Source organism: Gobio gobio (assembly GCF_949357685.1).
Source record: "Gobio gobio genome assembly, chromosome: 15".
In the NCBI taxonomy this organism is placed as follows: domain Eukaryota; kingdom Metazoa; phylum Chordata; class Actinopteri; order Cypriniformes; family Gobionidae; genus Gobio; species Gobio gobio.
The window spans coordinates 25,950,159-26,022,247 of record NC_137108.1 but is presented as its reverse complement, the minus strand read 5'-3'; the positions used below and the strand labels follow the sequence as shown (position 1 = coordinate 26,022,247).

General features: G+C 37.5%; 3 protein-coding genes and 1 long non-coding RNA gene across 6 annotated transcripts; 3 read left to right on the top strand and 1 right to left on the bottom strand.

Moving 5' to 3' along the window:
• The first annotated feature begins 10,019 nt into the window (after positions 1 to 10,019).
• On the top strand, positions 10,020 to 13,555 carry LOC307138499. The gene is made up of 3 exons (XR_013818029.1): positions 10,020 to 10,299; positions 10,393 to 10,514; positions 12,076 to 13,555. It is a non-coding gene; the product is annotated as an uncharacterized lncRNA (long non-coding RNA).
• Positions 13,556 to 22,438: 8,883 nt separating this feature from the next.
• LOC307139185 (uncharacterized protein) lies at positions 22,439 to 27,336 on the top strand. Its single transcript, XM_079838078.1, has 8 exons — positions 22,439 to 22,553; positions 23,280 to 23,609; positions 23,703 to 24,023; positions 24,576 to 24,641; positions 24,771 to 24,941; positions 25,442 to 25,489; positions 25,582 to 25,638; positions 26,754 to 27,336. The coding sequence occupies exons 1-8, from the start codon at positions 22,487 to 22,489 to the stop codon at positions 26,807 to 26,809; spliced, it is 1,116 nt and encodes a 371-aa protein (XP_079694204.1). The 5' UTR covers positions 22,439 to 22,486; the 3' UTR covers positions 26,810 to 27,336.
• Positions 27,337 to 30,792: 3,456 nt separating this feature from the next.
• Positions 30,793 to 45,269, top strand: tuft1a (tuftelin 1a). 3 transcript variants are annotated; one of them, XM_079836387.1, is made up of 12 exons: positions 30,793 to 31,333; positions 36,954 to 37,025; positions 38,321 to 38,422; positions 38,603 to 38,689; positions 38,782 to 38,847; positions 38,942 to 39,025; positions 40,323 to 40,433; positions 41,925 to 42,148; positions 42,255 to 42,360; positions 42,453 to 42,536; positions 43,550 to 43,644; positions 43,768 to 45,269. In XM_079836387.1, exons 1-12 carry the CDS (start codon positions 31,280 to 31,282, stop codon positions 43,838 to 43,840), a joined length of 1,158 nt encoding a protein of 385 aa, XP_079692513.1. In that variant the 5' UTR covers positions 30,793 to 31,279; the 3' UTR covers positions 43,841 to 45,269. The 3 variants fall into 3 exon arrangements, with proteins under 3 accessions (XP_079692513.1, XP_079692514.1, XP_079692512.1); XM_079836388.1 differs by lacking the exon at positions 38,942 to 39,025 and having other exon boundaries at positions 31,165 to 31,333; XM_079836386.1 differs by lacking the exon at positions 30,793 to 31,333 and having other exon boundaries at positions 36,686 to 37,025.
• A 636-nt stretch (positions 45,270 to 45,905) lies between these two features.
• On the bottom strand, positions 45,906 to 71,491 carry ltap1 (lipid transport auxiliary protein 1). Its single transcript, XM_079836581.1, has 7 exons — positions 71,258 to 71,491; positions 70,800 to 70,901; positions 70,310 to 70,418; positions 70,176 to 70,229; positions 47,546 to 47,712; positions 47,393 to 47,451; positions 45,906 to 47,309 (listed from the first exon to the last, which is right to left on the bottom strand). Exons 1-7 carry the CDS (start codon positions 71,318 to 71,320, stop codon positions 47,102 to 47,104), a joined length of 762 nt encoding a protein of 253 aa, XP_079692707.1. The 5' UTR covers positions 71,321 to 71,491; the 3' UTR covers positions 45,906 to 47,101.
• Between the last annotated feature and the right edge of the window lie 598 nt (positions 71,492 to 72,089).

The window sequence follows — 72,089 nt, the reverse complement described above, 5'->3', positions numbered from 1 at the left end:
AAAGCGTTGATATGGTCAAAACAAACCCCACTGTCCTCCAGATCCAGTTCACTGGTGGCATGTCTAGGTGTTGACCCGATAACTTTGGCGATGCGGAACAGTTCGTCAGCAGGCAAGGAAATTAATTCTCTCTTGATGTCCCACACCAGCTGCTTCCTTGCACGATCCGCCATTATGTCACCTTCTGTCGTTCCCTCTGTGGTAGCCTCAACCTCAGGATAAAGACAGCGCCCACAGATTGCCTGGCACACGCCCTCTTGTCTCGTTGTCCCGTGGATGTAGCAGCCGCCGGCCTCTAGCCCCAACGCCGCCTGGTCCCAACGGTTCTGGAATCTTTGGATCCGCCTCCTAGCGTCACATGGAGTGGATCCCGGACGAGCCCCCAAGAATCTGTTGCAGGCCCCGCCTCCGGAGGCCCGTCAGACAGATTACTGTAAAACACAGGAAGAAATGAAAAGGACGGGAGAGTCGCGTCTGCTCTTTTTCACAGCTCCTCTGTTAATGTGTTTATTTGTGCACAATCAATTTCCAGTACATACAATTACTTTTAAAGCTTTGCTTCACATTCTATTCTCTCTTTCCATCACGTTAGTGTCACAATAGATTTCTTTTTACCATTTTCCTTGTCTCATGTCTTCAATTTATCTTTCGTTGACACCTGAATACTCAATAGACATTTTATATACATCAATATTCATTTTTAGAGACAATATAACTTAGAATTGGTCTTACTCAATATATATATATATATTATAAAAGTGTATATTTTAAACCACTTCCTTCTCACAAATACTGTAAAATACAAGTTACTATTTTTTTTCTCACATAGGAGAGCATTTACAGTGGAAGAACACAGATAGAGTGGCTTTTCACTCTTCCCTCAGCGACTGGTCACGTGACCACCAAGCGCGCCAAACGCGATCACAGAATGAGCTTCCCAGAGACATTTAACGCTCTATTTTAACACATTAACTCAAACAATTAAACATTTTACAACCCAAAAACGATTAATAAAACTCTATAGTTAGATATAATGATCACTGGAGCATATTTAGATAATTTTCCTCAAGTTAGAGAGAGAACATACATTACAAAACAAAACGTCATCAGCTAAATCACATTCAACACCTTACATTCCTCATACATCAAAATAGTGCAATCACTGTTATATATTTAACGGTTTCTCCTATAATGTCCGTGTTTTTTACCTGTAAAACACAGGAAGAAATGAAAAGGACGGGAGAGTCGCGTCTGCTCTTTTTCACAGCTCCTCTGTTAATGTGAGGGAGCATGCGCAGTTCACCAGTCCGTTCGCGACTCCCGGGTCAGAATGTCAAAATAAGAGTCCCCTTTTTTTTCCTCTTTGATTCAATAAACATCAGGTTAATTTGCACATGGCATAGGAGAACAATGCAAACAATAAACTTATAACACTATAGAGTTGAGGGAAAATAAAAAAAATACACAATTGTATACATACTTTGTGTGTATCAGATGCATTACGCTTATGCCTAGTTCAGACTGCCCGATTTTAGCCCCAATTTTGACTCGCCGACAGGTTTTGCGAAATCACCGACAAATGCCTGAAATCATAGGCAAATCGGTGCTTGTGCACGTGAGTGACAATCACACAGTGTGAATTATCAAAGACGCGATCAGAGAGACTCGCCGATGAGTCACAGACGACTGCGAGATACTTGGCATGCTAAATATCTGGACCTGTCAGCGATTCAAACTCCTGCTGTATGAACTGTTTTCTGACTGAAAAATACATTGGCGATGACCGACAGCCAATGAGAGAGTGAGATACAGGGCAGCGGGAGGTTCAGGGAGGAGTTATAGACCAGAATATCAGTATTTTAATAGATATATTTACAATAATATCAAACAGAAACAAAGCACAAACATTTGCTTGACCAGCCACAACAGTAGTACATTGGAAAACTATTTATGTACCTGAAACTCTCTTTGCAGAACACAATCATTCCTCCCTGTGTCTCTCCAACCATTTCCTACGCCATAATCTTTTTTCTTTTTCTCCCTTTTGCTGCAAATCAGCGCACAGGCAATTTAGACCGCACGTTTCTGCACTGCAGTCTATATTTTTAATAACAATTCCAGTCTCGCGCGCGAGAACTCCGGTCTGACGCACGTGTGATCTTGCGTTGTTTCCTTCTCACTTCTCGTGTGTGTTTTGTTGTGAAACGTAATTTGCGGAGGGGACATAGCTGTCTGTGATTCTTTCTCTTGTACAGTCATGCAGTGTGAACTCCCCTGACGCTGATCCATCGTGCAGTGTGAACACAGCAGTGACTGAATGCTACCCCAGATAGTCATGCAGTGTGAAAAGAGCAGTGATCCGACGAAATTGAAAATCGTGCAGTCTGAACTAGACATTAGGGCATCAAGACAGCGATCATTAAACGATCTAGAAAGAAAGTCTGAGTGAACTTGAATGATTACCTACACATCAGACATCACTGATCACAGATCAGGCATTAATGAACACTGGTACTCACTGTTTGTTGCGGTGCTGTTTGTAAAGCCTGTGCTGACATAAACTGAATCCATTTTCTCCGAATGCTCTGGGCCGGCAAAGCAGAGGAAGGGGAGGTTACCTTTCCTGGTATGACGCCATAACAGGAAAATTCCAGATCAGCTCGTCTGGGCTGTCATTTTCTCAAAGGCAGAGAAAGACAGCCAGAACTCGGTTTACATCCACCAAAATTTCTAGCCACTTGGGGACCATATACAGGCTAGGGGAACTCATATTAATGTTAAAGCAGCACTAGGTAGGTTTTGCTCTCGGGGTCCCCCTACAGTTGGGAAACAGTATTGTCCTCTACTACTGTCGTAAACTCTTATCATCTTACATCAGTGGATGCATCGCACGTGCATTTGTTGACATGACAACTATGATAGCCCTGAACACTGCCGGAGTTCACATGCAGGTGTTCTGCTTGCGTCGCATGTGAAATGTCTTCATCCCAGGTAACGTTACAGTGGCATATGTTTCAGCATGTCATATGAATATAATTTCATGGGTTTTATTTTTTTCAAACGCCAAATGATCGCGATGCTCACGTTTACAAGCCAGCGTCATTATAGTAGCCTAGTCTATTGGTTACCGTTTTACGGAATCTATATGATACTTCAATTCAATGTTTGAGTGGTTGGTAATAACCATATATCGTCAATATTATAATATCAAGCTACCATAGATGAATCTGCAAATTTGAAAAATCGATTTGCATTATAGCTTGAGGCAAGACAAATAAACAAATATCACAGACATGTTAGGTATCCTAAAATATGATTTTGTGCGTCTTATGTATTTACCTGCAAGAATGTAGCCCCTCCTCCTTCAGCTCACGCCAACGAGCAAACGCTGGCCCAATGTTGATCCTCGTCCTGCCTTTAATCCGATCACTTTCTCGTTTCCTCTTTTTGCTTTCCTCCGACAAAACCTTTGCTTTCATTTTTTTCTGTCCTGCTTCGGCCATGACTATAACATCCGGCAAACAAACGATAGTTGGGCTTGGGCTCGCATGTTCGAATTTAAGGTGGTAGTGGAAGTGACGTATATGCCGTAAAGCAGTCAAATTTTGTAGTTCTTTTTGTTCTCGGGTTACTACCCGAAACCTGAAGTTTAAAAGTACGATTAAAAACGATACAGACCCCGTCAGGCTATGGCAGACGTGTCATTCAACCTATTGTAAGTCGATGTATCATCATAAGAGTCTTGAAAATATATTATGAAGGTTGAAAAGTTACCTAGTGCCGCTTTAAAAAACCTCATAAAATGAAATTTTCATGCCATGGAACCTTTAAGAAATTGACTTATGCAACCCAGTTTGTGAATAAGTCACGAGTCACAAATAATCCAGTGGAACGAGACACTGCGTCTTGGTGTTGACGCTATGGGGAAACACCCTCTGCGTGACCGGTGTCTGAGCATGTGTAAACACGCCAATTCATTGCCAGACTTTTGAAGTGGAACTTCGACACTGCGTCTTGTTGTTAAAGCTATGGGGAACACAATAGCCACTATGCCATGCTGAGAGAGGGAGAGGAGACAAACGAGAGAAATGGGACATATCAAAATATGGCCATAAACTCTCATTCACCAGGCTCTAAACCCCAATGGAATCCCAGGGGGAGCGCACCACCAGCTTGACCAGCCGCTGCATACGCTTTACCTACGAGCCGTGAGGTGGTCGCCAGAGCCCTCAATGAGGATACCTCACTCTGTGAGAGATAGCTAGCCAGCATCTAGGGGGCATCTTCACATACCCCTGCTCACATTCAACCTGCTCACAAATGTTGAAAAGGAAAAATGCTCACATTTTGGTCTCTTCCAGGTCCTCTTCACCTCAGTGTGAAGGTCCTGAAGGAATGGAAGTCTCACAGGGGAGAGGCGATCATGACCTGCCAGGAAGTGCTCGTCCAGTCAGCTGTGAGAGACTTCCCACTTATCACATGTCCAAGTCAAATTCAACCTGTCCGTCGTGCGAGCCATTACGTCAAGCAATTCCCCGTATGTGGGGCTTATGGAGGGAGAGGCTCAGTAATCTCAATCATGTTCTGCTCCCACCACAAGCATGAATTTAACTTTTTCACTGTAAACTTTTCGCAGTGAGCACATTCAGCTCCCTTGAGAACTGAACTTGTGTACTCTGCACCTAGGAGCTCATGCGTGTCCTCTGGTGTCATGAAGCAAGGACACGTAGGAACACATTTCCTGAGACTCCTGCTCACCAATGCCACACGTTAAAAAACAAACGGCTCCTGAAGACAAAAAGCTGATGACATGTGACTTCCCTGTCGAAAAAAAACAGCATATGCTGGTTAGGTATATTTTGAAGCATGGCAGCTGGTTTGAGCTGGTTTAAGCTGGGCCTTTTGCTGGGAATGAGGTGGTTTAAGCTGGTCAAGTGCTGGTCCTAAGATGGTCCTAAAAAAACTAGCTCCAGCTCAGGACCAGCTTAAACCCGCTCATGAACAACTTAGGACCAGAATAAACCAGCTGCCATGCTTCAAAACATATACCTAACCAGTATGCTGTTTTTTTTCAGCAGGGTTAGTTGCCCTTTTATGAGCACTTCAAAAGGAAACTGGAAACAGCTGGTGAACAAGGTGGATAAAAACACTTTCTGGAAATTTGCATACAATGCAAGACATTACTAATTTATTTATCATTTTTAATTAATTTCAAATCATTTATGCTTTTTTATGCCAATTTGTGCATCTATAGTTACATTAACAACTTTACAAGGCATAACAACAAGTAAGAGGGAGTGAAGCAGCACTGACCCTGAGCCAATCCTTATTGCTGAGCCTTGCATCATTTCATAGCAATGACGCAACACATTATAGCATAAGGAAACTCCCAATACACTTCAAGTTCAGGACATCATGAGGTACAATTATATAGTGTGTAGTGTTGTTGCAGAGAGAAGAACTCTGTACTAGAGCCCTGACGTCTAGGCAAAAAAATTGGCAAAATTTGGGCTGTCAGTGAAAATGTAATAGACCTCTAATAGTCCAAGAATAGACTATCACATGACTAGAACATGAATTTCACATATAATGTCCTTAGGTGGACCCATGACTCTATACACAGTGTAGAAGCTGCCAAGTTATTAGTGACCAGAACTCCCCCTCAATAAGACAAGTGTGGTAATAGCCATTCCCACTTTGACAATCGGGCAATCACCTTATCCAGCATACCCTCCCAATTCTTCATCTGATATTGTGCATTGCCTATAAACACACCTAATACTTTTAAACCTTCCCTTCCCCATCTCAAATCACCTGGAAGTTTTGGATATCCTACCTCATCCAAACGACCCATAATATAACTCTCCCAATGTACTTTGGTAAATCCTGTAACACAAAAATGTTATCTATAATTGACCTGGGACACAAAACATTTGATCTTTCTCAATCAAAAACTGTAAACAATACTTGATTCTATTCGCCAGACATTTTGCCAGTATCTTAATCCAGACACAATAACAACACTGGTCTCCACTTTTTCAATACACATAAATCCCCCTTTTTTGGTAACAATGACTGCATATCGACAGCTTAAAGGAAGAGACTTTTCTTTAAAGGTCCCATGGCATGGCATTTTTCTATTATTTTATAATGTTTCCTGAGGTGTACTTATATTGTTAGTATGATTTTTACATCATAAATGTCATAATTTAGAAATAAAAGGCATTTTTTCTATACTGCTGTTTGCCCTGTGGCTGAAGGCCCTGTTACAAGAGGCGTGTCTGCTGTGAGACTTCAGTAAAAACGCCCACTGTTGTGATTGGCTGACATCTTTGCATTTGATATGAGCGGAGGGGGCGTGGTTTAACGAGGTCTACGAGGCACGAGCAGGCACGAGCAGCTGCCAGAGAGATGGATGGACCGGAGTTCACTTCACATCGGTTCTGTCAGTCTCAGTTCAGTGAACTGTTTTAGTTACAGCATATACTTCAGGTTATTAGTCTATTTCTAGTCAGAGGGACTGTCACTCATGTCAGAAAGTTAGTAACTTTAGTAAATTATGGATCAGCGCTGACTGGAGACGCGAACCGTTTAGAACGTTTCAGTCCAATGTGGTGAACTGATTCGGTTCACTAAAAAGAACCGGTTCAAAAGAAAGATCGTTCGCGAACCGGACATCACTAATGTACCAGAGACTGAGCTCAGCGATTGCTAACAAAGTTATTTATAGTAACTACTGAGTTATGAGAGCGCTGTCAGTCAGCGCGAGTTTATTGTGTTTGTATTTGAGAGTTCTGAATAAACACGAGTCCCAGTCACGCCGAGTCCGTCTTCATCATTATTACCAACTTTGTAACACATGCAAAGTACCATTACAGCTGTCGAGATGAACGAGTTATGAGTAAGTGTTGATAATACCATTATTTTTAGATATGTTCCTATCATATGGAAAGCGTCAGTGACGCGCATTGAGTACACAGCGCAAACAAAGACAACAGCAGTAATCGAATGTAATCCAGTTTATTGTGGGAATAGCTGGCTAGCCTAGCCCAGATACCCTCACGCTTACCCCTCTTCTGCTTAATCTCGCGCCGCGTTTGGTGCCTCCGCTGTGGGCCAGATGCAGTACTGGGGGTCGGGGATGTTGGAGGCCGACTGGCCAGTGCAGCCCGAGCCTCGGCGTGTGTAAGGTTTATCTCTAAAGATGTTACTCTGCTGATGTTGAGCAGAAACGACTGTATGCACATTGTAGAACAGATAGACGCGACGAGGACGTACAAAAACTGACTCTCAAGATAGAAAACACGAAAACACCGTTCTGTCGGGAGAGAGAGAAGCCGCAGCGTGTGCACGAATAATAAATAATTAGCTACCAGTGTTGGGCACGTTACTTTAAAAAAGTAATTAGTTATAGTTACTAGTTACTTCTTACAAATAGTAACTGAGTTAGTAACTGAGTTACATCATTATAAAAGTAACTAATTACCAGGGAAAGTAATTACTGCGTTACTTTTTTTTTCTTTCAAATGTTCAAATATGTCAAATAATTTGGATGCCCCCAATATTAGATATGTTAAATGAATGAATTGGACACTAAATAGAATAAATTATTATTATAAAACATTGTACATTAATGTGCACTATTGTAATGTTGCTGTGGGACAATGTGAGAGACACCTATCAAATTCAATGCATTATTGTAAATTATCAGTAGGCCTACTATAGTGTAAATATTGTGTAAATATTATCAGTACTATACTTTCCTGTGGTAGTGGAGCTCACGTTATCACCTGGGTTTTTAGCCACTAATTTTGTGGCATATGATGATGTGAGGCGCTTCAGAATCACTTGCCACCGGCGTGGAGAGACTCTTTCTTCCTGGGCATAAGTTGCACGTTACTTAAATATTCTTACCTTTCACCTCAACGAGGGAAAAGTAGCGCTTATACTTCCAATTTGCGAAAGCTACCTTTGAAGTCGTTGGACTATCGCTGAATGTGCATATGCGTGTGCGTCATAGGTGTGTGTGTGTGTGTGTGTGTGTGTGTGTGTGTGTGTGTGTGTGTGTGTGTGTGTGTGTGTGTGTGTGTGTGTGTGTGTGTGTGTGTGTGTGTGTGTGTGTGTGTGTGAACCATAGACCGTGAAAAAAAATAGGTGTGAACTCAACCTATCAACTTCAACCTTGTCTCCCACCCACCAATCATCATCAGTTATGTGTACCACCCATAGACCGTAAAAAAACCGCACCCCCGTACCACCGCACCCACCCCCAACACGCATGGCTGGTGCGCGCGCACACGCACACACACGCACACACACACACACATTGCAGGTCCGACTGACAGAGAGCCTGTTCGGATGAAAAGCGCTTCAGTGAGCTCAATTATAGTAACGCGACTAACGCCGCATTTTTTTCCCTCAGTAACGCTAACGGCGTTGTAACGAGAGAAACAGTAATTCGTTTGATTACTCGTTACTGAAAAAAATAATTCCGTAAGTAACGCCGTTTATCTGTAACGCCGTTATTCCCAACACTGTTAGCTACACATAAGAAATCACTGATCACAGATCAGAAGGAACTGAAAAAAGACTTCTGTTTTCATTTGTACATCCAAACACTGAGAAACTGCCAGCGTTCACTCGTTTACAAGCAATGATCTCTCGAGCGCTTGCATGGGCGTGCCAGATTCTCTGGGTGGAGGAAAGGGAGGTAACCGTTCCTGCTTGGACGTCAAACCAGGAGACTTCAGGATTGGCTAGTCTGGCCTGTCATTTTCTCAAAGGCAGAGAAAGACACCCAGAACTCGGGTTTACACCGATCAACATTTCTATCCACTTGGGGACAATATTCAGGCTAGGGGAACTCATATTAATGTTGAAAAACCTCATAAAATGAAGATTTCATGCCATGGGACCTTTAAAATATCTTAAATCCACTCCAATTACAGTCCAAAATTGTTTATAAAATTCAACTGGCAATCCATCTATTCATGGAGACCGCCCTGAGGACTGCTGCATTGCCTCTGTGAGTTCCCTGAAAGTAATTTCATTGTCCAGCAATTTCTCTGTTCATCTGCTAACTTTGGTCAATCCTGGAGTGATTCCTCAGTACTTTTAGAGTCACATGATTCTTTACTATATAATGTTGCATAAAAATCCACTGCCATTTTTCTTATTTCCACCGGATCAGAAGTTATAGTTCCATTTAGTTTCTGTTGAACATTTTTCTTTTCCAAGTAAAAAAAAAATAGAGTATCCGTATATTTAATGGAGCAAAACCTTCCTCTTATCAGTGCTCCCTTTGTCCGCTCGTGTAGGAAAGTTCCAAGTTCCATTCTCTTCTTTTTCAAAAAGTCTTTCAGCACAATTCCAGGATTATCCATTAGTTATTTTTCTAACTGCACAATGTCTCTTTCCAGTCTTTGTACTGTTACTTTAATTTGTGATGAAGCATGCAAGGTATAATTCTGGCAGAGGACTACCCATCTCCCACCATTGGCTAAGATTCTCAAAATAACTCTTTCTCATTTTCCATTCATTCCAAAACAAAGTAAATCTTTCACAAAACAAAACATCTTCTAGTTCTAACAGTTTAACATTGATATGCCAAAATATGTGCGTCTCGACAATTCTTTAATGTTTAAATCTTAACCAATATGATGATCTGAAAAAGCATTAGGTGAATGAAAAACATTCATAACTCTATTGTTCCATATTTTTCCAAAATAAAACCGATCCAATCTAGCTCCACAGACCATATTGTCACTGTCAGTCACTTTGACCCATGTGTACTGTCTTTCCTGTTTATTCCTTACTCTCCATATACATCTATCAAACAATTTTATTCATTATTTTGGAGTACTAAACTAGAGCCCCGTTTCCAACGAAATTACCCGGAACAATTTGTACCAGGAACTTTTTTCCCCAGGAACTTTTTCTCCCCCAGACCTGTCAAAAGTACCGTGAAGATTAGGCAAATTAGTCCGGTGACGTAGGACTGCGCGCGACTGCTCCTCCCAGTCAGCGACGGAGAGTAATCATTATTGCGCGACACTGTCTGCAACAATAACAAGTATGGAGGAGATGCAAGCAGCGCTGCTTTTGTTGGTTATGTATTGGTTTTCTAACGAGGTAATTAACAAAACGGCGGAAAAGAGACGAGCACTGATACAAAAGCGTATTCTGAAAGCTCGTAAAGCTAGATTAAAAATAAGACAACGTATTTTATCAGCTATTACGGACATTGACCGTGAGATGGCTGAGACGAACGCGCGCCATCGGATAGAAAGAGCAAGACTGGTAAGAACCTAATTCATCAAAATAAACCAGAGTTGTGAATAATGTTATTATAGATTGCGTCAACTTATTTTTTGCCACCTTTGTGTGTTTTAGATATGCGACTACTATCGAATGCGTCGTGTTTCGCCATCGGTTTAGGCTACACAAAGAACAACGGAATGGTGGGACAGCGTGGTTCCAGCGTGGACAGACATGACACAAACTACAAACATTGTGTACCCATTAGGGATGGGCGATATCTTATCGTTTGCGATATACCGGTAAAAATTCTCCCCACGATAAGAATTTGACTTCCCGCGATAATAACGATAAAGCCTAGTTGATAGCGCGACCCATCCGCACCTTGCCACCGCTGGCCGTCTCTTGATGCTTAAAGCGTTATCACTTTATGATGGCCGCGGTGGCTGCGTTCGTCAATTTGTATAGCTGAACGGGGGTTGGAGAGAGAATTGTCTTGTGGTGCCCCCCCGCAGCACTCGGTGCCCTAAGCGCCGCGCAATGGGAGCGGCGGCACTGAATCCGCATCTCACGTGCAGAGCGAAAACAACTATGGCGGAAGCGTTCATAGCTAAACGAGGGGCTACCTGAGGGCAATCTGAACCTGTACATACAGATGTACTTTCACTCGCTGAGCACTTGGACTGAGCGCTTAAGAGATTCGCTCTGTGTCAATCGATCGGTAAAGCACACTATTTGTGTTCATCCCAATGAATGCGCAGTGCATTTGACGCACAGTAAACACTAGTGTGAGGCGCGCGACTGAGAGCGCTCAGTGTTTCACACACACTCAAAGAGAGAGCGAGAGAGTCTTATACCACAAAGAATTGACGTGCTACATGTAAACAATATCCTTTGTTGTATTTTCCTGTAAAATAATGGCGTTTATTTGGAATTATTCAGCCTTTCGTGAACAGGAAGAAACTAATGCACAAACGGGAATCTCATTGGCTGGCGTGCACCTATTACTGTGCCTGTTTTGATTTCAGCAAATCAGTTAGAATGAGCGCTGACAACGTGATTAATATTCATGAACCCAGAAGCTCATTAATCCTTAGTGCAGTTTATTTTTATTAGTAGAAGAATTCGTGGTATTATTATCTTATCAACTCAAATTACTGAAGTCCTATCATTAAATCATTATTTTCAACTTTTTTGTAATCTGAAGACATTTTTGGGATAATTACTTTTGCTGTTTCTGCTATTTACCACTGTTTGCACCATGAGTGTATGAATAAATACAGAATCGGTTTACATGTAAAACTTGTCATTGATTTCAAAATTATTATTGTTTGTATTGTGTGATGTTTTTTAGCACAATTGCACTATTTAAACATTACCTGCACCTTTGCACTATTTAAACATTACCTGCACCTTTACAGAAGACAATTATATCTGCAACTTTTCCATTTCTGAAAAGGCTGGTGTGGAATTTTACATTAAAAAAAATTAATTAATTAAAAAAAAAAAAAAAAAAATTTATTTATATATATATATATATATATATATATATATATATATATATATATATATATATATATATATATATATATATATAATTTTAATTTTTTAATGTATTATAGGAGCCTATTTGATGACATGTACGTTTTACTTTAGATCATTGTTTGTTTTTCTGAAACTCGCAAGAATGCATGCAGCTTTCACTTGTATCCAAAAACAAGGGGAATGATACTACATTTATCGTCATTGATATCGTTATCGCAATAAATACTAGAAAATATCGGGATAAATTTTTAAGTCCATATCGCCCATCCCTAGTACCCATTCAAAAAACAATTGCCATTGCACTGTGGAAACTTGCAACCAACTCAGAGTACAGAAGCATCTCTCATTTATGTGGGTGTGAATTGCTACTGTGTGTCACCGTGTACACGATTTCTGTTGTTCATCTGTTGAGAAGGTACTCATGCAAGAACTTCAGTTATTCTGCGTTTTTCAGGGGGACCTAGTGGACATGGGTTTATTACTACCAGATGTAACAGAACATTTGTGGACATGATGTGGGGTACTATGTCCTTGGTGATGCAGCTAAAACGAAATGACTGCAGTACACTCAAGGTCAAGTCCCTGGTGATAGCATGTTGTGTTCTGCCTAACCTCTGCGAAATGAATGGTGACGAGTTCAGAGAAGAATGGGTTACGAGTACTTTAAACCAGCCTGACGGAGCTCTGTCATCCACTGTAGAAGCTGAGGGTCTCGATTCATGTACAGGTCTATTGAAGTTTTTGACTACAATGTAGTAAACTTCAGTGGCACACGTTATAGAGATGAGAGGAGAAAAATAACCTTAGAGGCTGCAATGGAATTTTTTATGCTGTATACACCTGTTGTACATTGTTTAAAGTGTACCACTTTATTTTAATAATAAAAAAATTACTGCTGCATCACGCTTTGGTTTTACATTATTCTGTTAACAGTCACCCCCCATTCAGGCAGAGAGATTTTATATGCTTTTAAAATGATTGCCGCTCATGTGTCCTTGTGACAACACACAACCAAGGTATCAGACTCAGAATTGTAGACTGTTTATATGATAGAAATGTTCAAATACATAAATATTACACATTTTTGTATATAATGAAGCTAAAGCCAAGTTGTATTTTTTTGAGCATTTTTCTTTTTAAAATGACTTTGTCATAAATATAAAACGTCATAAGTGACTTATCAGGTTGTTAAACACATTACCAACACTGCTTATTTGAACGTGCACTTTCACCTGGTTTAACCTTTTTAATGCAAAATGGGATGAATGGGTTGATGGGCAATCCAGATTCTCAATGGGTTATAATAGCTCAGTTCCAAAACAAAAGATTTTCTATAAAAGGATAATGAGGTTTAAGTCATTCATAACAGACGTGTGAAAAGTTCATTGAATGAAAACAAAGACTGAATTAAGCAGTTGAAAGATTAGTTTACTATACTGCAAGTATGTGTTTTATAGATAAGATGCTTATCACAATAACATAATGATAACATTTCTTAGCGTTCACTAAAAAAAAATAACGAGTTATTGCTTCATACAATATGCTTCATTAAATGCATAATTTTAGAGATTTCATACGTTTTCATACATTTTTATATGTTTAAAAATATTTTTGTTTTAATGTTTGAGCCTATATATCTTCATATTAATAACAGTCTGAGTAATTATCAGTCTTGAATTGTAAACTATTAACTATTATATAAAATACAAGTGTGCAAAGACAAATAAATTACTAGAACAATAAAATACAAATGTGAAAAGAACAATATAAAATAGTGAATTTTTCAGTGACTGGACAACCTGTCCAAGAGCTGTGCCAACACGTACAATATATAAAATACAAATTTGTTGGTGCAAACAGAGACGTTCATTCAATCGACTGGTCTTTGTGGCTACTTCTTGAACGATTGGGCAAACTGTCCTAGAACAGACAGAAAACCGTCCTGAAAGTCCCTCTGCTGCCATCTGCTTTCTTCCACTTCTGACTGCAGGAATGCCAACCCTTGCCTCCTCATATCTCTCTCCTCGGCCTGGCTCTCAAGTAACAGCTGCATATATTGGTCACGCTGTTCTTGTCCACGCTGCAGGACGGCCTGGTTAGCATCCTCCATGTCCCTCAGTGCATCAAGAAAGTCACAGTCCCTTTTCCCTAAGTAGAACAATTGTACAGAAACACATGGAAATAAAAACACATGGCAACCATGAAACAATAGAAACCATCAATTCATAATTTAAAGTGTTTTCACCACAAAATCTTCATTTGAACAATGCCCAGCTTGCAATTTTTATCATGGGCAATTTAAGTTTACAATTAAAAACAACACAACAACTCAAAACCATTAAGGAATACAAATCATTTACAGGTCAGTTTTTAAATATATACTTTTTTTTTCAGCTTTATACCTCAGCGTGTGTGCGTTTCGGCAGGAGACACGGGGCGAGGGCTACTGGTGATAGCAGGGGAAAACACGCTGATCTCCGTTGCCTGCAATTCATTGGGGCCACTCGTTATGTCTGGAAAAACACGTCAGCCATCATCCTTCCCTCAGTATTCCTGTTTTGGTTCACATTAACAGTAGGCCCATCACTAGGCCTCGTATTATCACCCACAACAACGCCACTATCTTGTACTTCACTCGTAGTCTGAGGTTGTACTTCCCAGACATCTGAACCATTATCACGATCTCCATCATCAGCATCCTGCTGCGGATTCACACTATTCCGAGTCTTATGTGGACATGCAACCCTCTTATGACCAATGTCTCGGCATTCAAAGCATTTCATACTTCCGGTACTCGCAAATACTAAATACGATTTTCCTTCATGCAAAAGTCTGAATGACACATCAACTCTGGTTCATTCAGAAATGGATTCCATTGGGGACACGCAGCCATTCTGCTGCCACATTATAGCATAAGGAAACTCCCGATACACTTCAAGTTCAGGACATTCTGAGGAGTATATACAGTTGTGTTGTTGCAGGGAGAAGAACTCTGTACAATCCTTTCAGCGAAGGTAAAGTAAAGGAGCTGAACATCACCCCGGATGAGGAAAGATCGCAGCAGGTGAAACACACACGTTACATGTACACATTTAGAGCAGTGTGTTTTATAACGTGTAATGTTCTGTGTATTTGGTTGAGAAACAGATGTTGTGAGAGAGAGAGAGATGTTGAGTGTTTATGTGTTTAATGCATGTGTGTTCCTCTGAAGAGGCAGGTGGATGGTGGAAAGGCCAAGCCGAAGCGACTGGAGGGATTGAGGAGGAAGGCCATCAGAGATATGGAGGAGTAGCAGGAACAGAAAGAAGTCGGGGTGTTAGAGTCAACTCAAGTAGCCCAAAGAGTGTTTGACTGAGAGAAAAGATAATGTCGAGTATTTAATGCAATTTTTTCATATACATAAGATTTAATGTTTGGAATTTTTAAAACTTCTCCTTAATTTATTTGGTGCAGTATTCAGAATAATGCTCACTGTGGCCTGCAGAGGGCAGTGTGTTTCTCTTAAAATACTGGCTTGTCCAGACTGCTCTCATCTCTAATCTCTTAAAGTCTTTAGCTTTCCAAACCTCACTCCACAAATGATCACACTGCTCATCCCTGCTATAGGGTGAAAAATCAATGTCACACCCTGTTTGTCACATCATATACACATCCTGGAAATCACAGAACCTCTTAAGCTAAGATCAGATAGTGTTACATAAAAAGACACTTCAGTCCGACTTTCTCCTTAAATTAATATCTGTACAGTTCTAACTGCTAATAGTGCTGCTGATATGTAAATATCTTTTTTATGTTAATATATATAGGTGAATATTAAATGTGGTCTTTTTTATGGGTTTTCAGTATTTTAATCACCCTGTTTTGTGTTTTGGCCTGAGTTTTCTAAAATATTCTAAATTAGCGGCCCCCCACTGTCCAATACAATATTCAACATCCCATATTATAATATTAACAGAACTATAACTATAAAATAAATATACAGTGATGGCCAAAATTATTAGAACACTTGGCATCTGGCAGTCGTCTTATTGGGCCTGTATTTATTTTCCAAGAAGACAATGACCCGAAACATTCTTTTAACTATTGCCGGAAATACCTGCGACGGAAGGAATCTGCTGGAACATTGAAAATTATGTACTGGTCCCCTCAAAGTCTGGACCTCAACCCCATCAAGCACATTTGGGGTGAGTTGGAAAATAAACTATTGGGCTTATCTATTGTACATTCAAATGAATGCCTTTGGCTTCAGTTGCAGAAGACATGGGATAACATTACTGTTGAAGTTCTCAGAGGAACTATATTGACACTATGCCAGAGAGTAGTGCTGCTGTAATTGCTGCAAAAGGTGGACATACCAAATATTGAAGTTAAAAGTGGATAAAAACCATCTGCATGTTTCATGAACATTATGAAATTAAATCATGCTTTGGAGGCAAAAAAGGTCAATATTTTCAGATCTGTCAGGTGTTCTAATAATTTTGGCCACCACTGTAAAATAACCAGCAATTGTGAGATAAAACCACTTCTACGAGAAAGACTCAGGAGGCAAGATGAAGTAACAATGCATTAATTTATTAACAGACCAGCAAGTATAATATTAAGATACAAGTACACAAGTTTGCATCACATGCTGAGTTTGAATGGATGGATTTATATAGTAATTTACTCCATAGGATACTACTGTCAAATTGATTAATTCCCAGAAGGAAGATCCAGCAGGCCCAAAAGTCAGATTTGGAGTCTTCAGTGCTCAGCTCTGAGGATGATGTTGATGTTGTTGATGATGATGATGATGATGATGATGATGATGATGATGATGATGATGATGATATTGATGATGATGGATTGTATGACCATTCCAGCATAACTTCCATGCTCACCAAGAGCAGTTTGCAGACCAGTTCCTGCTGAAGCCGAGAGAGAAATCTTATCTGTGGAATGGGTGTGAATGAGAGCTGCCTGTTGATTAAGTGCATACAAGAAAAACAATTGGCGCTTCATTCCTGGACACAAAGTAACTTCAGTCTTGCTCTTAAAATAAATAATAGATACTGAAACTCCAGTTTTCTAGTTTCCTCCTTTGAGCTTTAACTGCTACGCCACATTAACTTCAATCATTACTCAGTACTGTCTGAGGTGAAACTCTTTTCTGTATAAATCAATAAAATGGGGAAACAGCTTGTCACTTTGAGGCACTTGACATTTTCAATGTTTCAGGTGTGGCTTTGTTATTCATCTAAATTATTTTCACTATCAGATAATATTCATTGTAACAATATCATAACTGATTGATTTAGTCAATTGAAATGTGTGCAAAATTGCACGTCGTGTTTGTACAGATCACATTTCCTACTTTCACTTGAAACCAACTGTGTGAAGGTAAATCTAAATTCAGCAGTTTAAGTTTAATTAAAAAAGAACTATAACCACAAATAGAACAACCAGGTATAACATGATGAGAACTGACCAAGAACTGAAAGAAACTTAAATAGTGCTCAAATAGACCAAACAAACGAATCAACGAAAACAATCCACAGGTGTATAACATAATCAATGAAAGAAAAACCAAGGTAACTGGTTCATTTACACAACAACAGCATTTGGGGGGCCTGAAAACGCAAGCTTTGAAAATGGGTTTCAAAGTGCAAGGTTTTGAAAATTATACCTTTCCCATCTCCATGTAAACAACAAAAACACAAATCTGTGAAAATGGTGACGTCATACACATGCGTATTACATGTTCACACATGCGTATTACGGGTTTGCGGGATGTTTCTTGACAAAGCGACATCTCCAACTACTGGCCTGGCATGCATGATATAGCCTTAGTCATTTAGATTTGTGTGAACAGAGATCGTTTTGACAATGTTGTCATCTGTTTTTGTTTTTAGTACATCGTGTAAGCATACCCTGAAACACAGGAAACTGAACTAAACATGTGAAAAACCCACCCAAACAGACATGAAACAGATCATCCGTGACATCTCCCCACATCAAAAGGCACATCCTCACGCCTTATTAATAATACAAATAATCAAAATCCAACAGAGGTGGGCGGGAGGGGGCTTAGATGGGGGACGCAGGGCAGGTAAAGGAGATGAGTATTGGCACTTCGACTGAGTGGATCCCACTTTACAGTGGGTGAGGTGGAGGAGTATTTGTACACTGAGACTGAATCCCCAGTCCTATTCAAAACCATGTCAGCTGCCCTGTCTGTGTTCGGGTTGCCTCCCATCCTTGTACCTATCATCAAACTCCTTCCTGCTCCTCTGCTTTCACCCAGCCTCCATGTTCCTGTCGTCTCCACTGGCTCCACCCAGCCTCCTAGCTCCGTCTCCACTAATTCTGCCTAGCCCCATGCTCTGCCTCATACTCCTGATCCGTCAGCTCTCTTCAATCCTCCAGCTCCACTGCTGTCATTAGCCTGGCCTCCTGGTCACCCAGATCCGCTGTGGTCTTCATGGTGGTGACCCATCTGCTCCACCTCGACCCTCCGAGCCCAGGACTACACCTTGGCCCTTTGACCTTTCGGCTTCACAGTGACTCCTCATTCCCTCAGCTCTAAAGTGGCTTGTCATCCCTCCACCAGGGTCCGTGTATTTGCTCTTAAAGTGACAGGAGCCTATAAATACCTGCTGCTGTCTGTCATTAACGTTAATCAAACAACAAAACGCTTTAACAAAGATTCATCTATATATAATTTGTACAGTGAACAGTAAAGGGTTATTTTACATTTAGGCTTAATTATTAAATTGCTGTACCTGAATACTACAGTTAGACCTTACTTTATTTGTACCTTCGTTATATTGTATTTATATGCTTGTAATTAGTGTATTTGTTTATTTACTGACCCCCCTCTCCTATATTCGTTTTTTTTTTTCTGATCCGAAAGAATCTGTGTCTAATCTGTGTCTAATCTGTTCTAATCCGTTGAACCCATTACCTGTCAACACTCCCATTTTTCCTGGGAGTCTCCCGTATTTCACACCCATCTCCAGTCCCCCTCCTGTTTTGTTATTTCTCCTGGGAAACTCCCGTAATGTATGGCCCAAACCTCGTTATATGAATAACCACATCAGTATATTATTCCAAGGTTGTCCAGTTGCCAGATCTTGTGTGAAACGCATCCTACTCACACACACAATCAACACATGATAAAAATGTCAACCATAGACTGGAAAAAAAATGGACGTAGTGTCCGTGATGGCACCCATAGGATTCTGAAGAGCAGTTTTGAAGCGTAAAGGGTAAAGCTGGTCGTTGCCATCTTGGCAGCGCTTTATTCCCGGATAACAGAAAATGGGCAAAGAGGCGGGACGTGGGCGGAGCTGAGGTGACGCGATGACTAACAGACAGCAGACAAACGGCAATCCACTTGTCACTCAAAGTGGCCTGCCCTTAATTATGCAGAACTTTAAGGCTTTATATAATGTAAACGACTGAGAAAAATTTCACCCCCTCACAGTTGTCATGACGGGAAAAATATAATATATAGACCAAAATCACAATTTGAACCAGGCTGTAAACATGTTTTTTTTTTCTGCTGTAAAGTTGGCCATTTTAACATGGGACTCAATGACATTCTGCTCCCTTTTGGAGCTTGTCTCTAGCGGCCAGTCGAATTGCGGTTTAAGTCACTTCCGCATTGGCTTCAAGATAAACTGGGTGAGGTTGCTGCTTGATGTTAACCCATTTGTGACCTCAATCTGGCAGATACGCCGTTGATATTTGCGCAGGTACACAGGAAGTTGAATCGAGAGTCACTTGTAGAAATCGGAGAAGACTCAGGTGGTGAATATTTAACGCAGCATCCAATTTTGATTTTCTGTCATCCTTTGGCTAGCGTTACATTATATGATCCCGCTTGTATTCATGCAAATGCTTTTAAACCATTCAAGAGCAACAAGACAAAGAGAATGCGCATCAGTATCACATTCTCTTTCCTGTTTGAACAAACAATAACATGCAGAATTATGCCAACATTTTCGTTTTGTCGAGTATCCTCATACAGTTTTTTTTAGTCGCTTTGGTACTATTTTCAAAAGCAAGGTGTACATTTTCAAAACTCATAGTGCTAATATCACAACAGATCATCAAAAGGGCACTTTTTTCAAACATTTCAGCATATTTTCAATTGTGTGAATACAATACACAAAACCACAAAGTATCCTTTTCACTACACAACAGAAGTGTTTCATCTTTATAAATGTTTCATTCACAGTAACTGCCTTTCATAAAGCTCTTACTATCAAACTTTTGATTTGCATCTTTTCTTGTTCAGTTTAATACATTTGTCTATTATATAATCCAACTGACCTTAATGGTTAATCAATCAATCATTTGGTACACAAATAGATTAGATATTGAGTATATAGACATAGTTTCTAATTTGTTTGCAATTTCCGAAATGGATAACCATATAACATTAATTATTTTTACATTATACGTGATTTATCTTAGATTTTAAGGTGTGTGTGGTAAATTCTACATTATGGGGACAAAATGTCCCCATAAAGATGGCAATATCCTACAGTAATATCCCTTGCAGGGACATTTTTTGGTCAAGCTTATAAATCATACAGAATGAGTTTAAATTTTTTTTTTTTAAATGCAGAAATGTTTCTGTGACAGGTAGGTTTAGTGTAAGGGGAGAGAATATAGAGTTTGTACAGTATAAAAATCATAATGTCTATGGAGAGTCTATGGAGTGTGTGTGTATGTGGGGGGGATAGGTGGGACAGAAATATTTGCAATTTGTGAATAGAGCAGAATAGAGTATAAGGGAGTGGAAATAGTCAATGACGGTGTAACATCAGACTGATCAGAAATCAGAAGAAGGGAGACAGATGGCATCAAATATAGCATTTTACATTACAGTATGTATATGCCATGTGATACTGTAAACCGATTACCATGGTAGAGACTGTCACATTACTGTAACTGTAACCCTTATAAAGCTCAACTACAGTAGATTCAGTCATATACAGAGAGAACATGTATTGGCAGCAAACTCTGATATAGCACAGAACCTCATGACAGTGTCATAACTTTATCACACCAGACAACACACTGAATACTATTACAAACATCATGGGTTCAATGACATAAGTTAGGTAATGTAAGTGTATTTTCTAATGAGGCATATGTAGCCTGTTACTGTAGATAATTCAGCAACGAGGGAGATTTGAAACATGGATCTTGCATTGTTTGCTGTTGGATAAACTGATTGTTTAAAGTACTAAACTGAAAGAAGATAATATTGTTGTGTTTTGGTGATTAAACCAAATGTTCTCATCACATATTATAATAATCGTGTGTTTGAAACAATGATTATGTGGACTGAAAATATGTGCAACTGAATGAAAGCATGAGATCAGGTTTTGAAAGAATGACTAGCTGTGTTACAAGTGTGAGCAGTTTGGATTTTTGTACCAAGAGTTTTGAAAATGTACACCTTACTTGTGAAAATAGTACCAAAGCGAATAAAAAAAACTGTAATAGCGGTCTTAAAAATGAATGTAAAGAGTTGTGAGGAAATGACACGCGGGTGAGATCCGCATCGTGTGCAGCAGCACCAGATTTTAAAGTGACAGTAACCCCTTATGATGTCGTTCATGTAAAGAACAAAAAATGCTAAATTACTCACTGCTCTTGACTAAAGAACTTTTGTAGCTTTAATAAGGATTAATCTCTCTCTCTCTCTCTCTCTCTCTCTCTCTCTCTCATATATATATATATATATATATATATATATATATATATATATATATATATATATATATATATATATATATATATATATATATATATATATATATATATATATATATATATATACACACACACACACTGTATAAACTGTATAGATCATACAGGCCTTCATTCATAAAAAGATGCCATTAAACAAGCATTTATACTGTATTGTTTTGTTTTTTACATTAATTTGGAGATAAACTGAAATTATTACATTATAAAATATATTTAAAAATTAAGTAAATATTTACTTTACCCCCCCCCCCCCCCTCTAAATCTTTTATACATAATCACAATAAAGACATTTACATTTCAACTATTTAAATTATAAATTACTACATTTCCATACAAACAATGAACTTGAATGAGCTTCAAGTTCAATGCCAACTTACCTGTAGCAAATGCAATTTAGCATTATAAAATAGCAGAGCCTTTCTAAATAGCTGTGTCTTTCTAATCAGTGGAATTATTTTCTGTTCTTTTATTTTCTGTTGAAGATTTATGTAAAGTAACTGATATTTCCTACCATTCATACGATATTCTTATAATCCTGTAGTGGACACACCAGTACTGATGCAAACAGCACAATGGAACACCTATACAATGCTTATATCATTTCTTTTTTGTTTCTTTTTTTTAAATTATTGTTCATGTTCCAAAGTAATTGAGAATTATTTATTTAGCCTACATGTATTTTGTATTTATTTGTAATAGAACTTGCTTCAAGCACTGATCAAATCAAATGTCAAATACAATTTTCTGTGAGCAAAGCTCCCACAGTTCAGACAGAATCTCACTGAAGGCGAGCACAGGATTCGATCTTATTCACTTCCGCATTAAATTTACAACAACTGAAAATAACTTTGTGAAAGTGAAGTGATGTGGCTTTTGCTCATATAGAGTTTAGCTGTCCTGCAGTGAGCATCTGTATATGATGGGGAGTTTTCAGCCTTCATATCTCCAACTTCTGTATCTTCTAATATCATTAGAATGCAAAGGTAAGTGATTATCATTATATGAAGTCAAATTCCTTTAACCAACATAGAAACAAGAGATATGCATAATATCAATGTTTGGGTGTGTAAAGGCAGCAGGTGTGACATGCATATTATCAATGTCATTCATGTGCTAACAAACAGCATCTTTTCTAGCTAGTATGTAAAATAAAAAACAAGAAAGTATTGTACTGATGTTTTTTATATAAACATTGTTTGATGTGCAAAGACTTAACCACACAATAAATGTATACATTTTTTTATATAAAAGTCAATGGTAACACTTTACAATGAGGTTCCATAAGTTAACATTAGTTAATGCATTATCTAACATTAACAATGAGCTATACATTTGTTACGGTATATTCATCTTTGTTAAAGAGAGTTGTAAAAATACATCTGTTCACTGTTAGCTCGCATCCATTAAGTAATATCAACAGATACTTTTTTTAACTTTTGATTTTAATTGGTAAGGTTTTAAAATGATAATTTACTGATATTAATAAATGCTTTAGAAGTATTTTTCACTGTTGGTTCATGTTAACTGTTAATGTTAACAAATGGAACCATCTTGTAAAGTGTTACCATGTCGATTTATGGATTTTTATACACTGGCAATCAAAAGGATAATTTCAGGAAAAGACATTTTTTACTATAAACTCTGTGCTGGTTTCCTATATGTATCAGTTCTCTCAGGACGTCTCATTTCTCTTTTTAATTTCCCTTTAGCTCATACAGAGAGACCCTGTAAGCAGGTCCATCAGTTAAACATAAACTATGTACAGGGTGACAATGTGTCTATTTCTTGCCTAACCACAACCCACCCGCTGGAGTCTCTGACAGTCAAACTACACAGAAATGACACGGATACAGACATCCTTGTGTATTCAAAAACCTCTCCAGCATCAGAGAATCCTAGATGGTCTGTGAGAAATGTTGCTGGAAGTGTGACACTTTACCTGAAAGACATCCGCTCATCTGATGATGGTCTTTATGACTGTCAGGTCTACAATGGTTCGGACTGCCTTAAAGATACTCAATTTAACCTGAGGGTCATAAGTAAGAATGCATTTTTTCAAACAAGCTAATAATCCTCATTGGAGAGCCATATGCATATATAATATGAATACTACTGTGTTTTTCTGGTTTCAGAGTGTACAACTTTGGACTCTGTTCATGCAAAGCCAAAGACGTCAGTGTTGCTGCCATGCCCTGAACATCCACTGCAAAACAGAACTGATCAAGTTACTTGGAAAATCGTCATCGGTCACCAATCAATAGAGATAGTCAAATATCACACTCCAAACAAGCCCTCAAATAGCACAGAGAGAGACCCGAGGCCTCTGTATGAGAGAGCAAGAAAACATGCAAACGGATCTCTGCTTATAAGGGATGCAGAAAACAGTGATGGATCATGGTATCAGTGCAGAATAAATCAAACAACCTGCTATGAAGTGAAGCTGATCATGAAAGGTGTGTTTTCAATCCAATATTTTATCATTTAATCTCAATATTACATGGGAGAGAGTGCTGTTGTTCCGAATTTCACAGCCATGCTAACATTTATATAAATGGCACTACCAGTAAATTTAGATTTTACTAACTTAAATTTTAGCCACAAAATTGTCAGGTGGTAAAATGTTGCTCCACCAATGAAAATAGTGCCAAACAAGCTCAAAGCAGATGAACCATTGTGTCTATGAGCAACACAGCAGTGGTGTTTGGTTAGAATTAATCAATGAATTGATTGGGTGAATAATTCAAAGACGCTACCTACTGGCATAATAATATAATCTGCAGAAAGAGCCACTGAAAAATCCTCACCACAAACTGACAGTTTTATTTGTAGGCTATAATACCTGGAAATGGAGTATTAAACACATTTTTGCATGCAGCACATGCATTAGATTCTGAAAAGTCAAAAATAATTAATATTAGGCTGCTGTGTTTATAAAAGGAATGCTATATCTAACCCTCAATTTAAGATTCATTTCTTATCGTAAAATGTTTAAATTTTAATTATAGATGGGACATCTCATTCGACAACAAAGTTGGAAACACTTCCCACAACTTGTCCTACCTGTCACACAAGTAAGACAAGCACCTATATTATGTGTCTGTGTCTGTGTCTGTGTCTGTGTGTGCATGTCCATGTGTCTGATCAAAATAACCTTATAAATGGACTGATATTTAATATGCTTTTTTTTGTACCAACCTCAGCTGACAGTCCTGTTGTCCAGACTGAAGGCAACATTGACATGAGTGCAGCAGTGACCACTAATCTGACCGCAGTAGTGATGGCCACAATAGTGTCTCTGTGTGTCCTCATATCGCTGATCATCTGTGCGATTCTTTATTTCAAAAAACGAAGGAGAAAAATCAACAGCCAAAGTAAGTCCACAACTGGGGTCCTGAAATGTTTAACACTGTTGAATTGTCAATGTCATATCAATGGCTTATTGGAAAGAAGAAAGGAAGTGATGACTGTTATTGTCATCAGAGCATAGTTCATATGTGTATATTATACTTCCTGTTATATATTTACCCTTGACTAACTGAACAGTTATTCAAACAGAAACCAGAGTCCCCAAACATTTGTTTTGCAGATGTTTTCCTTCGAATTAGTGATTTTAAAAGTACATGTTTCTTTTGCAATTGTAAGATATTAGTGTAGGCCTATGCCAGTAAGGGAAAGTTAAATGGTAAATAAGGATTTAGGTGATTTTAAGTCTTCTGAGTGTGTTTTGACAATTGATGAGTTTGTGTTGCAATAAGATGTATGTTGTCTGCATGATGGAAAGAAACACATTTTAAAATATTGTAACTTTTATGTTGTAGTATGGTGGTAGAAGTTGATCAGATGGTAAAGTACCTCTTTTTGTCTCTTGTAGCTAAATTAAACTGCCGGTTATCTGTATATTATTCCCACATTGCAGAAGGTAGGTGACATTCTTTGTAAAATGTTTAGAAGACATACAGTTTAGCAAAAAGTTGAATTGATTACTTTTTTTCTTTGCTTTTTTTCTGGCAGGGTATGATGTCCCATTGTATTCTTTAGTGGAACAAAACACAGCAACCATGACCACCTGTAAGTTACCGCAAAGCATTATTTATATAATTAATTTTAAATGAAAAAGTATACAATTCAAATTAGTTAAAGGTTTAGTTCACCCAAAAATGAAAATTAGCCCATGATTTACTCACCCTCAAGTCATCCTAGGTGTATATGACATTCTTCTTTCAGGCGAATACAATCAGAGTTATATTAAAAAAGTCCTGGCTCTTCCAAGCTTTATAATGGTAGTGACTTGTTTTTGAAGTCCTTAAAAGTGCATCTATCCATCATAAAAGTGCTCCACACGGCTCCGGGGGTTTTAATAACGGCCTTATGAAGCGAAGCAATGCACTTGTGTAAGAAAAATATCCATATTTAAAACTTTATAGACTAAAATAACTAGCTTCTGGTGGACTGCTGTAAGCATCTATTTACGGCGTGGAAGTGCAGAGGATAGAGCAAAACAAAACATGAATTAGCAGTCTAAAACGAGAATTTTTAAAGAGAAATGTGAAGGAGGATTTCTATATAAGAAAAGAGGGGCTTGAGTTTGTTGCCCAGCACTATCCGCGAGAGGGGTCAAAGTTTGCGATGCTCCTACATCCTGCGTCATACATTGCGTCAGGGGTTATTATTTTGCCGTAATTCAACTTGCGTAGGGTGGTCTGCCGGAGGTGAGTTATTTTAGTCTACAAAGTTTTCAAATATGGATATTTTTCTTACACAAAAGCATCACTTCGCTTCAGAAGGCCTTTAAAACGACCCAACAAGTCACTGTCATTATAAAGCTTGGAAGAGCCAGGACTATAATAATATAACTCAGATTTTATTCGTCTGAAAGAAGAATGTCATATACACCTAGGATGACTTGAGGGGGAGTAAACCATGGGCTAATTTTCATTTTTGGGTGAACTAACCCTTTAACAGTAAAGCTGGGATAACATCAAATTGGGTTGGACTTCATTACATTGCATGCTACACTAAAAACATGACCTTTTTGAATGGATGAAATTAAACATCAGTTTGTTTAAACACTATTTACAGAGAATTTGCAAATGTAAACATTATTCAAACAAAACATTAACACATTTTTCTTCAGTAATGGAAGGTGGTGTCAAAATTAATTTCTGAACTTTATCTCCCAACAGTTGGGGCCGAACAAACAGAAGCTGCATGTCAACCAGATGACACGTATGAAACTTGAACAGTGAAATTAATAATTGTATGGCTTTTTAATGTATTTTTGACATGAAAGTCTTTGCATGAGTAATTCCTAATTTAGTAATTGTATGGCATAATTATAAAAAAAAAGGGAAAATCTGTCATACAAAAATAGTTCTGGGTGACACTTAAGGCTACCTGCAATGCTATTTTAATGTTTTTTAATCCTCTATAATGTGAAACTATTATGTTGACACGAGTTTTGAAATCCTTAGTTCTTTCAAACTCAGCTTAAATATAGTCAAAACAACTACCAGCCATTTTTTTTTATCATACTAGACTGTATGTGTCTGATATTTGTTTTGTGAGGGACAGTCATAGCATGAGACAAACTGATGACTGATGCAAGATTGTTGTATGATGCAAGAGAGATGAAGACATAAATTGACTATAAACCCCAGTCTCATCATAGCAGCTGGTTTATTAAAGTTTCTTTGAAAATATGAAGAGTGGAAGGTAAATGCATTAAAAGCATCAAATACATTAAACACATTTAAGAATTAACAATGCACAGGGGTTGGGTTCATTTCTTGTGTAAAGCTTATTGTGGTTTTCCATGTTATCCATCAATGTCGCGTTATTAGCTTAGTTATTAGAAATCTTGACAGGTTGCACATTTAGATTATAACTTACTTATACACCATACAAGCACTCCATTAAATTCTGGACCTTTTTGTATTTTACAAAGAGGAGTCAAATCCACACCCTACACATGCACACACACAGCGAATAGTATCACTGATCCATCCCAACAGTGGAAAGTATTGCTTAATATCAACTGTCACATTATTTACACATTGCTGAAACTATTTTTAAAAGGAAGGGTCGGGTTTGTGAGTTTAACGCCTCTGGCATGTTTTCATGAATGACGTAGTATTATGAAATTACTTTTTTCTATGTATCATTTAACAAATAAAACAATTTCAATTTAAATACAATTAAAGTCATGGACAGTAATGTGGAATTCCAAAGCTGCCAATATTAAAAATAAATAAATAAATAAATAAATAAATAAATAAATAAATAAATAAATAAATAAATAAATAAATAAATAAATAAATAAATAAATAAATAAATAAATAAATAAATAAATAAATAAATAAATAAATAAATAAATAAATAAATAAATAAATGTAAAAAAGCAACAAAAAAAGCACAAAAAATATATATATTAAATATATTAAATTAATATTTATATTAAATGTGTACATAATTATTTGTTATTATTATTTGTTTTAGTTTTTTGCTTTTCTATGTATATTTATTTATATATATATTCCTACATTTACTGTATATATATATATATATATATATATATATATATATATATATATATATATATATATATATATATATATATATATATATATATATATATATATATATATATATATATATATATATATATATATATATAGGAATATATATATAAATAATAGAAAAGCAAAAAAACTAAAATAAATAATTATGTATACATTTAATATCCTTATTTATGTATATATTTATTTTTTACATAATTATTTATTTATTCTTTTATTTATTTATACATTTATTCATTTCTATTTTTATTTATTTCCACATTTATTCATTTCTACATTTATTTATTTCTACATTTATTTATTTTTACATTTATATATTTCTACATTTATGTATTTCTACATTTATTTATTTCTACATTTATTTATTCCTACATTTCTTTGTGCGAAGGGTAATGAGGAGGGCGTGGTTTACCTCAGACATAGCAACCGATCTCAGAGTAGGCGAGGGCGAAGCGTTGAGGCCACAGTGATACCTTGTGGTCGAAATACAATAAGTATAGCCTACTGACGTTGATGCTGTCTGTGACTTGGATAGGTTTATGGTCAAAATCTTTACTGTGTCATGGATAGGCTAGGCCCACTCTTTATTCCGGACATGGCCATAGAATATCGTCTGGTCTGGATTTGTAAAATGTCCTGGGCTAACAAACATGAACAGCAACATATTCAACAGACTGATGCAGCGTTCCAAGAAAACCCCATTATATTCAGTGATGCTGTGACTGTCCACACGTGAAGTGAAGTGATGCAACAAAATATTCTATTGTAACCGACGCCATGTTCTATTTTGGATCTTTGAAATATGTGTTGTATTTTAAGCGTTTGTCAAATGTTGTGCATGTACAAATAGGAAATATGAATATGTAGTGAATTTGTGGTCCGTTTCAAATGCATTGATCAATATGCTTGCGTTGACGTCACTATAGCCTCTAATGTGTGCTGCCTTCCGTGTGTTCTGACCGCTAATGGAAAATGTCAAGCGCTTCCATTTCAGAGTCCCTGTCTGTTGAATATGTTGCTGTTCATGTTTGTTAGCCCAGGACATTTTACAAATCCATGTCCGGAATAAAGAGTAGGCCTAGCCTATCCATGTCACACAGTAAAGATTTTGGCCATAAACCTATCCGTAGTCAGAAGGCTATACTTATTGTATTTCAACCATAAGGTGTCACTGTGGCTACAACGCTTCACCCTCGCCTACTCTGAGCTCGATTGCTATATCTGAGGTAAACCACGCCCTCCTCATTACCCTACGCACAAAGAAATGTAGGAATAAATAAATGTATAAATAAATAAATGTATAAATACATAAATGTAAAAATAAAGAAATGTATAAATAAATAAATGTAGAAAGGAATAAATGTGGAAATAAATAAAAATAGAAATGAATAATTGTTTAAATAAATAAAAGAATAAATAAATAAATATGGGGAAAAAAATATATATATATATACATAAATAAGGAAATAAATGTATAAATAATTATTTATTTATTTTGCTTTTCTATGTATATTTATGTATTTATTTATTTATTTTTGCTTTTTTACATTTATTTATTTATTTATTTATGTTTTGTTTTTTGTTTTTTTTTTGTTTTTGGCAGCTTTGGAATTCCATAATAGAATACCTTGTCACATTTAGACACAATATTCACACAATTGGAACTGCTATAAAAGTGTCCATCTCTAATACTTTTCTATTACTTTAAGAGTCTTTAGGAGCTGTGGTTGCCTTTTCCAGACATACTGTATTTACACCTTAAGAGATGTAACAGGGTTGACCGTTTTTTAAATTTCAATTTGACATTATTACAAGTCTTATGTTCGAAATTTTTGAAACTACAAGGTCGCTATGATTTAATAATTATATTTCTATAATATCTACTTTAACTATCAGTTGTTTACTATACAAAATCAAGGTAACAGTGATGACATTTTAAAATCATCCCCTAAACAACATAAGTGATAGAGTGTGTCCTTGAAAACTTCAATAGCAATGTCATGGACAAAGTTTTATTGATTTAATTAATTGCCAGAAAACTTGATAACAGGGGTGTGATGCATTTTTATACGCACATTTTGTAGAATGACTCTTGGATTTTCTTTTTTCCGCATCGACTCATTTATTATATACTACTTAAAGAATGACACAGACATATAAAGACAGGGATACAAATGGAGACATTTGGATTTTCTATGTTTATTTTTATATGACTGAAGCTATTGCCTCTTTGGTATTATACTTGTTGCATGTTTGGGCGAAAACTGCTTATCAAACAGTCTACCAGTTGTGTCTTGTCTGGACCATGATGTTGGCTATATGATCTAGCTAAACTTGTTAAATATGTCAGTGTGCATTTAATAATTGCAGAGTGACATGCAATTATATAGGGATTGAGGTGAATGTTGACTATTACTCACAAGTCGGATTACCTCATTTGAGTTTTACTCTTTGCTCTATAATTATTTTTATTATTTAAAATATGTATTTTATTGTTATTTCTTAATTAATTATTGAATAATTCAATAATTAATAAAGAAATATAAACAATAAAATACATATTCAATTAAGAAATGTATTTTCTTTCTTTCTTTCTTTCTTTCTTTCTTTCTTTTTCTTCTTCTTGATGTCCTCGACTTTTTCTTTTGCTTTCAGTAGACTTTTTCTAATTTATGGCCTTCCATTTTCCAGCTATCACTCTGAAGAAACTGACTAACTTTGTAGATATTCTTTCGAATCCTATTGCTTAATTTATCGTAACCTCGGGATAGTGGAATGAGATCGTGTCGCCCAGGTGAAACACACCAACATGACACTGTTCCCGCGGGCTGAGGCGAAACAGACGCAGAGGAATGCCGAGGCAATGAGGTCACACGACAGATTTCACTCAGACTCGTTTTAAAACAACCGACCGTGAAACCTGTGAGAAGGAGGAGGAGTGTCTGTCAAAACCGTTTAGCTGGCTGTGAGACCTGCACCGAGGCTATTTATTATTCAGCGTGTCGGGCGAGATCAGAACACAACAAAACCGACGAGCTCGCGAGCGCAAGGGGATATTCAACTTCTTCTGTTATTTATTTGACTTTATTTACCTTAGTACTGTTGTCTATTTAGTGTAGAAACATTCAGCTAAAATGAATCGAATGGGGAGTATGTGCACATTTGATGAAATCAGGGATGACAGAATGGTATGTACCACTTTATTAACTATTCTACGTACTGTTTAGTATCTATAAAACATCAAGTATGTTTATGTGTTTGATTTGTTTAAATGTATCTGCATATCTTTGCACAGGTCTGAATGCACTAGTTTATATATATATATATATATATATATATATATATATATATATATATATATATATATATATATATATATATATATATATATATATATATATATATATATATGCAAGTTTTAAGGAAAAATTAAAAGAAAATCTTGAAAAAGGTTTCTGGGTCGTTTTCTCAACCGTCCTATCATAAAAGAGAACTTTGATCCCCTCATTTCTTTCTTCCTGGTAAAATATAAAATGTGCTCCTCGTTCCTGATAGGAAACAAACTTCTCTACCACTTATTTAAATAGTTTAGTGCTTCATTAATTATTTATGTCGTCAAAATAAAAGTTGTAAACCGAACTATCTATGTGTGACACTTTATTGGTTAACAGTATAGTGGCAAGCTGCACTAAACCTCCTTTACCTCCACTTGCCCTTATCTGTGTGCACAACAGATGCTTAATCAGGTTTAATGTCACTTACTTGATATTTGGTTTCGCTAATAACCTGTGAGAAGAATTTCTGCCAGCACAGAGGATAGTTAAGCCAAATGCCAGCTGTATCTGTGTCTGTTCAATCACCAGTATGTAAAGTATTGTATATAAAGAGTGTTATGTTGAATTAGATTATTATTAACTTGATCTTTCCATGTAGGAGTGTTGCTGGGCAGCCTTGTGCCCTTACTTTTTATGACCTTTTTTGTACCACAGAATATAGGCTATTTAATGGGAAGGTCTGTGCTTCCTACACGCCAACTGGGCAAGGAGGTAGAGCTATAGGGCTCAAGTATTTGCTTGATTGTGGCAGGTTTCCTTCCTTTTTGTAACATAATAGACATTCTCTCTGACTTGATCGTTCAAGACTGCACCGTATTGTAGGTTTTTCAGCAGCTACAGCTTTTGCATGCATTTCATTTGCAAATATGAAAACAGAACATCATTGACTGCTTTCTCAACAGGAAGCTCTTTAATGGACTCATCAAGTATTACAAGGTCAAAGACCATTTGAGATACGTTCTTTAGAGAGTCGCATTCTTACAGATTCTCTTCTGAAAAGATTTTTAATGCTTTCATTTAGTTCTGTAGTAGATTAGGGTGAAAACTTTTTAAAAAATTTTAAAGTTGCTTTAATGTTTCACTTTTATTCTTTGAAAATTGTTTGGAGAAGAAAAGCATCCAAATCGAAATAAATTTCTTACTATTTCACGTGTGAAAGCAAACAAAAGCTCTTTTGTAGCTTTGTTTTTGCAAGTTTAGCCGGATGACTTCAGGTTATGTAAGGCGTTTCCCTTTTTTTAAAAACAAATTTTTAAAAACCTTTGTTTAACCAGCTGTGTCTGTGTATTTACTTTATCTCTCCTCCATTTTGCTCATTTACCGCTCCCTCGATAAATATCTCTTTCACTTTTTGCATGGAGTAAGGAGTCAAACAACAAATATTTAACTTCAAACCTGTATTAAAGTACAAATACAAATTGCGCCTCTCTCAACAAGTTTGCATTATGAAGCACATTGCATGATAGTCATTAGGGTAATATACTATACAGTTTATACAGTACAGTAGCAACAAATATGTACTTGTGAAAAGTTGGCTTGTTGTGTTGCCTTGAGGTGACAAAGTTCCACAGAACATTGCGGTGAAATTATCTTGTGTCTTGTCTTGCCAACACTGAAAGCTCTTACAATACAATAATGATTATAAAGGATTGACGTAAACTCATTTGTTTATTACTAATGTAAACTTTAAGTAGTGTGCAATGGCACTAAAAGGAAGTAAAAAAAATTGTATGTTTGCAAAAATTAAGACAATTCAAATAAATGTAATTTTAGTGAGAATGTGTGTATGTATGTATATATATATATATATATATATATATATATATATATATATATATATATATATCTATCTATCTATCTATCTATCTATCTATCTATCTATCTATCTATCTATCTATCTATCTATCTATCTATATATATATATATATATATATATATATATATCTATCTATCTATCTATCTATCTATCTATCTATCTATCTATCTATATATATATATATATATATATATATATATATATATATATATATATATATATATATATATATATATATATATATATATATATATATTATTTTATTGAATATTGATATAACAAAATTAAGAAGAGCCCAGGGAGGACTATAATGATATGGAAACTTATGCAAATAATTTTTTTTTATATAGCAAGACATTTTTAACAACATTTAAATATATAATTCCATTTAAAACAACCCCTTTAGCATTTTTTGTTTAGTAATTTATTCAATGACATTTGGCATTTCATAACCTTTTTACTTTAAGTACTTCGAAATGCTTTGCTTTAAGTTTATTTCATGAACTTAATATTTTATAAGGAATGTATCCCAGTTTTTCTTGTTCTAACATTGAGATTAATGATACCATTATTAATGTTTCAGTTCACTCAGATTCGGTGTTTGTGTAAAGTCACCATTGTCTATGTACAGTCTCAGGTTTCAGCAGCTATTCAGATTTCTCGCGTGACCTTTACATCTTTCCGAGGAAAAAACGCTTGTGTGACTTGCCAAGTCTTTTGTCTGTGCCTTTGAGAGGTCCAGAGGCCTGTATCCAATGACACATTCCACTCACGGCTCTCTAACAATCTCCCTATTTTCCCTCTCTTCATCACCCATCCCTTTCTCTATGTCCTGTGTGTCTGTCTCCCCTTTGTACCTCACACCTGCGTTCAGGTTTCTCTCTGACCTGGTTCGATTTTCAGAGAACAAACGCCATTTCACTCTTGCTCCTTCTGTTATTAACCGTCTGTTTGTTTTCCTAATACCTCGGTGCCACCACCTCTCTGTTTTTCCTCATTTCCTTGGTACACAAAATATGCAAATCTCACAGAGCCATTATATAATCTCTGAATAATGATCATTCCTGTGTGACAGTTCGTGACAATGTTTGCTCAGCCAGAGGCTTTGCTTTTGTGTATTTGTATGCATGTGTATGTGTGTCCATTTAGGTTATGTGTTATCTGAGAATTTTAGTATGTGGCACTATGTTGTAATGAATAGCCTGTTGTTCTGATGCCTCAAGCAGAATCCTCACAAACTCCTTTACACATAGATTTTTTTAATCCTATAACATTACAGGCGTGATAATTTTGTGCCGGGTGCGTGTCATCTTGCAGGTGTGTGTGTTGAGTCTTTGTTGCTTTCTTGGGTTGAGGTGTGGTGTTGAACTTGGCTGGCTCGACTCTAAATGCTTCTTCGCCTTCTATGGAAACACCCGATTCTCACATAGTCACAGGACGTTTCTGCGATAGTACCTCAGGTAAATATATGAATGTATAATTCATTATTATGAGTTTGTTTATAATCCTAAACAAACTTTTGTTGATTTTGTGTTATTGTTTTGTTGAGGCTGACTATTCGGTTGCCTTCCGTCTAGTCTGCCCGCCATCCTGGTGGTGAAATTGTTGTTTTGTCTCATTTATGGGATTACGATAAATGTGTTGTTTTGGCCAGGTGGGTCGAGGTGTGGCTGTGTGTTGTCTAGTGATTTAGTGAGCGGAACAATAATCATTTTTTTACTCGAACAGCTTGCCTTCGCAAACTTGCATCAGTAGACTAATTCTGAAATCCCTTTTGATGACGTAATACTACAGTGTGTAACGTCCAGCCTTATATGGAATGTTTTTGACTTTGTAATCAAACTAAATGTCGATTGCAGAGTGTGCTGTTGTAGTTTGTTGAACTGCGTAGCATCATGCTATTGTTAGCTTGTTATATATTGTAGCTGTCTGAGGTCTTTTTCGTATCATACAGTATGTCCCTATGTACTGTATACTGCATCATACTGTGATAAAGCATGTTTGTCACCATAGTAGATACAGGATACCTGTATTGTGTAATAGCTGGACTTTGGAGGTCTGTACATCTGGGTTTTAGCTTCCAAAAAAGGTATGAGATAATATCATATAATGTGTATGTATATTGATGAATTTGATCAGCATCTATCAAACACCATTCTGTAACCACACAGACGTCCTGTTCCCTTGAGATGGTTAAATAGACCACATGTTCAGAGTCAATATAGTGTTCGATAAAGTTGTAGCCTCTTCCTTAGTGTCAGACACTGATTTAGAAGTAAAATAACTTTGATAGACAGAACTATTTCAGCTTGAGTCAGTTCCTGATCAAAGTAAAAATGAATTTGCTCAGGCACTTTGAAATGTATTTTGTTACCTCCAAAACCAATAACACAACTTTTATGTCATGATCTCAAGAAAATCTCACTCCAGAAAAAATTTGCCATTTATTGTATCTCATATTCTGTAACATTATTGCCTATTAATCCCTGTACATTTGTAATTTTATAGTGAACTAACTGCATCTTCTCTATTTATACATGATGTCAATTGCACTGTAACAGTCATCTCCCATTATGACCCATTCACTCATGTCTCCTCCTATTTTTATATTCCTTCATTTGCACTCAATCGTTCTATTGCTATATTAGCCTACTGAAATAGCAACTGCCCTAATGACCGTAAATATGAATCACGTCTAATCTAATAGAGTGAGAATGGAATGTGTCTCATGTTAATGTGTAATGTCCTCCTTCACCTTTGTTCTGACTTTTTAGCCACTTGATCCTTCACCCCAGTAATGACCTGGGACATTTTCACAGTCAGTTCAGGACTCTTTCACACATATTTGATAAATATGTCACAGTTTGTGCATGCTGTCTGCCACACACTCTCTTTAAGGACATCCCGTCCCACCGTGACTCACTCAGGCTACTTTTAGGGTCAGCAGACTCTTCTGGATTTATGCATGGACACACACATTTATCCATTCATCTGGTTGGTTTAATTTGTCCACTCGTCATTGTTTTATATATTTGATCCGATTATGTTCCTGAATACCATATAAAGTTATTAACTTCAGGTTAACTTCAATATCTCTTTATTTGGTTACGTGAATGTTATCGTGTGTTGTGTGCGAGTGTTTCCTCTGATCTGTTTGTGATCTGTTTAAAGTCTCTGCTTTGTCTCTTCCTGTGTCCAACAGACATAGTTTATGTTGTTGATGGGGATCTGGGTTGTCATGGTGATATTCCGTTCTGCGCTGGAGTGCATTGTTCCGTTTAGATTTGTGGCATCCCGCCTCCATTTTTATGACGATTTAAATTTACATTCAAATACAAAGTTTTGGCAAAGCCTGCAAGGCTCAAGAATTTTCCAGAAGCTGGGGGAACGAATCAAATCAGACTGTAGAGACTGGACTGTAAATGCCTTTCGCTTTCGTTTTTTTTCTTTCACATTGAGTAACCATAGACCTTCATGCCAAATTTGAATGGGCCATTGGCCTCCAGTCAGTCTCTCTCTCTCTCAGAGGGCATTACTCAGTTTCTCCTCCCCACATGTTCCCCTCTTCCATACAGCACCCACCCTTTTGCTTTCTATAACGGTCTCTTTGTTGCATCCCTCACTCACATTTGTGCTTCTCTTCATGTCATTATTCAGAACGGGCACAGAAGGCTCAGATTGACTCTCCACGAGCAGAACCAGCAGCAGCAGCAGCGCACCACAGAGAAGGTGAATGCCTGTTTCTTTCTGTTTCATGTGTACTAAAATAGATGAGCGGTACATGATCTGGAAGTGACATTTTCAGATGTCAAATTCAGATTCAAGCTCTTTATTCAATTTCTGTTTTTGTTTTTTAACATTTACATAAGATTTTAAAATATATTCAAATAAGTTCAGTGTTTCTGACTCTGGGAATGTTTTATAAGAATGAATAAGTGCCTGTTTAAAGCCATTTCTGCATTGAATCTCCGATGTTTATGCTTGAGCTGAAGTTACCAGAATGGTCCAGTATAATACCAGGACAACCTGTTGAAAAAAACCCCCAGCATATGCTGGTTAGATATGTTTTGAAGGATGGCTGCTGGTTTGAGCTGGTTTAAGCTGGTCCTTAGCTGGTCATGAGCTGGTCAAGTGCTGGTCCGAAGCTTGTCCTAAGAAACTAGCTTCAGCTCAGGACCAGCTTAAACCAGCTGATGACCAAGTAAGGACCAGCATAAACCAGCTGCTTCAAAACATACCTAACCAGTATATGCAGTTTTTTTCAAGAGCAGTAGTTATTATTATTGAGTCTGGCATAACTTGCTGTCCAAGATTAATATGTATATTTATACATATTTCTGTACATTTAGATCTAGATCACATCAGATACAATTTGCACATGTTTATGTTTTGTAGTAGTGTTTTGTATGCGTATGCTTAATTATTTCTACTGTTGGTTATGGGTTATGGCTTCTTATGGTTATTTCGGTTATGCTGTGATAGTGATTCTGTGGAATCAGTTCAGATTAACTTCAGTGGAATTGCACGCCCCCTACCCCCACCCACACACACACACACACACACACACATCTGTTTCTCTTTCTCTGTCTATCTGCCAACACTCAATAAACATAAGGAACATGTGGCTGTGTTCCAGGGGACGTTCTTACAGGACCAGAGGCTCATTGTTTCAGATTCCAGAAATTACATAACTTTCCATGTCCCTTTTCCCACATCTGCGTCCATTCCTGCTCTTTAGGGGTTTCCTGCCACCCTTTGTGTGTCAGAGTTATTTATACTTCGCATTTAGAAAGGGGCCCTTGTTTTCTGCAAAGACATGCAAATTTAGTTTCTGAAAAAGTATGACTGGTATAAGTTATCAGTTCTTGTCTTAAGTATTTTGAATATTAAATACAAATGACTACTAATGATAATAAAATAAGTGGAAGTCCCCCTGATGTTGTGGCTAGAAATAAAAGAGCAGTTAATAGACATACTATGCATATATTATTGGCATTTAATATGTATTTTTCATGTCTTTCCAGCCAATTGGCAGAGCTTTTGCCTTGGTACAGCCAACCTACGAGAGGCAGCCACTGAAGCCTGATCTGATCAAGCCATCTGAGGACCAGAGAGAGGTCATCAAGGTGGGTGTGTCTTTCAATTTTAATTATGCAACCTGTACATCTGGAAGTTTAACCTATTATTATTAAAACTATAATTATATCTAATTTGTAGTTCTGCCTAAACTAGACTAGGCTGTTCAAACCAGTGATGTCAGTGCTTATGTGCTCATGATTTTTAAAATCTTTTGGTTTGCTTGTCAGGTATATCTGGAAGACCGCAAAGAGGCACAAGTCAGACACCAACAGAGTCTGAAGATGCTCTCAGAGGAAGTTTCACAAATACAGGAGGTCAGAGCAAAAATCCTCAGTATCACTTCAACACTTTTCTATGTTTGGCTGTTTTCAGATCATGTGTTTTAACAGTGTTGTACTGTGTGCAGGTGAGATACTGTCTAAAGAACCTCAGAGAGCAGATGGCAGCTAAAAGTCACAGAACAGAACATAAGGTGAGACAAGAAATCACATCTGCAGATATATGTGTGTTGTTTGAAGCTAGATTAACAATAAAATGTTAACTAACTCTCATTTTCTCAACCTCAGCTGGTGTTATCTGGTACTGGTCCTAGAAAACTTAATGGTACTCATTCCGTTCTTACACAGTCCCTAAACAGTTTAGAGAGACAGGTGAGAGTTTTATTGTGCCCTGTTGCTTTGCACACACACACACACACGCACACACACACATACGTGTTATCAAGTTAATATTATATATTTAATTGTACATGCTAATTTCCCCTATTTTTATATTTAGGTTATAATTGAACCATAAAAATCGAAATAATAATGCAGTCTTCAACAAATATCCAAGTGAATATGCATTTTTCATACAGGATTATAATATTGTGATGCCTAAATTCACTTGTAAAGTTTAAAACAACTGCTTTTAGCTTTTAGTGTTTTCAAAATAGAATCAAATGCCATTTATTGGTTATTAGACTTAACGTGACAATAATAAATCAGCTTTTTGATATCGCAAAGAATGTTATCTGTGCATCCCTAATTTTCTATTCCCCTAAACCCAAACCTAACCCTCATATAAACCTGCTTAAAGCAAAACGCGATTTACGAGCCACCACAGATGTAAATACTTTTCGTCTGTTTGTAATGTATGCTTCACAGCAGTCAAGTTATATAATGTGCTGCGTTATAAAATCTGTATCCTTTGGGTGATTATTGTTTACCTAAAATGACTTATTCACGCAATCATTAACAAATCTCCAAAATCTGTTAGTACAAAGCACATCAACTAACCCGTTAGTCTTTGTGTTATCCGGGAGCTAGAGAGGAATTAATCACCCAGGAAACCACACAAAAAAATGCAGGGCTCGGAAAACATGTTAAGCCACCTGCAATAATTGTCTTTGGTTCTTTTTTTAATCGCCAGTATTTGTTCAACAGGTTTTAACGTTTCTCACATTCTTCACATTCTTGTCTTTTGTTGCTTGAAGCTAAATGTGGCGGCAGCAGATTCTTTTTAGGAGCGAATAGTGCGGATTAGCCTCCCAGTGGGATGTGTGTGTCTGGGTGGTTAGACAAGGAATATGGGTGGAAAAGCTGAGCTATGACAGCATACGTCAGTGTTTTACTGTTAGAACATACACCCTGTTGACGCATGTACAGAGAAGATCCCTCCCTCTTTCACTCTAACTTACATTGTCCTCTTGCTCTCACATACGTCTATAAATAACTGCCTGGAGAGATATGGCCGTGATTCAATGGAAATATTTTTGCGTGACTGTGATTTGGTTTATAATTAAGTAACATTTGCTACTATTTTTTTATTGCTTAAACCACTATGTTGTGTAACTAATGCAAGACACATGTAACAAGTACATGAACACACAAACAAACAAACGTAACTGTCGCCAAACAAATTCCAGATGGTTTTCATTAACATTTTGTCGCTATATTCTCTCTCCAGGATAGCGTGGATGAGCAGGACAAAGAGAAGATGAGGGAGGCCAGTAAGCGTCTATATGGTCAACTCCAAGACGCTGAGAAGAAACACCAGGAGGAGAGAGAAAAACTGCTGGTTAGTCGCTTCCACTTTTTAGCATTCGCTTCTTTCATGGCTTACAAGTATCATAATGTTATAGAGCATTCAAAGGATCTTTTGTTAGAGAAGGTGAGAGTTCAGTTGTACTAATACGGTAGCAGACATTCCCACTGGTCAACTGGATCCGATCCAGGTTGGGAAAGAACAGTGTGTGCAGGGGTGAGATCGCACATTCTTTCATGATGACGTTCTGTTTCGTAATCGGTTAGTGCTTGCATCTTATACGTCAAGGATTTCAGTGTTAAACAGATGTCAAAATGGTACTATAAAAAAATTAAACAGATTGAAACTTTTAAACATTTTCAACTTCCTGAAACTGTCTCTGTTGTACAAATGAAGGTGTCACAATAAGTTGTTTAATAAGGACAGCCAGCTATTCATTATTGCAAAATAAACCCTGGAAGAGTGATCTGGACCCTGACACAAAGCATCATCCTGAATAGGCTTATTTTTTTTATTTATTTTTTTATTAATCTTTCTTATAATTACTGCTTACAAAATAAATAGATAATCCATCATGATAGATCACTTTTATCAAAAAGGCTTGTAAAAAATACAATATTCTTAGGCATTATTTGACAGAATTAGGATATTTTATTCTAATTAACACATCATTAATAGCACAGATAAGTAAATATACAGCATGTAATAATACATTTACTATTTTAGTGATATTATATTCTCTAGAGTTAGCTATGACTCATGGACATTGGATAACTTTCCTGAGAAAAATATAATATCAAGTGACAAATTGTTTACAAGTGAAGTTATTAAACATAATTTCGGGAGGAGTACGCCCATCTAATCTTCCAATTAATACCAAGGTGTAAAACCAGCAGCTTCCCAGTTTTAGTTCCTGCAGCATCCCTCCTCCTCCCCTGCTCCTCCTTTTGTACAATTTTGCCTGTTATAGGGGGGCAATCGGAGCTCGGGTAGAATATCCTCTCCGAGCCCCTCTATAGCAGACAGCAAGCAAAACCTGTTTACCACTTTCACTAAGATTATACGGGCACACAAACTCGTGAAGCTTTTTTAATGAAGACTTCCAATAAGAAGTATGAGTTTGTCAGGGCCAACAATTAAATATATACCGTTCATTGTACAAAACAATATTCCTCCACAGAATCCTACGATTGACTAATCAGATTTTGAGTATTCCAGAAAGCTGTGCAATTTTGTGATTTAATTCTTTTTTTGTCTGTGTTCATGTTATAGCCATCTGTATATTTATTCACTGTACATATTCACCTGTAAATTCAGTTCTGTTTATAGTAATAACGTCTCTCTATTTATACATATTTATACATATTCAGTACATATCCATGTCCTGCACTTACGCCTCTATTGTATATCCTGCACTTGCTGCTATTGCACTTCTGGTTAGACCTAAACTGCATTTCGTTGCCTTGTACTTGTGTAATGACAATAAAGTTGAATCTAATCTAATCTAATCTAATGTTCTTGTAGATGGAGGCGCGTCAGTATAAGCAGCAGTTATCTGAGCAGAGTGAGTATCTGAAGAAGGTTCAGCAAAGCAAGGAGCAGCAGGATCAGCAGATCGAAGACCTTCAACGTCTCATGGGCGGCATGGAGCATGAGAGCTCCACCCTCAGAGACCAGCTCATGACCAAAGAAGCCGAACTCATGCAGCTGCACGAAATTAGGGAGGAAGGCTATGCAGGGAGGCAGAGGTGGGGGTCATAAGATATCTCACTGATTTTGTCACGTAATGTTGCCTTTTTTAACTTTAGGCAATTGTTTACAGCAACAGTCAATTGATGTTTAATCATGTAACAGGTTAGAAGAGCTGGAAAAGGAAAATGCGATTTTGAAAGAGAAGATTCATCACTTGGATGACATGCTCAAGAGTCAACAGAGAAAACTACGGCAAATGATTGAACAGGTACATGTGCACAAACACACAATCTCTTATGAAATTTTGTCATGTTAGGCTCAGTTGCTAACATAAGCTTTGCATCGTTGTGCCGTTTATAGCTTCAGAACTCGCGCATGGTGATTCAGGAGAGAGACAGAGCGATCAGAGAGCTGGAGGAGAAGGTGGCCATGCTGGAGGCAGAGGTCAGTTCACAGGATATAGACACACATCCTATGATTCCGGTTCCTTAAAGGGATAGTTCACCCAAAAATGAAAGTCATCACTCACCCTCATGTTGTTCCAAACCTGTATGAGTTTCTTTCTTCTGTTGAGCACAAAAGAAGATATTTTAAAGAATATTGCTAACCAGACAGTTGGCGGTAGCCATTGACTTACATAGTATTTTTTTCCTAGTCAATGGCTACCACAAACTGTTTGATTACCAAGATTCTTTAAAAATATCTTATTTTGTGCTCAACAGAAGAAAGAAACAGATTTGGAACAACATGAAGTGATGACAAAACTTTCATTTTTAGCTGAACTATCCATTTAATGGTTCCATAAACTGTCCTTTTTCTGTAGTATTTGTCTTTTTCTACTTAATTAATACATTTAAAGGATTATTTTTGTGTTATATTAACATTGACTTCCAATAATTGTCTTTAACAACACTGAAAAACAGTTTGCAACAATGTTCAATTTCACAAGTAATAACAAAGAAGCACAAGTAAAAACACTGAATTAAACATGTCATTTTTATGTAGAAACACTGTAGTAGTATTTTCTTGTAACACATACTCCAGTAATGTATATATGTATATATATAAGTGCATATATTAAATACAAATATTAAACACACAAAAATGTGGTCAAATTTCATGTAATAGTAAGCATCTTTAGGGGCATTTGTTCAGGAATTGGACTACATTGGCTATTCTGTTTTTGATTCACTAAAAGAAATCAATAAGAGTCATCCAGTTCTGATTTTTTAAAAACATGGAACCGGTTTTTGAAAAAGAATCACTTGGTTTTTTCTCGGTCTCTCCATCATCTTATCCTAATTTAATGAATTACTGCTGAAAATGCAACCCCACAAAACAAAATAAATAAAATTACAGCATATTTACAGCAAACAAAAATGATAAGTGAATTCACCCTTTCATCTGTGATCTCATGAATGTTTCCTGATGTCTGACCTTTGCGGATGTGCTTACAGAACAAACAAATGCGGGATCAGATGGATTACTACCTGGGGAGTCAAAGGTCAAATTCATACCTGCCATCAGACGGCAATGCGCAGATTGTCTACAGGTAGGACATGCAAATGATCCCGATAGCTACACGCAAAATTATTTTATGCAAATCGTCACATATGCTTGATAACGGACATACAAGCACACACATTAAAAGTCGTTTCATGTGTCTTCTCCACAGCAAGCCTCTGAGACCTTCCACCCAGACCAACAAGAGTCTGCCCTTCATCAAAGTCATTGAAATTAAATCATGAACGTTACCACAGCAACATCACAGCACTTCTGTGACAACCGCACCATCCTCCAGTGTCAGTGCAGGAGAATACTAGCAACACAAACGACCACAAACCAAAGGACATGCGATTGCTTTAATGTCTAAAGGCCTTTTCTCCAAGAATACTTATAACATTGCAGAGGTCTGTTACTGTTATTGCTACAATTATTTACAACGAATAATCAATGTAGGTTTGACACAACAAGGACTGTTAAAGTGAGCATATCCATTTTTATGAAGACAAGTGAAGAAAACAAAAATGAATAACTCATTTTCATTATTGTGAGAAGTGTGAAGGGCTTCTAGATAGATGCTGGGGATTTTTTGGTATTTATTTGAGGCTGGCCCTCTGAAGATGACTTCTTTCACCTAACATTAATGAACAGACAGGTTGCGTTGCTGAACACCCTTATTAAGCTCTATTTATCTCTCGTAATCTCCCTCGGTATTAGCTCGGCTAAACACTTGTGGAATTAAAGGGTTTTCTTCTGCGTTGGAAAAATGATAGAGACAATAACAGATGGGGAAAACATCATTTTATTATTTTATTTTCAGGAATATGAAGTAAAGAAGGATGAAGGATTTTTGTATCTTCATTGTATCTATTTGTATCTAAATTAAGGCTGGAAAATGTGTTCTGTGGTACCATTGATATTTTTGCAAGTATTTCAGAGAGCAGGGAAAGCGATCAGGAACAGCAGTGTTCCTTGCTTATCTCAAAAAATACTGATAACTGACGGTGCTGAAAGAATTGAAAGGGGAGAGTTATGACATGCTTATCCTGAAACAAAGAACTGCAACAAATATTTATTCTTCACGCTTTTCTCAACCAAAGAGACACAGCAGGGAGAATCCAGTGACTCGCATTCTATGAAAAACAAAGACGCCTTGTGAGTGTTTCATAAGTTTGAAAGAATGTAACACTTGTCCTCCACTGAGCCAGACCAGTTCAGGCCAGTAGAACACAGTGTGACCCCTGTTATCCAGTCCAGCCAACCGCTGCAGTTATTCAGTTAGCCATTTCCAACATTCAGTAAACTGATTTTATAGCACCTAGTTAGAAAAATGATGTGATTGGTCGGAGCACCTGTCCACCTCAAATTAGTGCCATGTGAACATGTAATATTACAAAAGAGATTATTTATACTTCATTAATTTAATTCTGGACAAGGGTGTGTTCAAATGTGCATTTCATTACCATGTTTATCCACCTTCACATTTGTAGATAGTTTTGTGTATATTTTCTCCCTGTGTGAGCTTTAACCTTAATGTGAATTCCTTAGAAAGGCTTCATAGCATGTAACATCTTTTATTTTTTAATAATATTTTTGTTGTAAAAAATGAGTGGTTTGTAATGCTTGAATTAATGGCATATTGTGTATTATATTTAAATAAACTAGTTTCATGAGTTTTGTTGTCTTGTGGTTAATTGTTATATGGTTTGGCTTATGGCATCTTAAAGACAATGTAAAACATATCCTATCACTGACCACCGTCACAAACACACCAGTGTATTTATTTTGTATGGAAAGTCTCACAAATAAAGTAATAAGCATATTAGAATGATTTCTGAAGGATCACGTGACACTAAAGACTGGAGTAATGATGCTGGACATTCAGCTTTGCATCATAGAATTAAATTATATTTTAAAATATATTAAAATAGAAAACGGTTATTATACAGTTTCTCACATTATTACAGTTTAATCCCTATAGTTTCGAAAATGGTAATAAAATATGACAAAAACTCAAGAGTTAAACAAATTCATGTTGATAAAGTCGGAAACCTTTCATAGAAAGGTACATGTATGTAATGGATGACAATCAACCAATCAGCTTACACAATTACATAATGCCAATTTATGTCAACCAATTACCAAGCAATGCTTAATTTTGTTCAATCTGTGGTATAAAAGCTCTCATTAGCAATTAAAGAAAAAACACTTAAGCAAAACATGGTCAGGTCAAAGTGTCTGAATAATTTTGGTTCCAAATGTTTATCAATTTTACTGTATTAAGAATGTCACAATTTACTTTTTTATTTTAGTTTAGTTAAACTTTATTGTCTGTTCAGTTTCCTGGACAGAAATTCATCTTTGACGCTGGCAATACTATATTTTCACATGGTAAAAAAAACCCCATTAGTTCCTGTAAAAAACATAAACACAGACCAAGTAAATACCATACCATTACAATATATATGTATATGCATGTAACACATGCATTCTCTCATATGTGTACAAGCACCTACCCATGTAAATACCCTCCATTTTGCTATCCTCACTTACATAAATTAACTATAGTGTCCTGCACCCACTAGTAAAAAATTATATCTAGTGTCTGAATAATTTTTGGTTTGACTGTAAATTGCAATAGTTCAAATAGTTTTTTACTGTATTTTTGATCAAATAAATGCAGCATTGGCGAGCATGAGACTTCACAAAAATATTATAAAAGCTCACCAACCTCAAACTGTTCAGTGGAGACCCCTAAAGGCACAGCAGTGCAGGTACAGAAGACAGACACTTTATTAAATCTGATAAGAATTTATAATACAGTGAAAGTCAACACAGACAGCCTCTCATAGCTCTTTAAGCTACGTTACCATGACAAAATCCATATCAATTCATGACTCAAAGCACTTTGTTCCTCTTTATACACACATTTACATTAACTCATTAAAACATTTAAAATTCATTTAAAAAAATAAGGGCAATAATCTGATCAGAAGCACAGAAAATATTTTTTTTTCTCCCAGTTTCGGTTAGAATGATGTCTGGCCTTCTCTTCTCTGACACATGATCTTATTTGGAAACCTCAAAGTTAAGGTTGTTTATAGGTGTATGAGAATGAATGTTCAATCCATGTGTTTGGCCAGAACAATTATTCCAGTTAAAATGTTCTCATCTCAGCTAAAGGGACCTGTTGTTGGCGCTCTTCATATTAAAAGGCTATTCTCACAAAGAAAAAAAAAAAGGTAAACATTGGCTATGACTTTTAACATTAAAAAATACAGTTCTGGCAGGACAACAATAAAATTAAAAACGAAACATTCTTGTATTGCTCTCAAAGCAGTCACAATGACATTTATCCCACATATTTTGTTATAGCTTAAGTCATTCTCACATTCTCAGTGTGATTTGTGGCCATTTTACATTCTACATGAAGGGCTTTCCAGTGAGTGACACTTCTGTTTCACAGTTTCTGAAATTTACACAGTTCCTCAAAAGAGTTTCATCCTCTAAAGTGTGCTCTCAAGTGTATTATAGTTGTCTTTAAAGTTTTTGAGCTCCAGGAAGTGTTTGGGCCTCTTGCTGCGCTGTACAGATGACGGTAGGTACGTGACCTGAATGGTGGAGGCAGACGAGGGTCCGGGAGAGCTGGTTAGATCTTTAGCTGCTGACTGGTGCTGCTGGTTTAGACTGGTGCTGCTGGAGTGGGTCTTGACACTGTGGGGGGGAAGGGGGACGACAGAGTGAGAAAAGTGATATATATGAGAGCTAAAAGGCAAAAGTTGGACTGCAAAACTTACACAGCAGCCAGTTCAGCCAAGTCTTCCTTGTACTTCACAAACTCTGCCTCGCCGAACATCTACGGGAAAGAGAACACAAGCCTCTTAAATATATCCTGCAGCGCCCCCTGCTGTACATAACCAATTAATACACATATGCACACTGAGACTGACCCCAGCCCCGTGTCGAGCGCTGTCGTAGCCCTCCACTAAACGATCTAGGAGTGTACTGTGACTCGTCTTGAACAGAGAATGAGAGTTTCGCAGATCCAGCAGCCATTTCCTGTAGCGGCGACCCGTCAGAGCACTGGCACTGCGGCACAACTCGTGAAAAGGGAGATCTACGAGTAGGACAGAAACAGATCCGATCAAACTTGACCTGTATGTGTACAGTTTTCTATTTCACAAGCTTATCACAAAATTATTTTCACAAGGTGAAACTATTCATAAATTTCATTTAATAAATCAGCATATTAGAATTACTTCTGAAGGATCATGTGACACTGAAGACTGGAGTAATGATGCTGAAAATTCAGCTTTGCCATCACAGAAATAAATTACATTTTTAATTATATTAAAATAGAAATCAGTTATTTTACCTGGAAACAATATTTTGCAATATTTATGTTTTACTGTATTTTTGATCAAATAATGATCACAATGAACATAAAAGATTTCTATCAAAAGATAGAAGATTTCTAATTACTGACCCTAAACTTTATAGCGGTAATTATATAAAGTGTTACAAAATGTTGGTTTTGAAATGTATGGCAGTATTATTAATTCTAACAAAAACTGAAATATAAATAAAAAGTAACATAACAGAAAATAAAATTCATGACTCCAAAAATAAAATATAGCTGCAAGCAGCAATACCGGGGCCAAGCGCAAAGAAGAAGACAAGACATGCCAAAATGGCTGGCAGTGTCAGATCAACTGGAGCAATGAGCAATTAATCACATTTTAAGATGATTTTAGGCAAAAGGCTGAAAAACGCATTGTAGTCTGAGAGTGTCAGACCAACTGCAACAATTAACAATTATACAGTTTAAGAAGATTAGGCAAAATGGCTGAAATATCATATATTGAGTCACTGATAATGTAAGTTAATGGTTTATCACTTTTGACCAATAGGTGGCACAGACACGAAATTGATGTGGTGTGGTCAGAATAAGGGAACAATGACACATGCAAAGTTTGATGCCAATATGTCAAAGCATTGCAGAGATACAGCCTCAAGAGTCATTTTGGCATAATGGCTCAACTTCGTCGCTGCGGTTTACAAAAACGGTTTCATCTATTGATGCAAAATCCCTAACTTTTTGTTGACACAGTCTGAAGATGATACAATTCGATTTTGGTGGAAATTGGACAAACGGTCTAGGATGAGTTTGAAAAAGTAGGTTTTGATCAAATAAGAACATTGAGGACAGGATGTTTGACCAAATATGGAAAAATTTGTATCTCTGTTCTCGGCATGAGCCAATGACTGTATTATGACCAGTTTCATTAAACTAGGCTAATTTAATCAAAAGTTATTAGCATGTTTGTAAATTTTGTTATAACCTCTGACCACAAGGTGGCACTGCCCCAAAACGTTTTGAGTACCTTCAAAGCATGGTGCGGAAGACATGATTTTTGGACAAACAGTTCAAAAGTTATAAGCAAAAATAGCCATTTTTTGTATCTCCGGACCAGTAGGTGGCGCTGCGCCGAAACGCTGCATGTTGCTTCAGGTCATGCTTGTGATGACATATACCAAGATTGGTTTGAATACGATAAAGCGTTGTGGAGATATAGGCTTATGAGTGTTTTTGCAACCGCTACGCAAAATTTGTGTGCGCGTTTATCGAAAACGATTTGACAAATCAACTTGATTTGCAAGATTTTTTGTCAGCATGGTCTGAAGATGATCTGGTTCAATTTTCGTGCAAATCGGACAAACCGTCTAGGACGAGTTCGTAAAAGTAGGTTTTTTGGAAAATTAAAAATGGCGGGGAAATTATCATGACCGAAAATGACATCATAGGTTGCAATTGAATCGGCATGAGCCAATGACTCTATTATGACCAGTTTCAATATACTAGGCTAATTTAATCAAAAGTTATTAGCATTTTTGTCAAGTTTGTTATATCTTTTGACCACAAGGTGGCACTGCCCTAAAACTTTTTGAGTACCTTCAGGGCATAGCAAGGAAGTCACATACCGAGTTTAGTAACAATATACTAATGCATTTGTAAAATATAGCATTTTTTGACAAAATTCAAAATGGCCGACAGCCAAAATGGCCGATATGGTAAAATTGAATATCAGACGACTTGGCATGCCGTCCTGAATGTAACGAGACCACTTTTATGATTTTTGGACAAACAGTTCAGAAGTTATAAGCAAAAATAGCAATTTTTCGTATCTCCGGACCAGTAGGTGGCGCTGCGCCGAAACGCTGTATGTTGCCTCAAGTCATGCTTGTGATGACATGTACCAAGTTTGGTTTGAATACGATAAAGCGTTGCGGAGATATTGCCTTAAGTGTGTTTTTGCAACCGCTACGTAAAATTTGTTTGCGCGCTTATCGCAAATGATTTGACGAATCAACTTGATTTGCAAGATTTTTTGTCAGCATGGTCTGAAGATGATCTGGTTCAATTTTCGTGCAAATCGGATGAACCGTCTAGGACGAGTTCGTAAAAGTAGGTTTTTCGGAAAATTCAAAATGGCGGGAAAATTTTTATGACGGAAAATGACGTCATAGGGTGCAATCGAATCGTCTTGAGCAAAGGAATCAGAGGAAAAAAGAATTTTGTTTCTAGCCCTTATGGTTCAAAAGTTATTAGCATAAACATGAGTCACATTTTGGACTGATGGTGGCGCTAGAGGGATTGAGTTTGAGACTCCAAATTTTCTACGGTGTAATTTCAGACTGTCCTCTATTAGTGTGCCAAATTTCACAACTTTTTACCATACGGTTCTATGGGCTGCCATAGACTTCGTGGCGGAAGAAGAAGAAGAAGAAGATGAAATATAGCTGCAAGCAGCAATACCGGGGCCAAGCGCAAAGAAGAAGACAAGACATGCCAAAATGGCTGGCAGTGTCAGATCAACTGGAGCAATGAGCAATTAATCACGTTTTAAGATGATTTTAGGCAAAAGGCTGAAAAATGCATTGTAGTCTGAGAGTGTCAGACCAACTGCAACAATTAACAATTATACAGTTTAAGAAGATTAGGCAAAATGGCTGAAATATCATATATAGAGTCACTGATAATATAAGTTAATGGTTTATCACTTTTGACCAATAGGTGGCACAGTTACGAAATTGATGTGGTGTAGTCAGAATAAGGGAACAATGACACATGCAAAGTTTGATGCCAATATGTCAAAGCATTGCAGAGATACAGCCTCAAGAGTCATTTTGGCATCATGGCTCAACTTCGTCACTGCGGTTTACAAAAACGGTTTCATCTATTGATGCAAAATCCCTAACTTTTTGTTGACATAGTCTGAAGATGATACGATTCGATTTTGGTGGAAATTGGATAAACGGTCTAGGATGAGTTTGAAAAAGTAGGTTTTGATCAAATAAGAACATTGAGGACAGGATGTTTGACCAAATATGGCAAAATTAGTATCTATGTTCTCGGCATGAGCCAATAAATGTATTATGACCAGTTTCAATATACTAGGCTAATTTAATCAAAAGTTATTAGCATTTTTGTCAAGTTTGTTATATCTTTTGACCACAAGGTGGCACTGCCCTAAAACTTTTTGAGTACCTTCAGGGCATAGCATGGAAGTCACATACCGAGTTTAGTAACAATATACTAATGCATTTGTAAAATATAGCATTTTTTGACAAAATTCAAAATGGCCGACAGCCAAAATGGCCGATATGGTAAAATTGAATATCAGACGACTCGGCATGCCGTCCTGAATGTAACGAGACCACTTTTATGATTTTTGGACAAACAGTTCAGAAGTTATAAGCAAAAATAGCCATTTTTCGTATCTCCGGACCAGTAGGTGGCGCTGCGCCGAAACGCTTTATGTTGCCTCAAGTCATGCTTGTGATGACATGTACCAAGTTTGGTTTGAATACGATAAAGCGTTGCGGAGATATTGCCTTAAGTGTGTTTTTGCAACCGCTACGTAAAATTTGTTTGCGCGTTTATCGCAAATGATTTGACGAATCAACTTGATTTGCAAGATTTTTTGTCAGCATGGTCTGAAGATGATCTGGTTCAATTTTCGTGCAAATCGGACAAACCGTCTAGGACGAGTTCGCAAAAGTAGGTTTTTTGGAAAATTAAATATGGTGGGGAAATTATCATGACCGAAAATGACGTCATAGGATGCAATTGAATCGGCATGAGCCAATGAATGTATTATGACCAGTTTCATTATACTAAACTAATTAAATCAAAAGTTATTAGCATTTTTGTCTAGTTTGTTATAACTTTTGACCACAAGGTGGCACTGCCCCAAAATTTTTTGAGTACCTTCAGGGCATGGAGTGGAAGTCACATACCGAGTTTAGTAACAATACACTAATGCATTTGTAAAATATAGCATTTTAGCACATAATTCAAAATGGCCGACAGCCAAAATGGCCGATATGGTAAAATTGAATATCAGACGACTCGGCATGCCGTCCTGAATCTAACGAGACTACTTTTATGATTTTTGGACAAACGGTTCAAATGGTATAAGCAAAAACAGCCATTTTTTGTATCTCCGGACCAGTAGGTGGCGCTGCGCCGAAACACTGCATGTAGCCTCAAGTCATGCTTGTGATGACATGTACCAAGTTTGGTTTGAATACGATAAAGCGTTGCGGAGATATTGCCTTAAGAGTGCTTTTGCAACCGCTACGTAAAATTTGTTTGCGCGTTTTTCGCAAATGATTTGACGAATCAACTTGATTTGCAAGATTTTTTGTCAGCATGGTCTGAAGATGATCTGGTTCAATTTTCGTGCAAATCGGATGAACCGTCTAGGACGAGTTCGCAAAAGTAGGTTTTTCGGTTAATTAAAAATGGCGGGAAAATTATTATGACGGAAAATGACGTCATAGGGTGCAATCGAATTGTCTTGAGCCAAGGAATCAGAGGAAAAAAGAATTTCGTTTCTAGCCCTTATGGTTCAAAAGTTATTAGCATAAACATGAGTCTAATTTTGGACTGATGGTGGCGCTAGAGGGATTGAGTTAGAGACTCAAAATTTGCTATGGTGACATTTCAGACTGTCCTCTATTAGTGTGCCAAATTTCATAACTTTTTACCATACGGTTCTATGGGCTGCCATAGACTTCGTGGCGGAAGAAGAAGAAGAAGAAGATGAATAATAAATATAGCTGCAAGCAGCAATACCGGGGCCAAGCGCAAAGAAGAAGACAAGACATGCCAAAATGGCTGGCAGTGTCAGATCAACAGGAGCAATGAGCAATTAATCACGTTTTAAGATGATTTGAAGCAAAAGGCTGAAAATGCATTGTAGTCTGAGAGTGTCAGACCAACTGCAACAATTAACAATTATACAGTTTAAGAAGATTAGGCAAAATGGCTGAAATATCATATATTGAGTCACTGATAATGTAAGTTAATGGTTTATCACTTTTGACCAATAGGTGGCACAGATACGAAATTGATGTGGTGTGGTCAGAATAAGGGAACAATGACACATGCAAAGTTTGATGCCAATATGTCAAAGCATTGCAGAGATACAGCCTCAAGAGTCATTTTGGCATAATGGCTCAACTTCGTCGTTGCGGTTTACAAAAACGGTTTCATCTATTGATGCAAAATCCCTAACTTTTTGTTGACACAGTCTGAAGATGATACGATTCGATTTTGGTGGAAATTGGACAAACGGTCTAGGATGAGTTTGAAAAAGTAGGTTTTGATCAAATAAGAACATTGAGGACAGGATGTTTGACCAAATATGGAAAAAATAGTATCTCTGTTCTCGGCATGAGCCAATGACTGTATTATGACCAGTTTCATTAAACTAGGCTAATTTAATCAAAAGTTATTAGCATGTTTGTAAATTTTGTTATAACCTCTGACCACAAGGTGGCACTGCCCCAAAACGTTTTGAGTACCTTCAAAGCATGGTGCGGAAGATATGATTTTTGGACAAACAGTTCAAAAGTTATAAGCAAAAACAGCCATTTTTTGTATCTCCGGACCAGTAGGTGGCGCTGCGCCGAAACACTGCATGTTGCCTCAAGTCATGCTTGTGATGACATGTACCAAGTTTGGATTGAATACGATAAAGCATTGTAGAGATATAGCCTTATGAGTGTTTTTGCAACCGCTACGTAAAATTTGTGTGCACGTTTATCAAAAACGATTTGACGAATCAACTTGATTTGCAAGATTTTTTGTCAGCATGGTCTGAAGATGATCTGGTTCAATTTTCGTGCAAATCGGACAAACCGTCTAGGACGAGTTCGCAAAAGTAGGTTTTTTGGAAAATTAAATATGGCGGGGAAATTATCATAACCGAAAATGACGTCATAGGATGCAATTGAATCGGCATGAGCCAATGAATGTATTATGACCAGTTTCATTATACTAAGCTAATTAAATCAAAAGTTATTAGCATTTTTGTCAAGTTTGTTATAACTTTTGACCACAAGGTGGCACTGCCCCAAAACTTTTTGAGTACCTTCAGGGCATGGAGTGGAAGTCACATACCGAGTTTAGTAACAATACACTAATGCATTTGTAAAATATAGCATTTTAGCACATAATTCAAAATGGCCGACAGCCAAAATGGGCGATATGGTAAAATTGAATATCAGACGACTCGGCATGCCGTCCTGAATCTAACGAGACCACTTTTATGATTTTTGGACAAACGGTTCAAAAGTTATAAGCAAAAACAGCCATTTTTTGTATCTCCGGACCAGTAGGTGGCGCTGCGCCGAAACACTGCATGTTGCCTCAAGTCATGCTTGTGATGACATGTACCAAGTTTGGTTTGAATACGATAAAGCGTTGCGGAGATATTGCCTTAAGAGTGCTTTTGCAACCGCTACATAAAATTTGTTTGCGCGTTTATCGCAAATGATTTGACGAATCAACTTGATTTGCAAGATTTTTTGTCAGCATGGTCTGAAGATGATCTGGTTCAATTTTCGTGCAAATCGGATGAACCGTCTAGGACGAGTTCGCAAAAGTAGGTTTTTCGGTTAATTAAAAATGGCGGGAAAATTATTATGACGGAAAATGACGTCATAGGGTGCAATCGAAATGTCTTGAGCCAAGGAATCAGAGGAAAAAAGAATTTTGTTTCTAGCCCTTATGGTTCAAAAGTTATTAGCATAAACATGAGTCTAATTTTGGACTGATGGTGGCGCTAGAGGGATTGAGTTAGAGACTCAAAATTTGCTATGGTGACATTTCAGACTGTCCTCTATTAGTGTGCCAAATTTCATAACTTTTTACCATACGGTTCTATGGGCTGCCATAGACTTCGTGGCGGAAGAAGAAGAAGATGAAATATAGCTGCAAGCAGCAATACCGGGGCCAAGCGCAAAGAAGAAGACAAGACATGCCAAAATGGCTGGCAGTGTCAGATCAACAGGAGCAATGAGCAATTAATCACGTTTTAAGATGATTTGAAGCAAAAGGCTGAAAATGCATTGTAGTCTGAGAGTGTCAGACCAACTGCAACAATTAACAATTATACAGTTTAAGAAGATTAGGCAAAATGGCTGAAATATCATATATTGAGTCACTGATAATGTAAGTTAATGGTTTATCACTTTTGACCAATAGGTGGCACAGATACGAAATTGATGTGGTGTGGTCAGAATAAGGGAACAATGACACATGCAAAGTTTGATGCCAATATGTCAAAGCATTGCAGAGATACAGCCTCAAGAGTCATTTTGGCATAATGGCTCAACTTCGTCGTTGCGGTTTACAAAAACGGTTTCATCTATTGATGCAAAATCCCTAACTTTTTGTTGACACAGTCTGAAGATGATACGATTCGATTTTGGTGGAAATTGGACAAACGGTCTAGGATGAGTTTGAAAAAGTAGGTTTTGATCAAATAAGAACATTGAGGACAGGATGTTTGACCAAATATGGAAAAAATAGTATCTCTGTTCTCGGCATGAGCCAATGACTGTATTATGACCAGTTTCATTAAACTAGGCTAATTTAATCAAAAGTTATTAGCATGTTTGTAAATTTTGTTATAACCTCTGACCACAAGGTGGCACTGCCCCAAAACGTTTTGAGTACCTTCAAAGCATGGTGCGGAAGATATGATTTTTGGACAAACAGTTCAAAAGTTATAAGCAAAAACAGCCATTTTTTGTATCTCCGGACCAGTAGGTGGCGCTGCGCCGAAACACTGCATGTTGCCTCAAGTCATGCTTGTGATGACATGTACCAAGTTTGGATTGAATACGATAAAGCATTGTAGAGATATAGCCTTATGAGTGTTTTTGCAACCGCTACGTAAAATTTGTGTGCACGTTTATCAAAAACGATTTGACGAATCAACTTGATTTGCAAGATTTTTTGTCAGCATGGTCTGAAGATGATCTGGTTCAATTTTCGTGCAAATCGGACAAACCGTCTAGGACGAGTTCGCAAAAGTAGGTTTTTTGGAAAATTAAATATGGCGGGGAAATTATCATAACCGAAAATGACGTCATAGGATGCAATTGAATCGGCATGAGCCAATGAATGTATTATGACCAGTTTCATTATACTAAGCTAATTAAATCAAAAGTTATTAGCATTTTTGTCAAGTTTGTTATAACTTTTGACCACAAGGTGGCACTGCCCCAAAACTTTTTGAGTACCTTCAGGGCATGGAGTGGAAGTCACATACCGAGTTTAGTAACAATACACTAATGCATTTGTAAAATATAGCATTTTAGCACATAATTCAAAATGGCCGACAGCCAAAATGGGCGATATGGTAAAATTGAATATCAGACGACTCGGCATGCCGTCCTGAATCTAACGAGACCACTTTTATGATTTTTGGACAAACGGTTCAAAAGTTATAAGCAAAAACAGCCATTTTTTGTATCTCCGGACCAGTAGGTGGCGCTGCGCCGAAACACTGCATGTTGCCTCAAGTCATGCTTGTGATGACATGTACCAAGTTTGGTTTGAATACGATAAAGCGTTGCGGAGATATTGCCTTAAGAGTGCTTTTGCAACCGCTACATAAAATTTGTTTGCGCGTTTATCGCAAATGATTTGACGAATCAACTTGATTTGCAAGATTTTTTGTCAGCATGGTCTGAAGATGATCTGGTTCAATTTTCGTGCAAATCGGATGAACCGTCTAGGACGAGTTCGCAAAAGTAGGTTTTTCGGTTAATTAAAAATGGCGGGAAAATTATTATGACGGAAAATGACGTCATAGGGTGCAATCGAAATGTCTTGAGCCAAGGAATCAGAGGAAAAAAGAATTTCGTTTCTAGCCCTTATGGTTCAAAAGTTATTAGCATAAACATGAGTCTAATTTTGGACTGATGGTGGCGCTAGAGGGATTGAGTTAGAGACTCAAAATTTGCTAAGGTGACATTTCAGACTGTCCTCTATTAGTGTGCCAAATTTCATAACTTTTTACCATACGGTTCTATGGGCTGCCATAGACTTCGTGGCGGAAGAAGAAGAAGATGAATAATAATAATAATAGGAACGGGAACGGTTTCAATAGGTGCCTTCGCACCTTCGGTGCTTGGCCCCTAAATATAGCTGCAAGCAGCAATACCGGGGCCAAGCGCAAAGAAGAAGACAAGACATGCCAAAATGGCTGGCAGTGTCAGATCAACTGGAGCAATGAGCAATTAATCACGTTTTAAGATGATTTTAAGCAAAAGGCTGAAAAATGCATTGTAGTCTGAGAGTGTCAGACCAACTGCAACAATGAACAATTATACAGTTTAAGAAGATTAGGCAAAATGGCTGAAATATCTAGGGCTGTAATCTCCCAGTCGATTAGTCGATTATTGGTCGATACGTTCTGGCTCGACCAAAATTTTGATTGGTCGATTTTTTGCAGCGTTCATTTCATTAGTTTTTGCCACGTTCATTTCATCAGTTTTGCTGCGCCGCGTTCATTTGATCAGGAGGAAAGCACTAATTGCTAATGGGGGTGTTTTCAGAGCACCCCTGTTTCACAGGTAACAGTCTGCCTTCAGAACACCCCCATTGTTTTCACTTCTTTTGGATTAGCCCAACCAACTGGCGAAGAGAAGTCTCTCGCTGGGCCTTTGTTTTTCATTCCCCGCTGGCTCAAACGCACGCCCATAGCAGTAAACTTGAGGAACGCCCATCAACATACACATGAGGGGAAGCGTCACAACACCACGCTTCAGTCGTGCCGCAAAAGTGGATCTGTACTGTCCGTTTTGCCGCGTTCATTTCATCAGTTTTGCCGCGCCGCGTTCATTTCATCAGGTGGAAAGCACTAATTGCTAATGGGGGTGTTTTCAGAGCACCTGTTTCACAGGTAACAGTCTGTCTTCAGAACACCCCCATTGTTTTCACTTTTGGATTAGCCCAACCCACTGGAGAAGAGAGACAGATTGAAGAAGGCTATTTTTCTGTAACTTATATTATTTATTTAATTGTGAGAGCGTTTTTTCTGCTCTTGATCTGGCTTGTTTAATAAATATTCCTTTTTTATTAAAGTGGACGTGCCTTTTGTGTTTAAGAGTAAAAGCTTTAAGTTAACAGTCTATTCGTGTCTCAGCCGCTCAGCTGAGCTCAGCTGAGCTCAGCTGAGCTCCTATGTTTGAGCTGCACAGAGCGGCTGAAATGATTCTGTCTGTCAGTTATTATAATACATATGACAAAAACAATTGTCTAAATTATGTTGTATATTCCTCAAAAGTTCTTGTGATGATATCTAGTTGACAATAGTACTATATTTTGGGAAATCATAGGCTATGATATTGTGCAGGTGCACTTGATGCACCGCTGTCTGAGCCGACAGACTCGTGTGTTAGACTCACTTCAGTCCAAAATAATCAGCTCAAAAACGATTTAATATACTGCAAATAGCCTACTAGTTTTTTATGTTTATTTATAATTCATTTATGCAGACAACAAGGCTACCAAGTACTGCGCACAGTGCGCAACTAATTAATTTAACTTTTTTTTTCCTAACGTCATTTTTAGTCGATTTTTAGTCGAAAATTTCAGGACTTCAGTCGACCAAGATTTTCTTTGGTTGATTACAGCCCTAGAAATATCATATATAGAGTCACTGATAATATAAGTTAATGGTTTATCACTTTTGACCAATAGGTGGCACAGTTACGAAATTGATATGGTGTGGTCAGAATAAGGGAACAATGACACATGCAAAGTTTGATGCCAATATGTCAAAGCATTGCAGAGATACAGCCTCGAGTCATTTTGGCATCATGGCTCAACTTCTTCACTGCGGTTTACAAAAACAGTTTCATCTATTGATACAAAATCCCTAACTTTTTGTTGACACAGTCTGAAGATGATACGATTCAATTTTGGTGGAAATTGGACAAACGGTCTAGGATGAGTTTGAAAAAGTAGGTTTTGATCAAATAAGAACATTGAGGACAGGATGTTTCACCAAATATGGCAAAATTAGTATCTATATTCTCGGCATGAGCCAATATATGTATTATGACCAGTTTCATTAAACTAGGCTAATTTAATCAAAAGTTATTAGCATGTTTGTAAATTTTGTTATAACCTTTGACCACAAGGTGGCACTGCCCAAAACTTTTTGAGTACCTTCAAAGCATGGTGCGGAAGACACATACCAAGTTTCGTAACGATGGACTAATGCGTTTGTAAAATATAGTATTTTAGCACATAATTCAAAATGGCCGAGAGCCAAAATGGCCGATATGGTAAAATTGAATATCAGACAACTCTGAATACCGTCCTGAATCTAACGAGACAACTTTTATGATTTTTGGACAAACAGTTCAAAAGTTATAAGCAAAAATAGCCATTTTTTGTATCTCCGGACCAGTAGGTGGTGCTGCGCCGAAACGCTGCAAGTTGCCTCAAGTCATGCTTGTGATGACATGTACCAAGTTTGGATTGAACACGATAAAGCATTGTGAAGATATTGCCTTATGAGTGTTTTTGCAACCGCTACGTAAAATTTGTGTGCACGTTTATCAAAAACGATTTGACGAATCAACTTGATTTGCAAGATTTTTTGTCAGCATGGTCTGAAGATGATCTGGTTCAATTTTCGTGCAAATCGGACAAACCGTCTAGGACGAGTTCGCAAAAGTAGGTTTTTTGGAAAATTAAATATGGCGGGGAAATTATCATGACCGAAAATGACGTCATAGGATGCAATTGAATCGGCATGAGCCAATGAATGTATTATGACCAGTTTCATTATACTAAGCTAATTAAATCAAAAGTTATTAGCATTTTTGTCAAGTTTGTTATAACTTTTGACCACAAGGTGGCACTGCCCTAAAACTTTTTGAGTACCTTCAGGGCATAGCAAGGAAGTCACATACCGAGTTTAGTAACAATATACTAATGCATTTGTAAAATATAGCATTTTTTGACAAAATTCAAAATGGCCGACAGCCAAAATGGCCGATATGGTAAAATTGAATATCAGACGACTCGGCATGCCGTCCTGAATGTAACGAGACCACTTTTATGATTTTTGGACAAACGGTTCAGAAGTTATAAGCAAAAATAGCAATTTTTCGTATCTCCGGACCAGTAGGTGGCGCTGCGCCGAAACGCTGTATGTTGCCTCAAGTCATGCTTGTGATGACATGTACCAAGTTTGGTTTGAATACGATAAAGCGTTGCGGAGATATTGCCTTAAGAGTGTTTTTGCCACCGCTACGTAAAATTTGTTTGCGCGTTTATCGCAAATGATTTGACGAATCAACTTGATTTGCAAGATTTTTTGTCAGCATGGTCTGAAGATGATCTGGTTCAATTTTCGTGCAAATCGGATGAACCGTCTAGGACGAGTTCGTAAAAGTAGGTTTTTCGGAAAATTCAAAATGGCGGGAAAATTTTTATGACGGAAAATGACGTCATATGGTGCAATCGAATCGTCTTGAGCCAAGGAATCAGTGGAAAAAAGAATTTTGTTTCTAGTCCTTATGGTTCAAAAGTTATTAGCATAAACATGAGTCAAATTTTGGACTGATGGTGGCGCTAGAGGGATTGAGTTTGAGACTCCAAATTTGCTACGGTGACATTTCAGACTGTCCTCTATTAGTGTGCCAAATTTCACAACTTTTTACCATACGGTTCTATGGGCTGCCATAGACTTCGTGGCGGAAGAAGAAGAAGAAGAAGATGAATAATAAATATAGCTGCAAGCAGCAATACCGGGGCCAAGCGCAAAGAAGAAGACAAGACATGCCAAAATGGCTGGCAGTGTCAGATCAACTGCAGCAATGAGCAATTAATCACGTTTTAAGATGATTTTAGGCAAAAGGCTAATAAATGCATTGTAGTCTGAGAGTGTCAGACCAACTGCAACAATTAACAATTATACAGTTTAAGAAGATTAGGCAAAATGGCTGAAATATCATATATAGAGTCACTGATAATATAAGTTAATGGTTTATCACTTTTGACCAATAGGTGGCACAGTTACGAAATTGATGTGCTGTGGTCAGAATAAGGGAACAATGACACATGCAAAGTTTGATGCCAATATGTCAAAGCATTGCAGAGATACAGCCTCAAGAGTCATTTTGGCATCATGGCTCAATTTCGTCGCTGCGGTTTACAAAAACTGTTTCATCTATTGATGCAAAATCCCTAACTTTTTGTTGACACAGTCTGAAGATGATACGATTCGATTTTGGTGGAAATTGGATAAACGGTCTAGGATGAGTTTGAAAAAGTAGGTTTTGATCAAATAAGAACATTGAGGACAGGATGTTTGACCAAATATGGCAAAATTAGTATCTATGTTCTCGGCATGAGCCAATAAATGTATTATGACCAGTTTCATTAAACTAGGCTAATTTAATCAAAAGTTATTAGCATGTTTATAAATTTTGTTATAACCTCTGACCACAAGGTGGCACTGCCCCAAAACTTTTTGAGTACCTTCAAAGCATGGTGCGGAAGACATGATTTTTGGACAAACGGTTCAAAAGTTATAAGCAAAAATAGCCATTCTTTGTATCTCCGGACCAGTAGGTGGCGCTACGCCGAAACACTGCATGTTGTCTCAGGTCATGCTTGTGATGACATGTACCAAGATTGGTTTGAATACGATAAAGCGTTGCGGAGATATTGCCTTATGAGTGTTTTTGCAACCGCTACGCAAAATTTGTGTGCGCGTTTATCGAAAACAATTTGACAAATCAACTTGATTTGCAAGATTTTTTGTCAGCATGGTCTGAAGATGATCTGGTTCAATTTTCCTGCAAATCGGACAAACCGTCTAGGACGAGTTGGCAAAAGTAGGTTTTTTGGAAAATAAAAAATGGCGGGGAAATTGTCATGACCGAAAATGACGTCATAGGGTGCAATTGAATCGGCATGAGCCAATGAATGTATTATGACCCGTTTCATTAAACTAAGCTAATTTAATCAAAAGTTATTAGCATTTTTGTAAATTTTGTTATAACCTTTGACCACAAGGTGGCACTGCCCCAAAACTTTTTGAGTACCTTCAAAGCATGGTGCGGAAGTAACATACCAAGTTTCGTAACGATATACTAATGAGTTTGTAAAATATAGCATTTTAGCACATAATTCAAAATGGCCGAGAGCCAAAATTGGCGATATGGTAAAATTGAATATTAAACAACTCGTCATGCCGTCTTGAATCTAACGAGACCACTTTTATGATTTTTGGACAAACGGTTCAAAAGTTATAAGCAAAAATAGCCATTTTGTGTATCTCCGGACCAGTAGGTGGCGCTGCGCCGAAACGCTGCATGTTGCCTCAGGTCATGCTTGTGATGACACGTACCAAGATTAGTTTGAATACAACGAAGCGTTTCGGAGATATAGCCTTAAGTGTGTTTTTGCAACCACTACGTAAACATTTTTTGCGCGTTTATCGAAAACAATTAAACGAATCAACTTGATTTGCAAGATTTTTTGTCAACATAGTCTGAAGATGATCTGGTTAAATTTTCGTGCAAATCGGATGAACCGTCTAGGACGAGTTCGCAAAAGTAGGTTTTTCAGTTAATTAAAAATGGCGGGAAAATTATTTTGACGGAAAATGACGTCCTAGGGTGTATTCAAATTGTCTTGAGCCAAGGAATCAGAGGAAAAAAGAATTTTGTTTCTAGCCCTTACGGTTCAAAAGTTATTAACATAAACATGAGTTCAATTTTGGACTGATGGTGGCGCTAGAGGGATTGAGTTAACGACTCCAAATTCGCTATGGTGACATTTCAGACTGTCCTCTATGAGTGTGCCAAATTTCACAACTTTTTACCATACGGTTCTATGGGCTGCCATAGACTTTGTGGCGGAAGAAGAAGAAGATGAAATATAGCTGCAAGCAGCAATACCGGGGCCAAGCGCAAAGAAGAAGACAAGACATGCCAAAATGGCTGGCAGTGTCAGATCAACTGGAGCAATGAGCAATTAATCACGTTTTAAGATGATTTTAGGCAAAAGGCTGAAAAATGCATTGTAGTCTGAGAGTGTCAGACCAACTGCAACAATGAACAATTATACAGTTTAAGAAGATTAGGCAAAATGGCTGAAATATCATATACAGAGTCACTGATAATATAAGTTAATGGTTTATCATTTTTGACCAATAGGTGGCACAGTTACGAAATTGATGTGGTGTGGTCAGAATAAGGGAACAATGACACATGCAAAGGTTGATGCCAATATGTCAAAGCATTGGAGAGATACAGCCTCAAGAGTCATTTTGGCATCATGGCTCAACTTCGTCGCTGCGGTTTACAAAAACGGTTTCATCTATTGATGCAAAATCCCTAACTTTTTGTTGACACAGTCTGAAGATGATACAATTCGATTTTGGTGGAAATTGGACAAACGGTCTAGGATGAGTTTGAAAAAGTAGGTTTTGATCAAATAAGAACATTGAGGACAAGATGTTTGACCAAATATGGCAAAATTAGTATCTATATTCTCGGCATGAGCCAATAAATGTATTATGACCAGTTTCAATAAACTAGGCTAATTTAATCAAACGTTATTATTATTTTTGTAAATTTTGTTATAACCTCTGACCACAAGGTGGCACTGCCCCAAAACGTTTTGAGTACCTTCAAAGCATGGTGCGGAAGACATGATTTTTGGACAAACAGTTCAAAAGTTATAAGCAAAAATAGCCATTTTTTGTATCTCCGGACCAGTAGGTGGCGCTGCGCCGAAACGCTGCATGTTGCTTCAGGTCATGCTTGTGATGACATATACCAAGATTGGTTTGAATACGATAAAGCGTTGTGGAGATATAGGCTTATGAGTGTTTTTGCAACCGCTACGCAAAATTTGTGTGCGCGTTTATCGAAAACGATTTGACAAATCAACTTGATTTGCAAGATTTTTTGTCAACATGGTCTGAAGATGATATGGTTCAATTTCTGTGCAAATCGGACAAACCGTCTAGGACGAGTTCGCAAAAGTAGGTTTTTTGGAAAATTAAAAATGGCGGGGAAATTAACATGACCGAAAATGACATCATAGGGTGCAATTGAATCGGCATGAGCCAATGACTCTATTATGACCAGTTTCAATATACTAGGCTAATTTAATCAAAAGTTATTAGCATTTTTGTCAAGTTTGTTATATCATTTGACCACAAGGGGGCACTGCCCTAAAACATTTTGAGTACCTTCAGGGCATAGCATGGAAGTCACATACCGAGTTTAGTAAAAATATAATAATGCATTTGTAAAATATAGCATTTTTTGACAAAATTCAAAATGGCCGACAGCCAAAATAGCCGATATGGTAAAATTGAATATCAGACGACTCGGCATGCCGTCTTGAATGTAACGAGACCACTTTTATGATTTTTGGACAAACGGTTCAGAAGTTATAAGCAAAAATAGCAATTTTTCGTATCTCCGGACCAGTAGGTGGCGCTGCGCCGAAACGCTGTATGTTGCCTCAAGTCATGCTTGTGATGACATGTACCAAGTTTGGTTTCAATACGATAAAGCGTTGCCGAGATATTGCCTTAAGTGTGTTTTTGCAACCGCTACGTAAAATTTGTTTGCGAGTTTATCGCAAATGGTTTGACGAATCAACTTGATTTGCAAGATTTTTTGTCAGCATGGTCTGAAGATGATCTGGTTCAATTTTCGTGCAAATCGGATGAACCGTCTAGGACGAGTTCGTAAAAGTAGGTTTTTCGGAAAATTCAAAATGGCGGGAAAATTTTTATGACGGAAAATGACGTCATAGGGTGCATTCGAATCGTCTTGAGCCAAGGAATCAGAGGAAAAAATAATTTTGTTTCTAGCCCTTATGGTTCAAAAGTTATTAGCATAAACATGAGTCAAATTTTGGACTGATGGTGGCGCTAGAGGGATTGAGTTTGAGACTCCAAATTTGCTACGGTGACATTTCAGACTGTCCTCTATTAGTGTGCCAAATTTCACAACTTTTTACCATACGGTTCTATGGGCTGCCATAGACTTCGTGGCGGAAGAAGAAGAAGAAGAAGAAGAAGAAGAAGAAGATGAATAATAATAATAAGAACGGGAACGGTTTCAATAGGTGCCTTCGCACCTTCGGTGCTTGGCCCCTAAATATAGCTGCAAGCAGCAATACCGGGGCCAAGCGCAAAGAAGAAGACAAGACATGCCAAAATGGCTGGCAGTGTCAGATCAACTGGAGCAATAAGCAATTAATCACGTTTTAAGATGATTTTAGGCAAAATGGCTGATATATTATATAAAGATTCACTGATAATGTAAGTTAATGGTTTATCACTTTTGACCAATAGGTGGCACAGATACGAAATTGATGTGGTGTGGTCAGAATAAGGGAACAATGACACATGCAAAGTTTGATGCCAATATGTCAAAGCATTGCAGAGATACAGCCTCAAGAGTCATTTTGGCATCATGCCTCAACTTCGTCGCTGCGGTTTACAAAAACGGTTTCATCTATTGATGCAAAATCCCTAACTTTTTGTTGACACAGTCTGAAGATGATACGATTCGATTTTGGTGGAAATTGGACAACCGGTCTAGGATGAGTTTGAAAAAGTAGATTTTGATCAAATAAGAACATTGAGGACAGTATGTTTGACCAAATATGGCAAAATTAGTATCTATATTCTTGGCATGAGCCAATAAGTGTATTTTGACCCGTTTCATTAAACTAGGCTAATTTAATCAAAAGTTATTAGCATTTTTGTAAATTTTGTTATAACCTTTGACCACAAGGTGGCACTACCCCAAAACTTTTTGAGTACCTTCAAAGCATGGTGCGGAAGACCCATACCAAGTTTCGTAACGATAGACTAATGTGTTTGTAAAATATAGTATTTTAGCACATAATTCAAAATGGCCGAGAGCCAAAATGGCTGATATGGTAAAATTGAATATCAGACAACTCTGAATACCGTCCTGAATCTAACGAGACAACTTTTATGATTTTTGGACAAACGGTTCAAAAGTTATAAGCAAAAATAGCCATTTTTTGTATCTCCGGACCAGTAGGTGGCGCTGCGCCGAAACGCTGCAAGTTGCCTCAAGTCATGCTTGTGATGACATGTACCAAGTTTGGATTGAACACGATAAAGCGTTGCGGAGATATAGCCTTATGAGTGTTTTTGCAACCGCTACGTAAAATTTGTGTGCACGTCTATCAAAAACGATTTGACGAATCAACTTGATTTGCAAGATTTTTTGTCAGCATGGTCTGAAGATGATCTGGTTCAATTTTCGTGCAAATCGGACAAACCGTCTAGGACGAGTTCGCAAAAGTAGGTTTTTTGGAAAATTAAATATGGCGGGGAAATTGTCATGACCGAAAATGACGTCATAGGGTGCAATTGAATCGGCATGAGCCAATGAATGTATTATGACCCGTTTCATTATACTAAGCTAATTAAATCAAAAGTTATTAGCATTTTTTTCAAGTTTGTTATAACTTTTGACCACAAGGTGGCACTGCTCCAAAACTTTTTGAGTACCTTCAGGGCATGGAGTGGAAGTCACATACCGAGTTTAGTAACAATACACTAATGCATTTGTAAAATATAGCATTTTAGCACATAATTCAAAATGGCCGACAGCCAAAATGACTGATATGGCAAAATTGAATATCAGACGACTCGGCATGCCGTCCTGAATGTAACGAGACCACTTTTATGATTTTTGGACAAACGGTTCAAAAGTTATAAGCAAAAACAGCCATTTTTTGTATCTCCGGACCAGTAGGTGGCGCTGCGCCGAAACACTGCATGTTGCCTCAAGTCATACTTGTGATGACAAGTACCAAGTTTGGTTTGAATACGATAAAGCGTTGCGGAGATATTGCCTTAAGAGAGCTTTTGCAACCGCTACGTAAAATTTGTTTGCGCGTTTATCGCAAATGATTTGACGAATCAACTTGATTTGCAAGATTTTTTGTCAGCATGGTCTGAAGATGATCTGGTTCAATTTTCGTGCAAATCGGATGAACCGTCTAGGACGAGTTCGCAAAAGTAGGTTTTTCGGAAAATTAAAAATGGCGGGAAAATTTTTATGACGGAAAATGACGTCATAGGGTGCAATCGATTCGTCTTGAGCCAAGGAATCAGAGGAAAAAAGAATTTCGTTTCTAGCCCTTATGGTTCAAAAGTTATTAGCATAAACATGAGTCAAATTTTGGACTGATGGTGGCGCTAGAGGGATTGAGTTTGAGACTCCAAATTTGCTACGGTGACATTTCAGACTGTCCTCTATTAGTGTGCCAAATTTCACAACTTTTTATCATACGGTTCTATGGGCTGCCATAGACTTCGTGGCGGAAGAAGAAGAAGAAGAAGATGAATAATAATAATAATAGGAACGGGAACGGTTTCAATAGGTGCCTTCGCACCTTCGGTGCTTGGCCCCTAATAAGAACGGGAACGGTTTCAATAGGTGCCTTCGCACCTTCGGTGCTTGGCCCCTAATAATAAATATAGCTGCAAGCAGCAATACCGGGGCCAAGCGCAAAGAAGAAGACAAGACATGCCAAAATGGCTGGCAGTGTCAGATCAACTGGAGCAATGAGCAATTAATCACGTTTTAAGATGATTTTAAGCAAAAGGCTGAAAATGCATTGTAGTCTGAGAGTGTCAGACCAACTGCAACAATTAACAATTATACAGTTTAAGAAGATTAGGCAAAATGGCTGAAATATCATATATTGAGTCACTGATAATGTAAGTTAATGGTTTATCACTTTTGACCAATAGGTGGCACAGATACGAAATTGATGTGGTGTGGTCAGAATAAGGGAACAATGACACATGCAAAGTTTGATGCCAATATGTATAAGCATTGCAGAGATACAGCCTCAAGAGTAATTTTGGCATGATGGCTCAACTTCGTCGCTGCGGTTTACAAAAACGGTTTCATCTATTGATGCAAAATCCCTAACTTTTTGTTGACACTGTCTGAAGATGATACGATTCGATTTTGGTGGAAATTGGACAAACGGTCTAGGATGAGTTTGAAAAAGTAGGTTTTGATCAAATAAGAACATTGAGGACAGGATGTTTGACCAAATATGGAAAAATTAGTATCTCTGTTCTCGGCATGAGCCAATGACTGTATTATGACCAGTTTCATTAAACTAGGCTACTTTAATCAAAAGTTATCAGCATGTTTGTAAATTTTGTTATAACCTCTGACCACAAGGTGGCACTGCCCCAAAACGTTTTGAGTACCTTCAAAGCATGGTGCGGAAGACATGATTTTTGGACAAACAGTTCAAAAGTTATACGCAAAAATAGCCATTTTTTGTATCTCCGGACCAGTAGGTGGCGCTGCGCCGAAACGCTGCATGTTGCTTCAGGTCATGCTTTTGATGACATATACCAAGATTGGTTTGAATACGATAAAGCGTTGTGGAGATATAGGCTTATGAGTGTTTTTGCAACCGCTACGCAAAATTTGTGTGCGCGTTTATCGAAAACGATTTGACAAATCAACTTGATTTGCAAGATTTTTTGTCAGCATGGTCTGAAGATGATCTGGTTCAATTTTCGTGCAAATCGGACAAACCGTCTAGGACGAGTTCGTAAAAGTAGGTTTTTTGGAAAATTAAAAATGGCGGGGAAATTATCATGACCGAAAATGACATCATAGGTTGCAATTGAATCGGCATGAGCCAATGACTCTATTATGACCAGTTTCAATATACTAGGCTAATTTAATCAAAAGTTATTAGCATTTTTGTCAAGTTTGTTATATCTTTTGACCACAAGGTGGCACTGCCCTAAAACTTTTTGAGTACCTTCAGGGCATAGCAAGGAAGTCACATACCGAGTTTAGTAACAATATACTAATGCATTTGTAAAATATAGCATTTTTTGACAAAATTCAAAATGGCCGACAGCCAAAATGGCCGATATGGTAAAATTGAATATCAGACGACTCGGCATGCCGTCCTGAATGTAACGAGACCACTTTTATGATTTTTGGACAAACAGTTCAGAAGTTATAAGCAAAAATTGCAATTTTTCGTATCTCCGGACCAGTAGGTGGCGCTGCGCCGAAACGCTGTATGTTGCCTCAAGTCATGCTTGTGATGACATGTACCAAGTTTGGTTTGAATACGATAAAGCGTTGCGGAGATATTGCCTTAAGAGTGTTTTTGCAACCGCTACGTAAAATTTGTTTGCGCGTTTATCGCAAATGATTTGACGAATCAACTTGATTTGCAAGATTTTTTGTCAGCATGGTCTGAAGATGATCTGGTTCAATTTTCGTGCAAATCGGATGAACCGTCTAGGACGAGTTCGTAAAAGTAGGTTTTTCGGTTAATTAAAAATGGCGGGAAAATTACCATGGCGGAAAATGACGTCATAGGTTGCAATCGAATCGTCTTGAGCCAAGGAATCAGAGGAAAAAAGAATTTTGTTTCTAGCCCTTATGGTTCAAAAGTTATTAGCATAAACATGAGTCAAATTTTGGACTGATGGTGGCGCTAGAGGGATTGAGTTTGAGACTCCAAATTTGCTACGGTGACATGTCAGACTGTCCTCTATTAGTGTGCCAAATTTCACAACTTTTTACCATACGGTTCTATGGGCTGCCATAGACTTCGTGGCGGAAGAAGAAGAAGAAGAAGAAGAAGAAGAAGAAGATGAATAATAATAATAAGAACGGGAACGGTTTCAATAGGTGCCTTCGCACCTTCGGTGCTTGGCCCCTAATAATAAGAACGGGAACGGTTTCAATAGGTGCCTTCGCACCTTCGGTGCTTGGCCCCTAATAAAATAAAATAAACATGGCCACACATTAATTATACAATGACATGGCATATTATAAATCTTGAAACCCTCACCTCTATTCTGCATTAAATATGAAAATACCAAAAGATAACTTGCCTGCGCAGTGAAAGCATTAGAATACCACATAATAGTCTGAAAATATTAACGCTAAAATAAAAGAAACAGAAAACTAAATTAAAATGAATAAAAACATCTAAACTACTGCATAATAAGGCTGATTTCTAAAATATGAGCTCATTAAAACAAATTTAAGCAGAACACAGCAATATCTTTGAATTAATGTGAAATTGATGTGAATTCATTTAAAACATCTTTCCAGTAACCAGTGGTCTTGACCCAGTATAATCTTGGGCTGCACACAGGCAAAAAAGGGTCTTACCAGAGTCTCTGATGGCATCTAACGCTTGCATTCTGAAGAGATAATTATAACAACCTGCACAAACACAAACATAAGTTTTCACATCTGCAACAGTGTTATGAAGAGAACTGCTAGCCCTTCTTTGTTTCTCTCACCATTCTGGCCTTGATGCCTCAGTCTGTCGTCATCTTTAGAGAGCAGATGTGGCTCATAGCGAATGTCATTCACTTTAGACAAACGGGAGTCAATCTCTTCTTTTAGGTCCTGTGAAAGATGCAGCTTTGCTTCAGTGCATTACAAACTAAGTATACAATAAAAAGCATCATAGAGGAATAAACAGAACAACATCATATAAACAAAATCAAAGTATTATTGTTTTGCACAATACTAGCTAGTTATATTGTTAATTCAATACAAATAAGATTCGTGGTTATACATGTGGTACAATGAAGACATTTATTTCACAAAGTACAGTGGAACATATACTTTGCTTTGACCATTTATTGTCCTGTTGGGGGCATTTTGTTTTACAGCAGTGGCCAAAATATTTAGGTCCTGTTACTTGGGACCAGAATTGAGCTATGGTCTGGAAGAATCAAATGCCCTCTACAGAAAAGATTTTTTGGGTGTCAGGAGGAGCTGTACCTTCGGTGCGTTGTGACCCAGCGGGGCGTGCGGTCCTCTGCGGGACTTCATAGCGAAGCGCATAATCTGCCTTTTCACAAAGATGAACAAAAGCACAAACACCTGCAGAATGACAGAAGGGTTCAATCAGCATATTACACACTCAAATACAATCTGACCAGGCAATATAAGCTCACAAGTTAGTGAGCGACCAGACAGTATGTTTAGGCATCGATTCATGTATGACGCTTTCTTGATGGGCAACTCAATAAATTACTATCCTAAGTGTAAATTCCCATTATAATCCCCATGGCAATGTATAGCCTAGATACGAAAAACAGACTGATATAAATTGCTCTAGCTTTACTGCTGTTGTAGGCCTAGTAACGTTAGTTGTTATTGTTATTCTTAAAGTATTCCGTGTCCATGTATAAAAATACAACTATTATTATACAAATACTATGCAGTTTGGTACTTACCAGGGTTCCGTAGGCCATAACAAGCACAATATTTACACCGGAAAGAGAGTTTCCATCTGCCATTGTGAGATTTTAGTTAAATGCTCGTGAAAGGAATATATAATCGGTCGATATTGCTAGACAGTGGTACAAATTCAGCTCGTTATTGTTCAGGTTGACAGCAGCATTTTCAGGAGAGTTTTTGTTGACATCTCTTGTGGTCTCTTCGTCGCATGTTTTGCGGGGGGAAAGTCTTCCGTTTACCCATCTTTGACGCCACCTTGTGGTTTGGAATAACGCAACAGCAGTGCAGGGTTTCTAAAAAATGCCATCAGCGATGCACATGTCACGATCAGGTCAGCAAAACAAATATGTGCGCAAATTGTTCATAAAACTATCCTTGCTTAAATTGTCGAGTGTACTTTAATATAAAATAGCAATTAAATACGCCACCATTGCTGATATAGGCTACTGCAAAAAATAAATAAATACATTTTAATGTTTGTTGAAAAAAAGTTGCAACCGCCCAAAACGACGACCACATGACGATGCTTTTCACATTCCATCCTACTATTTTGAGAGAGTTACTCATTCAGAAGTGGCATATAGAGTATATAAATTTACACCAATACCACTGTGTCCGTCCTTGTTCCAAACCACAATGCTTTCTTGTCATCTTTTCGTCTGTGTGAGATTATAGCTCTCTAGGAGCTCACAAGCCACACGCACATGTTCTGTCAATGCATCCAAACATTATATGCACATGGTTTTTCAATGTTCTAGACTTGTTTCTGTGAAAATGAAGTGAGCAGTCTCAGAACATCTGAATTAGCGGACAGCTGACCTTTATCAG

Bases quoted from the DNA above. Each gene is read 5' to 3' on its own strand.
- ltap1 (XM_079836581.1), bottom strand. From the start codon at position 71,320: ATGGCAGATGGAAACTCTCTTTCCGGTGTAAATATTGTGCTTGTTATG. The intron at 47,452-47,545 runs GTCAGTCTCAGT...TCTTTCCCGTAG, and splicing joins GCGCTCGACACGGGGCTGGG to ATGTTCGGCGAGGCAGAGTT. The intron at 47,310-47,392 runs GTAAGTTTTGCA...TCCCCCCCACAG, and splicing joins TTGGCTGAACTGGCTGCTGT to TGTCAAGACCCACTCCAGCA.
- LOC307139185 (XM_079838078.1), top strand. From the start codon at position 22,487: ATGATGGGGAGTTTTCAGCCTTCATATCTCCAACTTCTGTATCTTCTA. The intron at 22,554-23,279 runs GTAAGTGATTAT...ATTTCCCTTTAG, and splicing joins AATATCATTAGAATGCAAAG to CTCATACAGAGAGACCCTGT. The intron at 25,639-26,753 runs GTAAGTTACCGC...ATCTCCCAACAG, and splicing joins CACAGCAACCATGACCACCT to TTGGGGCCGAACAAACAGAA.
- tuft1a (XM_079836386.1), top strand. From the start codon at position 36,771: ATGCCAAATTTGAATGGGCCATTGGCCTCCAGTCAGTCTCTCTCTCTC. The intron at 39,026-40,322 runs GTGAGAGTTTTA...TTCTCTCTCCAG, and splicing joins TAAACAGTTTAGAGAGACAG to GATAGCGTGGATGAGCAGGA. The intron at 42,149-42,254 runs GTGGGGGTCATA...ATCATGTAACAG, and splicing joins GGCTATGCAGGGAGGCAGAG to GTTAGAAGAGCTGGAAAAGG.